This window comes from Mustela erminea, chromosome 7 (assembly GCF_009829155.1).
Source record: "Mustela erminea isolate mMusErm1 chromosome 7, mMusErm1.Pri, whole genome shotgun sequence".
Lineage (NCBI taxonomy): Eukaryota > Metazoa > Chordata > Mammalia > Carnivora > Mustelidae > Mustela > Mustela erminea.
The window spans coordinates 80,175,414-80,236,361 of record NC_045620.1 but is presented as its reverse complement, the minus strand read 5'-3'; the positions used below and the strand labels follow the sequence as shown (position 1 = coordinate 80,236,361).

Sequence of the window (60,948 nt, the reverse complement as noted above, 5' to 3'; positions counted from 1 at the left end):
GGCAGGAAATATTAATATGAACTACACAAAGAACTATCTAGAAAGGAACAGCGGCTGCAGCATTCATTTTACATAATACTGTGGAATGATGTAGCACCATGTACCTCAAAGATCTCCTAAGTACTTTATAAGGTAATTTCATAAGTCTTTGCGAAAATGCAGCAGTAGCTTAAAAACTGTAGTAAGTCTGATGATAATATTCTGTTCAACTAACCTCAAATATAAAATCTTATCAGAAAAATCCAGAAAAACCTGGGAATTTGGGAAGGATCTGATCTTGTACAATTCTTTTTAAAAAATTCAAAGGAATTTATTAAGACCTGTTTTCTTTCATCATTTGCACTACTTACCACTATCATCATGACCTAAATTCTAAGTTCTGGGAGATTTAATAGGTAGTTATTTACACACACACACACACACACACACACACACCATTTTTTAAAACTAAAGTTCTATTTATTGGTCTGTTCAATCTGTTCTGCACTAACCATAAACATGAAGGAACAAGAGAGAACTTTAATGCTACTGAAATAAAAGGATTAAGATCCTTAATGATTCTAATTATCATTCTAAACTATTCTAGTCTGATCAATCTTAGGCTGAAATTTGTTGAAGTTTGACCCTGTTAATCTAAGTAAACATGAGGACATTTATAAATTCAATAGTATTTTGTAAAATACTGATTAAGGTTCATCTGTAATATATAAAGAAACTCAAGAGAGAAATTTGGTGTTCCAGAATCCTCCAACAGCCCACTTTACTAGTTAGAGCCATAGTATATTTTTAGAAATGTACCACAGAAAAATCTTATGGAAAAAAACCTCAGAGTCTGGGATTATTCAATCTTGCAAAGCTATGGAATCTAACAATGCCCCATCATCCCTGCCCCTTTTTTTAAGGGGTCATGAACCACTTTGAAAAGCTGATAAAATTTATGAATCTCCCTCCCCACAAAAATGCATAAAAACTAAAATTTCTTATATACATTTAAAAAGGATTCCTCCCAAAGGCCCATGATCCCCAAGTTAGGAATTCCTACTTCAAAGCTGAGGAACACAGAATAAGGTTAGCCCAAGTGGCCACTGTCCATCTTCACTTTATTGCTACTGTAGTCAAGTAAGCATTTTTAATAATGTTACTAGGTTGTTGCCTTAAGACACTCATTGTAAGCACCAATAGTCTTAAAATTCATTCTGCTGTCCCAGTTTTACAAGGTTTTAAGCCAGGTACCCCCTCAAATGAGTTAAGTCCCTCAGATTTAAGCTAGCAGACAGTTATTTTCCTCTGATAAATACTATTCTTCAGAGCCAGTCCTGAACTCTAAGATTAAAATTTAATACCCTCATGAAAATGAACATGTCTACATATTGGAAATTATTTTGACTTTATAAAATATATCTCTAGGTATAGTTTCAAACTCGTAGTCACATTTACTTAGTGCCTCTGAACATAATATACAATCCCAGAGCCCCTTTATTTACTTGGAACCAATACAGCGGAGCTCTCCTACTACGGTCACAAAATGTACTGAAAGTCCTACCTCCTGTTTAGGATAGGAAACACTTCATTTCTGACCAAACCCACCATCTCAAAAGCATCTCATCAACTCCCCAGTTACCAAACAGTTGAAGAATGAGATCTTTGAGGTGTTTAACATAGAACCATTTGGCTAGGTTTCAACCCCATGCTGAATGGACCTTTAAAACAAGAGAAAAGGTGATACTGGGGTTCTCGGTTAGGCTTGTAGCTTTCTTATTAAACATTCTAAAGAATTTGTTAAAAAAAAAAAAAAAAAAAAAGGAGGGTAAACATGAGAATTTCTTAGAGACCCTGAAGACTGATAACCAAAGAGGAAAATATGTAGATATTAAACAGAGAAATGCAAACATATCACATATATAAAATTTACTCCAATCTTAAGAATTTTTCAAAGTCTGAAGTCAGGTGACAGTTATTAGTCCTTTCATAACCATTTAATTTTGCTTAAGGAGTATTTATGGAATAAATATTAGAATATCTGAATAGAGGAAAAGAGTCAGCTAAAAGAGCTTTCCTAGTGAGCTACACCTTGACTTACAGGATTTCATTCTTGTCTTTTGCTATGTAAAAAGTGAATAATGGAACAATCATTACTTCTTCCTTGCTCTTCTAAGTTTTCCTTTTAAGAGTTAAAAGCTAGAATTTCCATTTCAGCAACCTAGGGATCAGGGAACAGGTAAGGGTGAAGGATACTGATCTATCAGAATTCCAAGCATTTCAACTCAGTGGTAAGGGGCCTGCAAGAGATTACAGATTATTACTCCTTGGGCTAAGTGAGTCCCACAAGTCCTATAAAATATATAACTGAGTATTTTCCCTGCACTATTCAAATGTACCATTTTGTGTCTTTCCTACCAGAACCTACTAAATTGCCGAGTGACAGTTGAAGAAGGTAATAAATACTAGCATTCCTGGCTGTGCAATCTATACATTTAAGAATAATTCAAGCATAATCCATATTTAAAAAATTAGACTAAAGAGAGACAGTAAAGGTTTTAAAGTTTTCTCTTTGAAAAGATGGTATCTTACAGTACATACAAAAATACTCTGAAAATACATACGACTTCATTTACAAAACACTGAATCAACATATTACAAGAATTACATGGTTATGGATTTTAATAAACTGAGCATGCGTTCATGAAACTTAAAAAATATTAAGAAATGCATTGAAAAAAGCAGTGTAAAAAAAGACAACTCATACAGTTAAATAAAAATTACAAAGGTCCTGAGCCAATTAATGGTTGGTAACAATGTCATTCAAAAATGCCTTTAGGTTTCAGTAAAATCCACTGCTTATTTCTGCATGCCTAGTCCATGAAGAAACTGTTTGAAGTTGTGGGGTAAGTAATGGTCAAGAATTACCATGCCAAGTTATTTTTACACCTTAAAAATACAATTTTGCCATACTTCAAGGTATCTTATTGTTGGTGCTGGAATGAGTTGCTCCTCAGTAAAAAATACCAGTCAACTAACAAGAATGGCATGAGCTAGGATATGTAACAATTTTACCATTCATATACTGACTTTCAGTATCTTGGTTATATTCTGATTCTTTATAAAGATGCATTTCAAAGGCCTCCATGGGAGGCAAATACAGAGAATTTATGGTGCCCAACTCTTATGTAATCACTGGACTAATCCTCCCTGGTAACTATGCAACACTTGGACAGAAAGGCACAAAAAAAAAAATAGAAATTTAAATATTCCATGTGCCATTCTGGAAAAAAAATAATTTAAATCAACAGAATAGACAATAAGTACATCTACACAAATGAAAAAAGCAGAAAAGATACCTCACATTCATTTATCTCAGGTTTCACAAAGTGGCTTCAATGCTAAAGTAAATGTGTTAACATTTGGAAAATTACAAGACAATTTTTTTTGTTTCGTTTTCAACTTTTTCAGTACTATACAATGATTATAACATAAGACTTAAAAAAAAAAAAAAAGAAAGAAAGAAGGAAAGAAAGAAAGAAAAAGTTCAGGACTTGTTTTATCCGTGTCCAAAGAGCCAAGAACTGGTTCCCACAACAGAGAAACAAGCATCGAAAGTTAAGGCAGTAAAACCTCCAACGCAAAGCCGTAATATTGTAGATGACAATTTGATAGCAGGTGATCCTCACAGAAGTGCATGTAGCAATCAATGAGAGAATGCTACGGCATCTGCAGGTCAAAGTGTGAGAGTTCAAAAACCACTTCAAGGTCGTTAGTCCGATGACTGAAACTTTCACCTTATTTTATGTATGACAGCCACATCTATTTTAAAGAGTGGCTGCATCTATGCCACTAAATGATTGCATATTCACTTAAGTAAGGAGGCACTGCTTTTACCGATTAAGGGTCAGTCGAATGGAATTTTTGATGACTCGGATGTTATTTGCTGGAACCGGAGATGATGAATCTGGTAGTTCTTTACTGGGTAGTCTCTATTAGAAAAGGATAGAAACAAAGAAGAAAAAGCAAATATATATTATCAAGTCCCAACTAGTAAATCAGTCACAAAACTGAGTTTTCCTCCATATCCCTTAGGCTCTTAAACACTCACTTATGTGTTGGATATTTTCTTCTAACATTCACAGACACTTCCTTGTTTGGGGGACTTTTTTTTAAATAGAGTTGGAGGTGAAGAGCAGAGGTACAGAGAAAAGGTGCAAGTGGGAGGAGTGTATGTATAGGAAAAAGGACTTTGTTAAATTACTTGCCCCTTCTGGATTGAGAAATGCAAAAGAACATGATCCTCCTCAAAGAGCAGGGTCACTAAGCAGGAAACTCTTGGGGTGCTAAGTGAAAAATGGGTATTACAGAGGAAAACTGGATATCCAGTTAATTTCTGTAATACATTCATGGAGAAAAACACTGTAAACCCTACTTGTGAGATACTTAAGTTTTCAGGACTTTGTAGCCAGACCAGGTTTTTTCTGGGATGGTGAGATTCAGAGGTGTCTAGATGAGGGGGTCGAGGATACTAAAATGATTACACAATGAAGGCCAATGCTGAGCAACTGAGACAGAGACCTCTAAATAGAGAGAGCTGTGTGATGGCAGCAGTATGTGAGTTAATTCCCCTCCTATGTTACATTAGCTAAACCTACATCCTACCCACTTCCATTCAAAAAACATGAAAAATGTCTGACATACATAAAAGAGGACAATGAAGACTTCAATACCACAACCAAGACTCAGACATTAAAATTTTGCTACATTTGTTAGGTCTATACCCTTGCCCTTTATACTGGAAATATTTTAAATCCAGACCCAGGCATGTTATTTCATGCTTTTATACTTAATACCCACATCAAACTTTTTTCTTCCATTATATATAATTATACATCCATTTTTTTGGTAATCTTTATGTTAAAAGAAATTTTATGACTTCTACAACTATTAGGAAGTATGATACTTTGTTTGTTTTAAAATGCCCAATACATGGGGTGCCTGGGTGGCTCAGTGGGTTACAGCCTCTGCCTTCCGCTCAGGTCATGATCCCAGGGTTCTGGGTTCGAACCCCGGGTCGGGCTCTCTGCTCAGCAGGGAGCCTGCTTCCCTTCCTCTCTCTGCCTGCCTCTCTACTTGTAATCTCTGTCAAATAAATAAAATCTTAAAAAAAAAATGAATAAGGGCGCCTGGGTGGCTCAGTGGGTTAAGCCGCTGCCTTTGGCTCAGGTCATGATCTCAGGGTCCTGGGATCGAGTCCCGCATCGGACTCTCTGCTCGGTAGGGAGCCTGCTTCCCTCTCTCTCTCTCTCTCTCTGCCTGCCTCTCCATCTACTTGTGATTTCTCTCTGTCAGATAAATGGATAAAATCTTAAAAAAAAAAAAAAATGAATAAAATAAATAAAATGGCCAATACATCATGAGGTACCTGGCAGGGTGAAAGTTGACTGTTGACAAGTACATTACTCTTTAACGGGGTGAAAACAAGCCATTTTTTTTCACTGTGAACTCTCAGAGAAGGGCTGTCTCTGAACACATGAACACACACAAACAGCTGATTTTTGAGCACCTGCTTATTAACTTACCATGCTTAATAACAGCATGTTATTAGTTTCAGTGGTAATTCTTTGAAAAATAAATTTTTAAATTGAGATTTAGGGACTCTTTAGCTCATGTTTTAAAGATACTTACTATGAATACTGATACATTTGGCTCTTCTAAAATATTAATAAGTACCAAGCTTAAGTTTTAATAGTAAGCAGTGATGTACAACAAAAATATAACATCAAGTGTTGGTAAGCAATTACTATGCTGAGCACTAAACTTCTTTAAAAATAAAGGCTAAACATAATCCAAATAAGTAATGAAGTCTTAAACTACCTCCTCTTTTCCTCCCTTCTGAGATACATATATTTAATGACCAGACACTGTTTGCAATTCCACCCCAACTCCCAACTATACTGCTGATCTTTGAGGACAGGGACAAAATCTTATCCTGTTGTTTCACTCAGTACAAGGATCATAAGCTTTTTGTAACTGTAGAAAGATTACCTATGAATAAGACTTTGTTACCTTTTTGCGTGATGTATCAATTGTTGGAATAGGCATGCATTCTCCTCCAATGGCATCCTAAAAACAAAATTATATTCAAATGAAAACTTTCTTTCTTTTGTACGCTTATTTCTACCCACAAAAAAACACAACCCAAACTTCACAGACCTGTCTGATCCACTTTCAAATGCAGTACTTTTCCTGATACATAGCTCTCTGAAAATAATATTTTGAGGCACATTATTAATACACTTACCACTGCTTTTCTTTTTCGATCTTGAGGAGCACGTGATTCCTTAAACGTTGATTCAAGCCGAATAAACTAAAATATAAACGTTAAGATGAATTGCGACTATTACCTACAAAAACCATATAATCTATATAAACTGAGAAACTAGTGACAAGGCTTTCATCAAAAATATTGCAAACAAGGGCTGGTGAGGGAAAAGAATTTAAATTAGACTAAATTCAGCTACTGCCATTAACTTCTGGAGTGATCTTTTTGGTTAACTCAAAGCAGATGGTAAAGTAGTCTTACCACCACCTACTGGAGGCAGAAGACCTCAACATTTTAACCTAATAAATATCATTAGTTACCAACAGTGACCTCTGGGTAAGTCAAGGAGAAACTCAGACCAATCAGTCAAGATCTATTAGATCTATTACTAATTTCAATTTAGGACGAACAATCAGTATTATTCCTTTAAGGTTTGGGCAAATATTCTTTTTAGACAGTCCTAAGGAGCACTAAGCTATGGAGAATTGTTAATTTCTCTAGTGCTAGTGTAACTTGAAACAAACAAACAATAAAAGAACTACAGAATTACCAGTAAGGTTGTAGCTTTACCTTTTCTATGTCTTTCAACCTCTTAGAAGGCCCATCTATAGATGGGGAATGGGATCTCTTGTGTGTAACATTCTTAGCTGACATTCCATTAAGATGTGGCTGTCCCTGGGCAGGGTTGTGGGGTGTCGGGATTCTAGGAATGACATTTCGTCCCACTACAGTAGGAATGGTGCACACAGCTGGGGGTGATACAGCTTTTACTGCAGAATCAACTTCTGAAAAGGAAAGAAAAATTCTAGTCCTTAAATGTATATGTAGTAGTAAAATAATTACTAACACAAGTACAGATACCTACTTGCACCAATGACTGGGATAGATAGTCCTTGTGCTGGGGGGACACTCAGTGGCTTTTCCACAATGACAGCAGCAGGCTCAGCATTACTCCTATTAAAAGTTTTGAATTACCATTGAATAATCTGTGTTACTTATTGAAAACACTTAACATTCAGGATTATTTCTTCAAGTACTTCCACTTTAACATTTCATTGGAGGATGAGAAAAGGGGAAGAAAGGCAGAGGACCAAGTAAAAAGTGAGAAAAGAGAAAAACCTGTGCATTTCTGTGTACTGATCTAATCCTGTATCTTCATAAGCCTACCCCATGTCCCAAGGATTACAACAAATTGCCAAGTATTTCTAGCCAGAAAGTGACTAGCATTTGGTAAAATAAAATATATTAACAAGATATTTAGCTAAAGGTACAGAAAAGTTTACATCATCCCCAAACTGAAGACTGAAAATTCTGAAAGACAGACCTTTCTGTTTCTCCTGAAGGAGGAACGTCAGGCTTGGAAGGTTTGTTTGTAGACACTGGGGAATTAAAAGGTGTTCCATTATCAGTGTCCCTGGAGCTATCCAAACAATTGCTATCTAGAGATGATCTTTTGGATTGTGGTCCACTTGAACTTCGACTAACATCAGAAAGACTTTGCTGGAAGAGGGGAAAGCAGTTAGGATTTCAAAAAGCAAATGAAAATAATTAGTGGTTTCAATTCAGAAGTACATAAAATGAATTAGCTTTTGTGACTAATAAAGGAGGGATTTTAGTTCTTGATTGAATAGTACCTTTCTTTCCTTTTTTCTCAACAGGTTTGGGAGGCTATTATAAATGCAAATCTAGTCCTAGGATCATGCGTCTGAGTGGAACCATACACTGGAAAGTTAAGATTACAAACTCACCTTTTTCTTCTTTTGAAGAATCTCTGCTGGAAGGTAGTGATGAAGCTGCTTTTTTTTAACATGAGTTGCTTCAATTTTCATTCCTTCCTTTAGCATGTTTATATTATTTGCCTGTCTGTACACTGTAACAATGTTAATATGTTAAATGGGCAAGTTCTTCCTGAACGGAAAGGTTTGTTTTCTTTCTCTAAAATGCATTTGGTATCTCCCCATTATCTCACAAACACACATACCCACCCTGCTCAAACAACTATTTCTCAAACATTTTTACCATATCCCAATCCTATTTAAGTACCAATTAGGGGCGCCTGGGTGGCTCAGTTGGTTAAGCATCCAACTCTTTCAGCTTGGGTCATGATCTGAGGGTCCTAAGATTGAGCTTGTGTCAGGTGTGGAGCCTGCTTAAGATTCTCTCTCCCTCCCTGCTCCCTGCTAGTGCACATGTGCATCTAAGCGCTCTCTCTCTCTAAAGAAATAAAGTCTTAGAAAAATATAAGTACCAACTAGTTTTCTCATGTCCAACTTCTAAAATTTTCCAATAATTCAATCTCATTAACAAAATAAACCCATGAATTTCTTCCAAATCCTGTTTTCTGTTTTTTTCCCAAAAGACAATCTCTTTCTCATAATTACTTGCCCAAGTCTAAGCTAATCCTTACACTAAATATCCTAGATGCAATTTGAGCTCTTCTCCTCCATGAAGCTTCTTTTACTACACTAATCAGGATGTCAGACTGTCAGGAACTACCTAGAAATACATCCTTATTATACAAGCAGGGAAATGAGGCTCAACAGCCCTGAACAACTTACTGAGACTGAAACACACACTGACCTAGAGTGCCATTTCTAGTGCTTTTCAGATCTTGTAAGAATGTCAGTTTACTAACACACAAATTATGTATGTATGCATAATATATAATGTATGTTCAACCATGAATACCAAATTAGATTATAAGCTTACTGAAGACATATATAAGAGGCTTCTTTTGCACAGTAACTACTGTGACATGTGGTAAATTATCTAATCTCTTGGGGGTCTCAGTTATCTTTAGCTTTCTAAAGAAGAACATTCTATAAATCTATAATAAACAGAGCTTCCCAACCTCCTGCTTTTGGAAAAGTGAGCCCAAATTAGAATGGAAAAATTTATGTTTGCATTCCAGATTGCGTATAAAAGCATCACCAGGAGTGCTTGTTCAACTTGAAGATTCTCTGGCTCCACTCCCAGAGTGGGGGACACAGTAGAGCTGATGTGATGTACAGGAATCTGCATTTTCATGATAAATGTGAAAGCTAGTTTAGAAGAATTTAGAAAACTCAGATGAGCCAAGCCAAAAATATTAATAGTATGAATGTACACTATTCCAGATTAAGACAACTCCAAATTTATAAGATACATTAAGATATTCCAGAAAGGTGTCATTAGGGAGCTACACGTGAAAGACACTCTTTCACTGATTCTGAAACATAATCAGCAAGCTGTACAACTGTTAGTACATGTAATAAATACAAAAATCATCTTTATGATTGTGCTTCTATCTGTGCAGAATGAGAATAAAAATCACCTGTATGGGTTTTTTTTTGTTGTTTGTTTCTAAATAGATAATACCATCATTTGGTACAAAACTCAAACAGTTCAGGACACTGAGTGAAGTCTCCTCGCCCTATCCCCTAGACATACCTGACCCCTTGACCTAAAGCAACCAGTTCTGTCAGCTTCTCTTTTAAAAACTATATATCCTTCCAGAGGTATTCTATGTATTTATAAGCAAACATGCTCACAAATATTTTTTTTTTTTTTTTTTACTTATTTATAGAAATGGTAGTGCACCATACAGACTGTTTGGCAACATTCCCCCCACTTAATATCTTAGAGATAGTTTCACCATGCCTTTACTTTTTTAAATAGCAGCACAGGTTTTCATAATAGGGATATACCATATTCATTTAACCAATGAAAAACAGAGCTAGCCAGGTCCACAGCAGATACCTAGAGGTTGGCAGATACATGGCAGATACAGCCAATGTTGAGAACCACAGCTCCATGATGACAAAGTCTTACCTGTATCAGTAAATGACTGTATATCATAGGTCAAGTCTATGTTAACACTTTCTGCATTTTCTACTCTCCGAAAAATTATTCCAAGGAACCACATTGATACGTAATTGTTGCTATAAAATAAAAATTTTAAATTTGTATTAATTTTTTTCACAGTTTTACAGATGTTATTTGGTAATTCAAACTTGGCACCATAAATACAAATTGTAATGGTTTGGCTAAATTCTTAAAACTGACCACAGCAGTACCGATCAGTTATCCTGTTTTGTTATAAAGAGGATTAAATGGCTTTGTAAACTACATACTAAAATTCTACTTAAAGATGCTCCAAATTTTACGATGGATTTTCTGCTGGGGTCTGTGGGCTACCAACACAGCATCTACTAGTTTTAATGCATCACCACTCATGCTCAAATAATGTATCATCCTCCCCCATCAGTGCTAGTTAAATGTCAATCTTACAACTGATCTGAAACCGTGCATATTTTGTTAAATAACATTATCTAAGAAATACAGTACTAAACAATAATTAATAATTAACTTACTCTTTATGATGTTCCTTATTTCCTGGGAATGACTGGGGATTTACATGGGCAAGAGTAATAAATTCATTTCGTTCCAAGTTTCCAACAAGCACACGAATTTTAGATTCCACTAATCCAACCCTGAAATAGAACAGTGAACAAAATTTTTCTTTTTAAATTTGGAAACTACATCTAAGTAACCCAAAAAGCATATTAGCTATGATGCTTTACATGTTCATTAAAAAAATTTATTCCAATATATTACGGACTGTTTAAAATACCATTTAAGTAAATTACAAGTTACATAGTCAATTTCTGTGTTTCCCCCTTCCCTTTTAAAAGAACTGCTCTATTCAGTGAACTCCCGATCTAAACTGTTAAGACCATAAAATAGTCATGATTGGAGCATGAACAAAAACTGTTGGTTAATCTGGTTCTAAATACTTTTTCACTTTCAAATATTATGTCTATATGCTAAAACTAAGATATGTTTAAATAATATGGGGGGAAAAAGCTCTAATAACTAGCACCTAATTCATGATAAATGTGCTCATATTTTCATAAAATTGGTACTAGATATTACACTTATAAAAGTTTCAGTAAAATCAGATCAGATACTACTAAAACATGGAAAGTTTCATCAGGTTTCTGCAACTTTGTTTTCTAAGTGGACTAGTGTCGGTTCTATTAACTTACAATAATTTCATTAATTAGAAAGAATAACTACAAGGACATTTTTACATTATTCAAACGCTTGAAAAAGCCTATACATTTTAACTGTGTGTGCTTCAACAGCACATATATGGGATGTTGGGTTACTGTTCAGTGTTATCTAAATGAGAGGTTGGCAAACTTTCTAACAAGGGGCAGATAGTAAATATTTTAGGCTTTGTGGGCCAGTTTCTGTTGCAACTATTCAACTCTGCCATATAGCAGGAAAGGGGCCAGACAATATATAAATGAGTAAGCATGGCTCTATTTCAAGAAAACTTTATTTAAAATTTTCTAAGTTAATTTATTTTTTATTTAGGGATCTCTATACCTAACATGGGGCTCAAACTCACAATCCCAAAATCAAGAGTCACATGCTCATTCGACTGAGCCCCCTCAGGCACCCCCTCAATAAAACTTTATTTTAAAAACACGTGGCAAACTAGATTTGGCCCAGACCATAGTTTCCCAATTTCCAATATAGACAAATGAAATTTTTTTTTTAAGATTTTATTTATTTATTGAGAGTGAGAGAGTGAGAGTGCTGTATTCAAGTGGGGGAGAAGCAGAGGGAGAGGGATAAGCAGACTCCACACTGAGCATGCAGCCCAACCAGGGGCTTGATCCCATGACTCTGAGATCATGACCAGAGCCAAAACCAAGAATCAGAAGCTTAACGAACTAAGCCACCCAGGCACCCCTACAAATGAAATATTCCATTTTGGTGATCGGATTCTTTTCAGTGTCTCTTTAATTACCAATAAAATAAGCACTAAACTTTGGAATCAAAAATAAAACAGTATCATGTTTCCCTTCCCAGAGGTCACACCTGAGGAAAGCAAAACCATTTCTGGTGGCTTGCCTAAAAGCTGCCTGATAAGAGTTAGGGATGTCAGTACACTGGAGGCAGAGGGAATGAATTTGGATTCACTAGAAATAATGCACTGCTGCTTGACCAAAAATGCTTCCCTTATCTGCTGACAGAAGCTTTCATGCCACTAATCTCCTAAATTAAGAATATAAAAAATGTATTTTCCTTCTAGTTTCGATGGGGAAACATGATGGCAAGGATGGAAGTCAGTAAGAGGTATCAGAATCATTCGAAGTGCCTCACAATTTTGCTTAAATCTGACTGAGAAGTGGCAAAAGGCAAAGACTATACACATACTGTTATTTTATGTTACTTCTAAGTCTGAAACATTGATTTGACAGCATTTCTTAAACACTGATGCTACACAGTCATGTAAACAATATGATTTAATAATTTTAAGGATAAATGCTTTGTAAATGGTAAAACATCATAAAAATGTTATCACTACAAAGTAAGTACACAACTTGAATATCAGTCTTACCACTCTAGATGGTTTTCTTCTGTTGATGCACTGGCAGTCAATACTATATAATGTCTATGAAGAATTTTTAGCCATAATTAGAGGGGGAAAAAAAGCCAGAAACATAGTTAGGGTCTGCTCTTCCATCATTACTTGTTCTTTCTTCCTCCCACTGAACAAAAGAACTAATGCAGGCACACAGCTTATGAAAATTAGAACATGCTTCAATTTTCAAAAAATTAATTCTAGACCCTACAATTAAAAACGATTCACTAAAACAAACACCACTAATACTGGGTTAGATACTACTAGAGTACACAAACTCAACATTTAGGATTTCTGCTAACCTATTCTCTACCTCACTTGAAATATATGTGACCAAGTCACCCACCACATATTAACTTTGTAAGTTTAACATTCTTCTTTAAACACACAAACAAAAAATACAAAATTTCAAATACCTATACTTTTGAAAAAAATTTGGTGGCTCAAGTAGTTTGGACCAGTCTGATTTCCCTTGAAGGATTTCATCTGTGACTGCAAGACCTAAATTAAAAACAAGAGAGAGACTGATTTTGAAAACGGGCTATTTTATTACCAGCTTCTGTATCACTCTATCCCAAAATCAAACTCGACCAAACTCTTAAGGGAAAAAAATATATATATATTTCTCAGAACACAAAAATCAATTTCAAACAGATTGGGCTGGCTCCATTTTGGAAAACCATTACTGGAAGAATACATACATATTTGAAAGAACTTTTAGAAATAACAGGCATAACTGCACTTTAGAATAAAACTGTTATAAATCAAAAACTTGTGGGAAAGGGCCAACAGGTTTACCTTGTTTAAATTCTTCTACCATTACTGTTCGAGTTGAGGTGGACACATTATACGTAGAATTCTGCTGTGGGTAGGCAGGGGTGATTATGGGCATGAGATGATACCTATCTGATGGATTTACCTGTGAAATTAGAAGCAGAATAATTGATCTATTCTCCTATTTCAGTTGTCCTCACTTCATTTCCCCAAAAGTCTGAAGAATATGAAATATAAATTTAATACTACATTTCCCCAATTCTAAGAAGTACATTTTCCCTCCCCAACTACATTTATTTCTGAAGTCAGGTATGTCTGATATTCAAAGGCACCTCTGTAAAAGTGCATTTTTCCTCTGAAAAGCTGTTAAACTGATGGTGTTATCTTATACATAATGGTCTCTTAGAACCAAGAAAATACAGTATCATAGCTGCAAAAAGCATTATTAATCCAATGATTCTTAATCTTCTTTCTGCACCCATCAATGTGCAACTCCCTATAGGTAACTCAGAGGAAGGAGCACTCTAAAAGCAAATGAAAATGCAAGGTGAGAGTTATGCTAGCTTAGAACCACGAGTCTGCTTTAAATTGCAGGGCAAAGTAAATCTTTTATATACTTCAGCACTTTATTAGTTCTAATTACTTTTAAGAGTTTTTAACAATGGATTATGACATTTTGGTTGATACACCCACTCATCTACTTTTATATGGGTGATTTTTAATGACATAACATTTGGATCAGAATTTGAAATACCAATCACTTGCACCAAAAAACACAGCAGACAGAAAGAACTATAGCTATACAGAAGGAAGATGAGCAGGAATAAGAAGAATTATTTTTAGATTGCAATTTAGAGAATCATCCTTTGCCTAGAAGGTTCAGTTTCAGTAATAAGTCACATACCCGAGGATCCCAAACAGGCAAATTCAAATTGCTTTCTTCTGGTTGCTTCAGCAGCACAGGATTTGGCCACTCCCTAACATAAATAAGGCAAATTAATTCACAAAGGATCTCACTTCAGGAACTCTATGAAACATAAAAATCATCAGAATCTCTCTTAACTTTCATAGAGCAAACATTGTGGATGGGTATTTGGTATTGAAAAAAACAAACAGGCAAGGGAAGCAAGTATACAAAGTGGTTATATTTTAAATGTGTCTTCTGAAAGGGCAAATACTGTTTAGCTCATTAAGCTGTAATTAATTTAAATCTGAATTTTCCAGGGGCACCTCGGTGCCTCAGTCAGTTAAGTGTCTGACTCTTGATTTTGGCTCAGGTCAGGTCATGATCTCAGGGTCATGAAATTGAGCCCATGAGGCTCTGCGCTGGGCATGGACACTGCTTAAGATTCCTTCTCTCCCTCTGCCCACTCCCCACTCTAAAATAAATAGATAAATTAAAAAAAAAAAAATCTGAATTTTCCCCTTCCTTCTATTTGCTTACATGGATTTAACTCTGATAACTTAATAGCAACAGGGCTAACTTTACTGAAAATACTAATAAATCCACATAGTAGCTATGATTATCACTTCCGTTTTACATATAAGACATTAATCTATATGTAGCTAGTCATCAGAGGCAAAAAATTGCGACCACTCTCAAGCTAAAAGCCTACATTTACAGACCTCTCCCAAACCCAGGAGAAAGCACCATGTGGTGTCTCATCATTGTCTCAAATTTGATGTCTTTAAACTTTTAATTTAAGAGGAACGGAAGACAAGAGAAAAAGTCTATGCATCTATCTTAAATTGCTGAACAAATTTATGTAAAGGCAGAAACTAGTAAATAAAGTATGCATATGAATACTTACCACTTGGAAAAAACTAAAAAGAACTTATGAACTAAAGTAGAAGCTGCTGCATTTGGGTATAATTGACAAGTTCTTGCAACTAGCATTGCCCAGGAGACACCGCCAAGGAATCCCAGCATGTTGGAATAAATACCACGTCCTAGAAAATTAATATATTTGTTAATTATTGTTAGGATCTACCATCCATGACATTCAACCATAAGTAATGGGATAACTTAGTTCCTACAACTGTTCTTTGTTATCCTTTCCCCTCTGGAAATAACATTATACAATCAATAAGCAGACCTTTTATTAGTAAACTATAAGCTGCATCTCGTCCCCCTACTTCTCCAAAACAGACACCTCAGTTCCCTGCCTCAGTTCTGACTGCCGAACCAGGCTCTATTGATATAACACTGGAATTTCCCTCTTTTCAATAGCTATGGTTGAGAAAGAAATGAAAGGAAGGAGGAAAGATATCTAGAGGGTTTACAAGTACAAGGAATAAACATTTCATTAGTAATCATATTCATGGGCATTTTAAAATCAAGCGTAAAGCTGGATTAACTTCAGTATTTTGCAGAATTTCAATCTCTCTCCATAAAGTACAATATACCATTGGTATTAGTCATTTCTCTTAAATTGTTTCTTAGAGCAATCTATAAAAAAGTATTACCATATTTCATCAAACCTATCGGGTCCTCAATTACATAATACAGCATTATTTTATGTCCCACTAATCAAGAAAGAAAGATACAAAATGTCAATTTCAGATATGTTAAAGTATGTAAAATATGCATCTAAGAATTGACAAGACATGGTATTTAATCTAATCTGTAAGGGAAGAAAAATTGTGATATCCCCTTCTTGCAAATTACTTTATCCTGACTATATAAGGTTAACTGAGCCCAAGGACAAATCCTACTTGCTTAAAGGTCTTTTTAGATATGTACTTCCAATATGGTAGCCACAAATCACATGTAGCATTTTTTTGGTTAACAGCTTTATGGAGATATCATTCATATAGCATAGGTTTCATCAACGTAAAATGTTAAAAATTAATGGCTTTTAGTATATTCACAGAGTTGTGTACCCACCACCATAATCAATTCTGGAACACTTTCATCACCCCAAAGAGAAACCGTTAACAGTCACTCCTCTCCTGTTTGCTCTCAATCCTCCCAGACTGAGGCAAGGACTATTCTTCTATCTTTATAGATTTGCCTATTCTGGACATTTCACATAAATGGAATTTACCTCAGTCCATTTTATTGCTAAGTAATATTCCAACATTCCATATAATGGATATATCATCTTTTGTTTATCTATTCATCAGTTTATATACATAAGGTTGTCTCTTTTTGAATTATGAGAATGCTAAAAATATCTGTGCATTATTTTTTTTAAAGATTTATTTGAGAGAGGGGGAGAGAGAGAGAGAGTTGAGTGTGTGTGTGTGTGTGTGTATGTGAGTGGGGGTGGGGCACAGGCAGAGGGAGAGAAGCAGACTCTCCGGAGCATGGAGCCCTAAGCAGGGCTTGATTCCAAGACCTCGAGATCACGACCTGGGCCAAAATCAAGAAGTCAGACGCTTAACAAAACTAAGCCACCCATAAGCCCTATATGTGCACAAATTTTTGTGTGGACATATGCTTTTACTTCTCTAAGACACTGTTTAATTTTAAATTCTAAATTTTAAAATTCAGTTCCTTGGTTGCACATTTCAAGTGCTCAATAGCTACATGATTACTTTTGGATAGCATAGATATGAAGTATTTCCATCATCACAAAAGTTTTATTAGAGAGTGTGGTTTTAGACTAGGTAAAACCTGGTGCCAGAAGTATAGCACTACTTAAATGTAGTTACAAATAATAGAAAATGTGCTATCCCAGCTCAGGATTGGGCCTTTTATGAACCATATCCTATGTGTATATATAAATTAGTTCCAGGCTTTATTAGAAAAAAGTCTTAACATTAAAAAAAAAGTTGAAACTATCACTGTAGGTTCTTCATTTAATAAATTTACAGCATACCTACTACAAACTACATGCTGCTGGTAATGGGAAGACAAAAATGAATAAGATGGTCCTGTCCACAGAGGACTTGAAGAATAGTGAGGATTTCACTCTTCCAGTTCTAACTCCTTCTGATTGCCTGGCTAAAACTGGAGATGAAAAGTCAGGAGGTTTTAGTTTTCAACCAAGGAACAGGAGGGTAGAGTCACCCCTCAGAGCACCATAACCACTGTACGTGAAAAACAGGATTCTCCAGAATCTACTGGACCTCAATTCCCAACAGTATAAAAAGACTCAGGAGTTTCCATATGTGCTTCTATCATTAGTAACTGAAAACTGTAATTTTATAATGCAAACTTAAAAAAGATGTGGGATACTTACGTTTTGCCCATAATTTGACTGCTCTTAGGGTGAGTCTAAAAGTTTCTTTATTTGGCACTAAATGCAAAATCTCATCAGTAACTCTACATCCTGAAAAAGATAAAGCATTCATTTATCATTATGCAACAAAATCTAGTTAATTCAGACATACTTCTAATTTCCAGATTCTCAAATGCTAAAACTACCAAAGATAATAAAATGTGGGCTTATTTTCTCTATGTATTTGAAATTTAGCACATATATGAGAAATTACTTTGCTTTTAAAGAATTAAAAAGTACATGGCTAATGTAATTCAATATTAAAATAAGAGATGGATCTGAATAAGTTTCACTTTTTTCACCATTTGTCTTTACTGCTAATCAAATATCCCCAACTTATAAAACATAACAATAAAGCAATAACAATTGCTTTAACATCCACCTTATTTCACAAACACTGTGATTTACTGTTGTACTCTGAAAGTACAATAAAAATGCAGTGATAAAAGACACTATAAGCCAGTGTTTTGTTCTCAGAGAGAAGTCTTGGACCCTTGGGAATGCTAGGTTAACCTATTTTTTTTTTTTTAAGTTTGTCAAACCTATTTTTATAATAACAATAAAGCTTTGCCTCTTTACTGTGTTAACATTTGCGCTAGTGGTGCAAAAGCAGTGGTAGCTAAAACTTACTGGTACCAAAGCTTTAGCAACAAACTGTACTAGTAAATAATTATTTTCACCACCAAACATTTTAAGTTAGAAAACAGGAAAGGAACCCATCCAATGTTTGAGCAAGTTAAAGAAAGCTGAACTACCTGTTTTTTTCAAGGAACACCAGTTTTACTTAGAAGAATCCTAAAAAATGAACAAAGTGAGCCCCTCACTTCAAGGAAAACAAATGACAAAACTTGTTACCAATAATAAAATTTGAGCTTTCAAGTAAAATTAGAATTCTGGACAACTAGTATCTGCTACTGTGAGACTGACATCTTTCCAATATTTAAAGACTTTTCTGATGAGACTGGGTGATATTAATGAATGTGATTTTCCTGGATATTTTATAATGAAATGTGTGTTAACATTTTGAAGATCCAAATAACTTTGTGAACCAGTAATTTCCTAATGACCAAGGCATGACAGTACAAAATCACGCATGGGTAAAAGATCTATTCAAAGAACAAGAGAGACCAATAGATTTTAATGTAAGAGTATAAAAAGTTAATTGATGTGGCTTTAGAGTCAATATTCAAATTAACCTTTAAAAAAACACTTTTACTAACCAATTAAAAGGAACAAACTTCTGATATATGCTACAAACATGGACAGACCTCACAAACACTATGTAAAGTGAAAGAAGCCAGACACAAAATACCACATATTGCATGATACCATTTACATGAAATGTCCAGAAAAGGCAAATCTATAGACACAAAGTAGAATAGTGGTTGCCTAGGACTTGGGGTTGGAAAGGAGAATGACTGTAAATGTGTAAGAGGGATCTTTTGAAGATAAAATGTTCTAAAATTGCATTGTAGCATACGACTCGGGAATATGGTTAAGACTACAGAATTGTACTAAAAAGAACAAATTTTATGACATGTAATTATACCTCAATAAAGCTGCTGAAAAGAAAAAGGATACTGTCACTGGTCAAGTTTTGCTGTATTATCAAAGAATATCCACAATTTTCTGAAAAGGCTATTAAAATTCTCCTCCCTTTTCCAATTATGTATCTTTAAGCGGTCAGATTCTACCTGTGCTTCAATCAAAACATTACAAGAAATGAATTGACTGAAAAGACAGATACGGGAATCTAGCTATCTTCCATTAAGCCAAAGAGTTTTGCAAACATACCAAAAAAAAAAAAAAAGAAAAAAGCCAGTCTCACACAAAAACATACTTATATTCACTTAGAATGGGTTATTTTGAAATAAATGCTTTAAAATTTTGTTTTCATTTCTAATATGGTATATATTGACAGATATAACCTACATAAATGGAAGATCTTTGGGGTTTCTCAATAAACTTTTTAGAGCGCAAAGGCATCCTGAGACCATTTAGTTTGCGCACCATCACTATAAACATAAACATTTCAAATAAATGTGTGTCTTTTAAAATGCCTAAATGTGCTCAGATTATCTATATAAAGAAAATCACATCATTTTTAACTGAGTTAATCCAATCCCTTAAAAAGTCCATTAATAGTTCTGCAAAATAGATCTGTCTAATTGTTTTCAAGCAGATATCTGAGATTTCTTTTTAGAAGCTTACCATTTAGGCTGCGAATACACCTTATATCAAGGCTTCTCAGTCGAGAGTCGTCTCTTAGATCTAAATTATCTGATATGGTTTGAATTGCCAGTCTTGCAAAGACTAGATCAATCTTTGGAAAGATGCAAAAAAAGAGAAAAATATTACTTTTTCTCCTTCTAGTCCATTCTCCCCCCAACCACCCAACCTCAAAAGTATAAAGTTCTAATTATTAGTTTGGGAAGTTCTACCAAAACTTCAAAAAGATTATGTAGGCAATCGCACATGGGAAAATCACTGCAAAGTTGTGTGACGGTAATTAAAGTCACAAATTAAGGGAAAGCATTTTAATTTTAGCATATATGCCAAGCATTAAAAAGAACATCAAAATCTTATGAATGAATTTCTAGATAAAGATGGCAGATCCAACACACATTTACATTCACTCCCTCTTGAAACCCCACTAAAACACCAGTAAAATTTTATTTTTTTTTTAAATTTAATTTTGTTTTCTAAAGGCATAACCCACTAGGATGAAGGGAATAAAAGGAGACAACAGCAAAACTATGGAAGAAGATGGATAAGTGGTAACAGACTTAGCAGATTTAAGAAAGCGAGATAAAAAAATATTGTATCCAGGAAAGGATAGGTAGCTATAAATACATACATAAATAGAAAGGAACATTTAGAAAAATTAAAAAGTTATTCTTAGAAATTAAAAACATGACAGCAGAAATGGAAAACATTAGAAAGCTTGGAAGATGAGAAAACCCCCCAAAGCAGAAATATAGAGATGTGGCTGTTCAATATATAGAAAAAAGAGAGAAAACAAAGGCAAGAAATCCAATAGAATTCAATACAATTTCCATAATTGAAAGGACAGGAATTTTCAAAGTGGAAGAGGACTACTGAGTGCCTAGCATATTTGGCTGAAAAGACATATACCAACGTACGTTACCATGAATTTTACAACTATGAAGCCCAGGAATAAAAAGATCATATTAAGTGTCCAAAGAGACAAAACAGGTCACAAAAGATGAGAAATCAATATGGCATCACACTTTCCCACACAGCATGAAAGGTAGAAGACAATGAAGCAAGGCTTTCAAAATTCTGATACCTAGAACTCTATACTCAGCCAAACTATTATTTTGCTGTAAGAACAAAATGAAGACATTTTACTTAAACACACAGGATCTCAAAAATATGTGCCTTTCACAGGAAGCTAGTGGATGAATGACATTAAAATGACAGTAAGTCAAAAAAGAAGAGAACTCTAGACAAAGGCAAAAAGAAATCCCAGGATGATAATAAAGAAAGATCCAGGATGCCAGCTGTTTCTCCTTCATCGAGAACAACTGGTGTGGAATCCAACATGTGAGAAGACTCACATATTTTTTTAAGATGATAATGATGGAATACCTGAAAAATCTAAATCTATTTAGAGAAGATTCAGACAGCTAGCAGAGACTGACTTTTAATTAGTGTTACGTATAAAACCAAGCAAACAAAAGGCAAAACAATTAACTCCCAAGAAACAAAATGCCACAAAGAACAATAATCTAGTACACTTTGTGCTCAGTTTCAAACATTATTTGTAAGATAATAATGTAAACACTGAATATTGATCCAATCAAAATTATAACACAATTATTTTAGATTATAGGAACGAGAAGGGTGTCTATAAAAATCATGGGGTAGGGATGGAAGCTGGTTCATTTTCTATAGTGAGAAGTCAATAGATACAGGAGAAAAAAAGGTAAGAAACTATTTAAAAACAATTTGATTCCTTAAAATATGTGTCTTTGTTGGTCTGATTTAAAAAAAACAAAACAAAACTGAAAAAAGCCTTATGTATTAATTCAGTTGCAAAGTCAGAAAAAATATTAAACACTTACTTCAATTCCATCAAATTCAAATTTTATAACAGGTACAAAGGCATCTTCTACAGCCTACAAAAGAGGACAACAATTAAAACACGTAAATAATCCTCTAAAGGTGTAATCCTTTCTCTATCCTTCCTAACTGCCAATGATGTGAATACCTTTGCTAAAAAGAAAATGTTCTTCGTATCACATTCCAAGTAAATAAGTGCTTTTACCCTGTGACTGTGTTACTTCAGATACAGAAAATGTCATGTCAGTAATTAAATAATTTATTTATCCTCCTAAAGATACTCATCAGAAACTGGCAGACAGAACTGCTATCATTTGGGTACTCACTATTTGTTGAGATTAAACCTGAATACCAAATATTTACAAAAAAAACTAGTGTTGGAAATTAAAATATAATCAGAGCTCATGATTAATCTATTAATACAATGTAATTCAGAATCAGTAGAAATGTCCTCTTTCTGAGCTTTCTTAATCCCCCAACCTAACAAATTCTTAACCTCCTTCTCCATTCCCAAATGCCCAAATAATGCAGATCCTTTCAACTTACCCTAGCACTTTAGACTGCGTTAAAATTTAGTTTCCCTAATCTCTCCCTCCCATAAACTATGTCTTGTTCATTACTGTATTTGTGGGACTAAGGACAGTATCTGACAAATCACTGGTATTGAAATTTCATTTACTAAATGAATGGCTAGATATGCACACAGAGAGTGAGTAACTGAATCTTACACATACTAACAGCTATCATTTGATATGCATCAACCACTTATCAAATATTAGTCAATGTTAATGTCAATTATCTCATTGACCCTCAGAAAAACCTTTAAAAAATTTATCACTACATCTCCATCTTACAGCTTTGAGGAAACCAGGCTCAAAGAACACAGGTAACTTAAAATCTAAGAGCTAACATGTCGTAGATTCTAGATTCAAACCCAGGTCTGTATTAACTATAAAGTCCATGTTCTTAACCATCTGTTATTTTAAAAAGATATAGCAACTTCTTTTTTTTTTTTTTTTTTAAGATTTTATTTATTTATTTGACAGAGAGAGATCACAAGTAGGCAGAGAGGCAGGCAGAGAGAGAGGAAGGGAAGCAGGCTCCCTGCCGAGCAGAGAGCCCGATGCGGGACTCGATCCCAGCACCCTGAGATCATGACCTGAGCCGAAGGCAGCGGCTTAACCCACTGAGCCACCCAGGCGCCCAGATATAGCAACTTCTTAAGTATATCAAAAATCATAAGCCCAAGTTTTTGTTAACAAGTTCAAAATATTAAATACCAGAGGATACTTACTCTTAAGTTTCTAATGCCATCTTGATGTTTCAGTTTTTCAAAAAAAGACTGAAAAAAATCAGATCTCTCCACATGTCTTGGAGCTACACAAAGTGCATCAATGTCAGCTCCTGTAAATCAAAGTATTTCTAATTAAGACTATATTAAGTATGAGTTATATTTTTGTTAAAACACATGAAAACACTGTGTTCAGAATATGTAAGATGAATACAGGAAAATATTAACAATGATTAGCTCTGAGTAGTGAGATAATGGGTTTTTCTTCTGTACTTCTAATTATGAATAACAAGAGTTTGTTACTGAAAGTTTTTATCAGAACACAGAAAAGCAGTTACCTTTGGTGTGTACTCCAAGCCTATAGGAGCCAAACGTGAAAATTTTACCACCAACAGTAGCCACAACAGAAGGTGGGAGATTCTAAAATTAAATTAAATTAAATTAAATTAAACAAATGGCATTTGATTGTTGAAAATTATTTAGCATAAAAATTGCCTAAATACTACCAATATATAATATATTTGTAAACTTTGGGAAACAGATTTCTGAAAGTACTTCAGAGCTCTTTGGGCTGCAGCTTGAAGTAATGAGAGTATTCCCAGAGGGAAGACAAAACAAATTCATACCTACAATACATGCACACATCTCTCTTAAGAAAACCATTTTTTATCACTTGACCCTACTTGTCCCCTTCCAATTGCCTGTCTTTGACTCCATCCTTCTGAAGTCACCAAGGAGCTCTTAACTACCAAACTAATGCACTTTCAGTTCTCTATAGTCTCATACACTTAACTCATTCCACTTCCCCATTAGTTTCTGGGAAAAATACACTTAATTTCTTGATTGAACTTATGCAACCTTTCTTCAAGAAAGTGGTCATCTTGAAAAGACCTCCTTGTACGAGGTAATTTAACATCTTTAATGAAAGCTTTTGGACTGTACCAGAACTATAAGGCTACTCTTCATTTTTCTCTGGAGCCAATTCTAACTTCCCATCAGGTATTTTCTACTCATACATCCTGATCCACTTCAATATCCTGCTTAAAACAAAATATTCTTCCTATGATAAACCAGGTATCTCTTCTGATTTCTCTTTCTGTTCCTCATTTTCCTTAATACCTGTACCTATAGTCATTATTCTTCTTGGCTTACCAATTCTTAGCTTATATCCCTACATGTCACCTCCTTTTTATTCAACTACTGTGCCCTTAATTCTAGGCTTTAATAGAATCTTAAGCTACCTTCTTGACCTCATTTATTTTCTCCTATTCCATTTTTTAGAAAATTCACTTGATGTTCTTACTCTATTATATAACTCTTCTGCTCAAACATTGCTAATGCATTCTTCTCTGACTTCTGCTCAAACATTGCTAACGCATTCTTCTCTGACTACTTCTCTGACTAACTGATCCAAGGATCCTTGGATCCTGAGAATCTCCACAATGTATTCGTACGGGATCTTTGTTGCCTTGTCTCCTGATACTCCCTTTTGAATCTCCAACTGCCGACACGTTACATAATCCAGTATCCTTTCCACCGCACTTGCCATTTTCCCCACCTCAAATGCTTGCCCATCTTCTCTGGGTATCTCAATACCATCTGTTTTTTCAAAGTTCAAGTTCCACCTTTTTCATGAAGCCTTCTGATGATCCACCCCTTCCGTAAGAAGCTCTTTTCCTTCTGTGCTCCTACACTATTATCTTTAACTTTTTTATACTACATTTATTACTGACCTTATCCCCCTGAATACATGTTCCATCCCCTCAACTATATTTAAACTCCTTGAAAATAAGAACTGTATCTACTATCTCGCTTGTTTTTTATAATGCCCAGTGCGAGCTTCAAAGAATAATATCCCTTAATTAACTTAATAAAACTATGTAACAGGATATTATATTTGTTACTTCTTCTGTTGAATGGATATTAATGTTTATGACTACCACACATGATTTTAGAACTAGAAAGAAGTCAGTAAATTTATTAATATGAATCAAAAGGATAGAGAAGATAGGACCTTTTGGTTTACCTTCCTACTTTCTATCTTAGTTTACTTTCCTACTTTGAAAAGCAAGATTCTTGCATAATTAATGAGAAAGTGGTACACCGATCAAAGTAAAATATTTTTACCACAAACCACAATATTTAACTAAAATGATCTGTTTGAGTTGTAGATGGCTTATAGCTTAAATATCCCAATTGTACGTGGAACAGTCAAATGATCTTTGCTCTAACTCAAACCCTTCTGATATTTTCTGGACTAAAATATACACAAATCAAAGGAATAGTTGATACAGAAAATGAAAAAAAAATCACTTTATCCACAGGGGAAGATTAAAAAACAATTAAAAAAATATTTTTTAATGATATTTTATTCACTTTGCTTAAAAAGAAAATCCAAATTATGGCAAAGTCTTAAATTTTTATGCCTAGAAACTAAATGTAAGCCAGCGATTGCTTTCTGCAGATTAAAGTATTAATATGAGTAACATGGGAGAAAAGGCAATTTAATAAAAACAAAAAACAAACAAAAAAACCCACCTTTTGACCTTGAAACAGAATATTACCAGAATTTTCTGTTAAGTGTGAAGAAACCCTGAATAAAATTAGTTAGGTACATCTCTCAACAAATTAATATAGTCTCTTTTGTGAATAATACTATTTCATTTATTTCAAATGCATTCTAGAATAGGGATGGAAGCAAAGACCTTGCTAGAACCACAATAGTTGACATAAAGACCACACAAAGTCATAAAGCTTATGATTTTAAAATAATTCTAGCAGTTTGAGTATTTGGTTTGCACACCCATAGTATTTACGGGCTGATCAGAGAGGGACAACAGATTTCTTTAACATTTATTTAATGCCTGAGCTCTGTCCTGAGATTATGTAGGTGACCAAGACAGGTTTTTTTCTTATGGAGCTGATTACCTAGTAGCAGAAAAACAAACATGATTTTTTTTTTTGTTTCTCATGACTAGCATTTCACCTGCTCAGAATTCAACTTATCTGAAAATCTCAACTACTGATAACCCTGCTGAGAGTTCAGAAATGAGTCAGAGAGCTGTTTGGCAGCAAAAGTAAACAACATAAAGACCATTTATTTAAACCTGATGACTGCAGACTTAGCAGAGTCCCTCATGACCTTATTCTGTTGAAAAGAACCAATTTTAAACATGTGCCATAGGCACAGAAAGAAATACTAAAATTTGAAAAAGAAAGAATTCTAACAGGTGTTTATCTAATTTCTAAATCCAGGTAGATTAAGGAGCAGAGAGTTTACAGAGAGACACACTGACTGCTGTGATATATTAACTTTCAGCTAACTGTTAAGGGAAAAAGATGGGAAAACTATAAAAATGATAAAAAGCAAACAAAACTTAAAATACAACAGTTTGGGTCACTCAGTGAAGGGGCAAATGGTATCACCCAGTTGCATACACCCTACTTTGATTAAGTACAGCCACTAAAATAATATTCAGTGATGATTCCCAAACATATGAAAATTCAATTACATCCAAAATCTCTAAGAAAGTAGGAAATATGTAACTTGTTTCAGAAGAAAAATAAGCTACTAGAGGGAAAAAAGGTTGCATAATTATAAATTAGGATCTGCAAACTCCTATATCTCAGGGGTCAGGCAAGTATGCAAATGGAGGGTACACATAATAAACCCAGAAACTGACTGATATATGATAGGTGCTATGTCAGAGAGAGCAGGACTGGTGGGGCCACAAGGGACTGGAGGGCAGGAGCCCAAAACCATTCAAGCCTATTCCTGCCTTGCACAAGGCAGGCCCAATGTTGCCAGATCTGGTATTTCACAAGATGTCTGAAATCTGGCTTTTAAAGTAAAATCCCTTGATATTTAAATTCTGGTACACCACATGTAATTCAAGCAGGAAATCTATGTAGGATTGTAGCTAGACACTGGGGTAAATTCTCATTTATTTATCTCATTTTCATTATTTAGAGACTTAACTGTCTAGAACAATTCATTACCAAGTATACCAAAAAGTCTATTTCAGATTATTCTCAACTCCTGCATCTTATTACTAGGACTAATGATCAGGACATAATGAAACTGAATCCAACGAGTTTAGAGTCTTACCTTACTCTCACTGACATCAGAAATCCATTCTTTTACTAAATTATTCAATTTACCAAGAACAACAAGCCTATAATAAAAAATAACATGCTTTAGATCAAAACTAAGAAAACCCAAAAACAGTATTTAAAAAAGTAGTTAAACTGTAGGCAGAATCTTTATGTTGGCGCCAGAGTAAAAGTACATTATAAATAGGTTAATGCTGTCACATCTGTCAATACATGGCACATCTCTTTGATGCTTTGGGTCCCCAAGAGTTCCAAAGAAATGACGATTGTGATACTATGTGGGTCTTTGAGCTACCCTGAAAATTCAAGAACTTTAATAAAAAATCAAAATTGCCTTCAATAAGTCTGCAGAGGCCAAGTGAATTGTCAACTTTCTTGCCCTTACTATGGAATAAAATAAACTCAATGTGGTGATGGAGGTTAGCATTCTCCCATCTATAGTCAGAGATCTTTGGATAATGAAAACAGGTAAATTAAATATTGGCTAATTTTTTAAAAAAGATTTTACTTGTTTATTTAAGAGAGAAAAAGAGCATGAATAGAGGGAGAAGTAGAAGGAGAGGGAGAAGCAGACTTCCTGCTGAGCAGAGAGCCTGATGTAGGACTGGATCCCAGGACCCTGGGATCATGACCTGAGCCGAAGGCAGACGCTTAACGGACTGAGCCACCCCGGCTTCAAATACTAACTAATTTTTAAAAAATAATATTACTTGGGTGCCTGGGTGGCTCAATGGGTTAAGCCTCTGCCTTCGGCTCAGATCATGATGTCAGGGTCCTGAGACAGAGCCTTGCATTGGGCCTCTCCACCTCAGCAGGGAGCCCGCTTCCCCCCCACTCTCTGCTTGCCTCTCTACTTGTGATCTCTCTCTCTATCAAATGAATAAATAAAATCTTAAAAAAAAAAAGAAAAAATATTACTTAAAAACAGCAGTTTGATATTAAACCAAACTTTCAACCAATAGCATATCTAAATCCACATTAAAAAAAAGAAGAAAGAAGAAAAGTAGAGTTTAGACATCTCAAGGATAACATATGAAAAATGGAATTCCTGAGATGTCCAAACTTGCTTTTCCCTCAGCCTTCTCCGGGTAATGGAACTCTATCCCTTGAGGTGCTAAGATCCAAAACCTTGGCATCATCCTTAACCTCTGTCTCTCACATATATTCCAGTCATTAAACAACCTTACCTTTAAAATATATCCAGAATTCTACTTCTTATCACCTCCACTAATATCCCCCTTAATTTAACCCTCCATCCTTTCCTCCCTGGGTTCTTATCATAGCCTCCTAACCAGTCTCCTGACTTGTGCCCTCAATCCCTCTCAGGCTATTCTCAATATAGCAGCCAGAGTGACTACGTTAAAACATGAGTAAATCATGTTAATCTTCTGCTCAAAAACCTAATGGCTTCTGATTTCACTCAGACTAAAAGCCAAAACTTTTACAGTGACTTACAAGGTCCTAAGTGACCTAGCTCTCCCTCCAAGCAACTTCCCACCTCAAGTTCTTTGAGCCCACATTCACCCGTTTACTTACTTTGCTCTGGATACCCAGGTTACCTTACTAGGTAATTCCTTACATATAGCAGGTACACTCCTGCCTCTAATCTTCTGCTAGAGTGCTCTTCCCTCAGGTATCTATATAGTTCCCCCTCTCACTTTGAAATTTTTCCTTAAATGTCAATAAGGCCTTTCAGATAACCTCCACTTCCAGCTTCATTTTTCTCAGCAGCATATGTCATCTGTAACATTCTGTTTATTTTATTTATCTGGCTTATTGTTAGTCTTTTCCCATAACCTCCACCTAAAATATAAGCTCTAAGTGGGCCAAAATTTCTCTTCATTTTGTCATTTTTTTGCATCCCTTGGCAGGGGCATGGGAAGTACTTTACATTTGCAGAATTAATGATTAAATAACGTACTATAAAATATTTTGCATTTTTAAATGACATACCTGTGGTTCAATTCTTCCTCATCTTCAAACACTCCAAATGGTTTCATAGCATCAATTAATTTCTGTGTGTAAATATGATCAATTTCTTTGGGACATGCCAAACTAATTGGAGAAGTGATTCCATAATGCTTTTGTTGACGCTGGCTGTCCAGCATGGTGTTTCTGTTCAAGAAAAATGAAACAGCAGAAAAAAATTTAAAGTATCATATCATACTGATATAGTTAATCTCTCAGTACACTCATTAATTTAGCTACCTTAAAAGTTTACTTAGTATTAACAGTTGCAGCAGGCGTTTTTTTTTTTTTTTTAAGGGGAAAAAAGGGTATTTTGTGTTTATTTTGATGAAGGGCTATTCATACTGCCTCCAGCTTTCATGGTTAGGATGTCTTTTCAAGCCAAAAGCAGCATGTGTTGGCATCAGGACAACTGTGCCAGCACCACTTAGCTCAAATGCAAAAAGCCTGAATGGGAGCTGGGCCAGGGCCACCTCCACTACACCCTGTGGACTTAAGTCAAGTACCATCTATATTCAATCTTTGAAAAGCAGTCAGCCACTTGAAAGAAAGCTCTGAGTAATAACAATGTTCTTTCCCCCTCAGGAAAGAAACAAAAACATCCCATTAGAAGGTCCTTGTGAAATATCCTGGCTTTTAAAAAGAAATCCCGACTCTATTTGTCCTTGAGAAACTTATATTAACATCCTTTGCTCAAATCAGAATTTATAGTCCTAACATTTTGTAACTCTAGTTAATTGTCCTCTTCATTTAGATTGGTACTCAGACCATTTTCACACTAAATAACTACAACATTCTTTATACTTTTATCGGCACAATACAAGCCAACCTCCAAAACATTCTAGCTATCAGGAAATTATAGTCTTGAATAAAGTACAATCGATTTCAATAATTTCCAAATAAATTTTGGGACCAACATGGGTTAGTAAAACTTTTTATTTTGCTAAGAAAGTAAAGCAAAAATAAACATACGCAATAACCAACTAAACCTACCACCTATCTTCACCATTAGATGCTGAGGACCATTAACAACGGTAAGAATGTAATCTCAAAATATAAAAGAAGTCTTTTAAATGAATAAATTAGCTCTCTAAACAATAACACACAAAAATACAGTAGTGATTATTTTTTAATTTTTAACTGGTCAAAAATCTTATTGCTACGAAGTTCTTAGACATGCTCTTTAGCTAAAGATTTTTAGGTAAGGAGGGAGAATCAAATGGAAGATAAAATAACCTATATATCCTCTGAAAGGATTCAAAGAAACAAAAGGGAAACACCAATACCAGTGACTTTAATTTCTTTCTGGTATTAATCTTCCTGTGCAACAAACAAAATTTCCATTAGCTATTTCAAGTAACTTCTTTTTAAAGATTTAGCTTTTTGCCTCTAAGAGAGCTATTTTAGTATTGTCTGTGTGTGTTTAAATATGTATGGTAAATGGGTGGGACAGACTGATTATAAGTGCCATTTTACAGGTAAGCACCCACGATCCAAGAGATAGGAAGAGCCAAAATCTGAACTCCAAGACCAAAGATCTTTCTACCACTCCATTCTCCCTTCAACAAATACGTCTGTTCTGCTACTATGATCTTGGGTCCCCCTTTCTTATCTATGTGATGAAAAAATTGGTTATCAAGCTTCCTACCCTACCGGTACTAGATAGCGCATAAATTCCAAATCTATAGTTCTGAACCTCCCTCATCTGGAGGGGAATAGGAGGGAAAGCTGACCAAAAGAATCCCACATTCCCTTCAACTCATCAATTTCACTTATAAGTAAACACCCTAGAGAAATTCCAGTACAAGTGTACAAGGAAACATGTACAAGATTGTTCACTGCCATACTGTAACAGTAAACACTCAGAAACAACCTCCAACAGTCACTAACAGAAAAGGGACTAAGCTAAAGTGTATCCCTACAATGGAATACAATACAGTCGTTAAGACGAATTAATGAGAGTTGAAAATATTAACACGGACAAAGTTCAAAGATACTATGTTGCACTACAGAAGTTGCAAAATGACAAGTATGAAACCAGCTATAAAAAGCTTAAAAACAAGTAAAACAATGCCATTATTATGGACACTTACATATGTTGTAATAGCATTTTTTAAAAAGCAGTAATAAACATCAAGTTCAAGACTGTGTGGAACTCTGGGAAGAGAGGTGAATGGAATAGGAAGAGGTAAGAGAATGCTTAAAACGGTATCTGTAATGCTTGAGTTCTTTTAAATAAAGATATGTATGTACACACACACACCCACACACATAAAGAATTCTATGCTTTGGGAGAGATGAATGGTGGCTACACAAATGATGCTTGTGTTATTCTCTGCATTTTTCTGGTTAAATTAAATAATTTCCTAATAAACCAAAATATTAGGAGCTACAACAAAATCCTGCCAAACACGGAAACCGTTTCTGACTTATCAAAGTGTGAGCAGGAGGTATAGACCGCTAGTAGATATACGGTGGGTCGGTGGGGGAAGCTTGGGAGGGCGAAAAGATCCTAGCTTTTTATTAAAACGAAATGCATGGGCTGGGATAGGTCATTCACTCCTGAAGACCAGGAGACAGCCGGTCCGGAGGGAGGAGGGGGAGGTAGGGGGAGGTAGGGGGATGGTATTTGCGCCAATGCAGACAGGAGCAGAGACGGGCTCAGACAGTGCTGGGGGCAGGAGAGTGACCGACAATTTCTCCCCGCGGACACCCGCGTCTCTCCGGCCGCTCCCCTGTCTGGGGGCGTCATCCAAGGTGGGACAGGAGAAGGCAGATGGGGACTCCAGGAGTCCCCGAGTCTGTGCAGGGGTGGCCAGGTGAGCCGCCGGGTGTAGGGGAGGTGCCCTTGCCGACCGGCCAGAAGCGGGGAAGGAGACCACTCGGGCGAGCTCCGGGCAAGGCGCGAGGGGAGGGAACGGACACCGGGTCCCGGGCCGACCACCCCAACCCACCCCTCTCCGCTTCGCCCCCAACCGCCGTCCCCCACCACTTACGCAGACATCTCTTTCATCGCTTCCTGCGTCTCCCACACCGGCGAGTATCTTTCTCTCTGGAGTCAAGTTCTTGCTCTTCCCTTCTCCTCTTGTCGACTTTCCCCCGGTCGCTTGTAGCTCGCTTGCTCGCTCACTTTCCCACTTACTACGGCCGAGGCATCCAACCGAGTAGTGAAAACACCACAAAACCGGCTCTATTTATGACAATACAGCGCGGCCGACGCCAATATGGCGCCGCTTCCCAGCCTGCCCCTCGCCTGCTGCGGCCCCGCCCCTGGAGGCCTGGACCCGCCCTCGACCCCGCCCCCTCCTCCTTTGGGTCCCGGGAGGCTTCGGTGGCCCCGCCCACAGGGGGCGCGAGCTCCGGCTGCAAACGCCGGTCGAAAGGGAGCGTTTCGTCCCCTCCTTTGTCCGTGGGACTGTCAATCCAAGCAAACCGCTTGGAATGTGATTAGGAACATATTTTCCTTGTTTCACTAATGAAAGACTATGTTTTTTAAAAGATCACAACCTTGCCTAGCAAATACTAGTTTAACTCTTCCGTTATCTTTCACCTTTAATTAGTCATAATCATACGTAATCAATCAACTCGTGGAGATTTTGTCGTGATAGGGTCACACCAAGGAACGTGTGACTTTACAATCATCCCAGGGAAAACCAAGCTTGTAAATGGGAGGCTAATCTGTTCACTTCATCTCTACCTCCCCCTGATTTATGACATTCTGGCAGTTGAGGTGGGGGTTGAAAGGACAATCGCTAGCAGTTTGCGATAGGAGGATTAATCCAAGAAATAATTTAATATACTAAATCATTACAAAGAAAAGGATGTCAAGAAGCTGCCTTTTCTCGGAATGTGACTCAGAGCCATAGAGGCGATTACTTATAAAATTATTCATTCATTCATTCAAAAATATTTATTGAAAACCAAACGTTATTAGGCACCAGTGCTTTAATGGAGCCTAAAACCAAACGTAATCTTTAACCTTATGAAGTTTGGAATTTAGTGAGGAAACAATCAAATATAAATGATATTCTTCTGTTGTAGAACTAAAAATACCTACTGTGTGTCAGGCACTAGGGATACTTAATTCCTGCCCTTCACAGTTCACAGTCTAGTGGAGGAGGACAAACATACACAGAGATCATTGAAATATAGTTGGGGCCAAGAGATTTGGGGAAGCTTAAAGAGGACCACCTATTGGAAGCTGAATCTGAAGACTTGATTAGACTCAGGCTAAACACTGCATCACACCAAGAGTCACGTTATGAACCTCTGGTAATCTCATCATTGATGATAGTAAGATTGACCACAGGGTTTATGTGCTGATAGTCATCTTGGAACTACATAGTAATCCGTGGGGTGATAACTTTGACACTAGGTGAATATCCTGATGTCCATCCACCATTCACCTAATGGTTTCATCACCTGTTGATAATATTACCTTAATTATTTCCTTAGGGGTTGCAAATTGTGAGTTTCCAACTCTGTCTACATTTATAGGGGGCATTTTTCTGGAGAAAAGAGCTTTTCCTCATTGACTAGGACTATTAGGTTATTCTGCAATATGATTCCTACTGCAAAGGAAAAATAGTCCTTTCCCTTCCAGAGTTAAGAACTTGGTATAATGGCCACCTCCAAAGAAGTTCTTACTTGTTTGCTTGCTTATTTTATTCCTTTTTTGTTGTTGTTGTTTAATGGCCACCTTCAAAGAAGTTCTTATTTATTTGCTAGCTTATTTTATTCCTTTTTCTAATATGTTGGCATATTTCAATTACAGTCATGGTTCTTTTGATGCTAAAATTGGCCCAACTTTGCTCTTTGGGTTCCTCTGTCAAGCTGGTTCCTTGGCTAGTATTAAAAAAAAAAAATTTTTTTTTAATCAGTATGATAGGTTGGAAAGTGGTATTTCTTTGTGGTTTCACACATTCCTGATCAGTGGTATATCACTGGCCATTTATATTTCTTACTCAGGGAATTCAAATGTTTTGTCCATTTCCCTTGTAGCATAACTGTCTTTACACCAGTAATCCAGATTCGCCCCTACAAATGAAATATTCTCGTGACTTATTGCTGGTCTCTTTCAGCTGCAACCTCCCTTTGCTTGAGTTTTTCCTTCTGATCATCTCTTGCTCTAGAATGAGCTTAAAATAGCTTATTCAGAAAAGAGGTGCATTTTCCTAGTTTTGGCATATTTGAAAACATGTCCTTCAAAGCTTAGTAGATGGTGCTTTATTGTTACCTGGTGAGTCTTAAACACTTGTAAAATTCTTATTTTTGAAGTTTAAAAATTCTGTTCAGATAGGCCTTTGTATGATTGTCTTTTCCCTAAAATGTGTCTCGAACATAATAAACATCAAATTTTTTTTTCTGAGTACTTTTTAAAAGATCATATTAAGTCCTTTTTTCTTTTTTTTACTTTAAAAATTGCTTCTGTTCCATCCATCAGTCAGCTCTTTTGTTTGTTTGTTCAGGTAAACAGAATTGCAACTTGGGAGAATGTTAACATGTTCATGCAAGTAATTCAGGGGAAAAATCTTCAAAAATTATTATTTTAGCTTTTTAAACATCTATTGGGCTGCCTGAAGAACAAGTAGGGCATATCGGTCTTCCTCACCAGCTCATCCTCAGAACTTAAGTGTTTAATAAAGATTTGTTGAGGGAATTGATTTCCAGTATTATTTTCCCTTATGTCTTTATTCATCTCATCATCTCTTCATCTTTTTGTCCCAATTGGTAGACAATCTCCACTTTTCCTTCTGTCTCTAAGTTAATATTCTGAATGTTATGTAAGTATTCCATTGGAAAGCTTTCATCTCTGAACCACCTTTATTAACTCAAAGCATTTCCTTTACCTGGCAGATGGTTGTAGCAGAGTATTGTTCACACTGGTCATCAGCAGGTTATGACTAATACCTATTAAAATATAACTTAAAGAGTATGGTACTTCAGGTAGGATCATCCAGAAATGACCTTGGGGACTGAGGCTGGGGATGCCTACATATTGTGCCAGAAAGAACTAGGGTTTACCCTTCTACCAGCAGGAGCGGCTGTGCCCACACTCAGCTTCCCAGGAGGGCTTTTACCCCTTGCAAAAGGGGCTACAACTTCTTAAGGGCTCCTGAGATCCCCAGGTGTTGGGCAGCTAGCCCCTAAGCTCAGTTACCCTGGCTCTGAATTCTGACGAGGCTGCTTTCTCACAAGTTTACTCTAAGAAGATACCACCTTGGGGACATGTTCTTCCATCGGAACACACAGAACGCCTAGCCATAGCATCCCTTTCTCTGGGATGTTTGGAAAACCCTAGACTATGCTATCTTCTCTTTCTGACTCTTGGCTTATAATTTCCCCCATTAACGCCTGTTCCTTAACTTAAGCTGAATGACCATGTGGAATTCACCCTAAGCCCTGTCTTGTGGTAGGTAGTGACCACGCAGAGACTCCTACCCATGTTGAACAATAAAAATAAAGTAGGTAGTTGAATTTGCTGTCAATGAATTCATGTCCAGTCCTGCTCAGTTGATTTTGAACAAATAGGAGTTGGAAGTTGTCAGAAATTGACATGGGTCATGTTACAAAGTGCCTTTTTGATTCCACTCCCCACCCTGACCTCCAATTCCAGAGATGGAGCCTTCAGGAGGTAATTAGATCACAAGAGTAGAGCCTTCATGATGAGATTATGCGCTTAAAACGAGACGGGAGAGTGCTTGCTTCTGTCTTTGGTCCCTGCAATACAAGGTTACAGTGAGAAGACAGCCATCTGTAAAACCAGGAAGAGGGCTCTTATCAGACACTGAATCTGCCACTACCTTAATCTTGTACTTCCCAGCTTCCGGAATTGTGAGATACAAATATCTGTGTTTTAAGCCTCCCAGTGTATGGTCTTATTACAGCAGACCAAACTAATTAAGACAGATTCCAACCAAATTATTAATAGTAGGACATCAGATCCTGATAAAGAGGAAAGAAGCTGGCAGTAATGATATCTCAAAAATGTAGAATCATTTTGTTATAGAATTGTGCGGGGGGTGGCAGAGAAGAATGGGGGATGTAGTCCTAGTGAAGCTTCATCTCTACCACTGTGTGCAGTTTCTTTGGGAAAAGGACCTTACTCTTTAAGGTCTTGTGCTTGGATAGCTAATTGATGCCCTGTTGGGGCCTCAGCCCATCACCGAGGATGTCTCAGAGGGACGGGCACCCAAGCATTGCCCTTTCTAACAGACCTCTCAAACTTCTTTGCTTTCAGCCTTCTGTCACAGAGTGACCTCTACTACTGCACGTTAGGGGTGTCAGAGGGCATCTTCTAGCATCTTCTGCTTACAACCATAATTTGTTGCCTGCTTGTAGAAGAAAGATTGCTTTCTGTGGTTCCACTTTATTTTTCTACTAGTTTAAGTCCTCAGTGTTTTTAATGTGAACTATCTATTGCCAGTGCAGATATTTTGTTTGTACAATTTTTAAAGGAGATTTTATTCATTTATTTGACAGAGGGAGGGAGACCATAAACAGGGAGAGCAACAGGCAGAGGGTGAGGGAGAAGCAGGCTCCCCACAGAGCAGGGAACCTGATGTGGGGCTCAATCCCAGGACCCTGGGATCATGACCTGAGCGGAAGGCAGACGTTTAACCAACTGAGCCACCCTGGCACCTCTTGTTTGTATAATTTATTTGTTTTAATATGAATTTGATCCAAAGACAAGACAAGGCAGGTACATGTTCGTTTCTCTGTATCTAGAATAATATGTAAAGTCCTGGATATGCTTTAAGCAATTCAAGAGTCCATTGATTAGATGAGTTTGCTCTGGAGAGCAATTCCAATTCCAAGTATCTGGATTTTCATGGTTTATGTTTGTGGGGTGAAGTACCCTGTGTTTCCAAGTTGTTTCTTGCATTATAAAACCTGTTAGCTTCATTGGAAGAACCTAAACTCTATGGGTTTAGGAGTGGCAAACCAAACAAGGTAGCAATCTGCGGCTTTCCTGGGATGCGGCTTAACTGCCTGAAGTTAGGGACCTCAGCAACCCCTCCCAGCTGTTTCTCCCCTACATGTTCGGAAAGGCAGGAAAAGTCTTTACGCCAATTTAAAAACTTCTTCCCAGAGCTCGGGGGATTAACATATAAACTCGGTGGACAGAGCATGTAGGTTTCCCGCTTCTCTCCAAATTGAAGGCAGGATTAATTACGGTCCTCACCTGTTCCTGAACCAGGTCGGTAATGGATCCCGGCTGTGCGCTCCCTGAAGCAGCTCTTATCCACAGTTCTCTGCCGACTCCCCGGCTTTGATCAGCCCATTCCCTCTCAGCAGGCTAACACGGTAGCCACAGGACACAAGTGCTTAGTTTACAATCATGTTAATTTTGCTTTTTGTTTGTCTTTAGCAGTTGGAGATTAATGAGTAAAAAGGGTGTTTAAATTTTCAACCAGCCTTCTTTTAATCACTTGGCCGCATTGTTGCTGGCAGTTTTATTACTTTGATTTCCTGAATCGATCAGGTATATAGTTTCCTTGTCCAGTGTCAGGTACAATGCAGGAAAAGACAGTCCTACCAGGAATTGCTGCTGCTCTGGATTCCACGAAAGTCTCTGGTGACAATTCTTTAGGTTCTTTGTCATGATTTGTCATAGCATTTTGTTGCTGAATGCATCCCTCGCATTTTAAATAAATTAGGAATGCTTCCAAAGTATTTTATTTTATTTTTTACAAAGGATGCTGCTATGCTCATTCTTCGTAGCTACGGAATCAAATTAGCCTTTATCTGATGGAATGGTGAAAATTAATTCAGATTTTGGAGTAAATTCTTTAGATGAGGTAGTTGCTACTCCGAGCTCCTAATTCTGTCTTCTGAACTGAGGAACACAGACTCCATTCCACTGCAGCTTTTCTTCAATGTGAGCTTCTGTCATGTACACAAATATGCTGGACCTTGATGATTCTCTCTCAAAGAGGCTTCATATCAAAGAAATCCCCTTCAGGTATAATATTTTGCAATGCAGTTTCGTATACATAGCGTTATGTATACGAATAACGCTATGCCTCATTCCTGGCAGTAAGAGACATGATAGCTTTGCTTTAACATAGTGATGATATTTCTTGCTTGCCTTTTTTTAAAAAAGATTTTATTTTATTTTTATTTAAATTAATTAATGTATAGTGTATTATTAGTTTCAGAGGTAGAGTTCAGTGATCTGTCAGTTTTATATAACACCCACTGCCCATCGTATCCCATGACCTCCTTAATGTCCATCACCCAGTTACCCCAGACCCTGCTCTTCTCCCCTCCAGCAACCCTCAGCTTGTTTCCTATGATTAAGGGAGATGGTTTGTCTCCCTCTCTGATCTCATCACGTTTTATTTTTCCTTCCCTTCCCCAGTGATCCTCTGTTTTGTTTCTTAATTTCCACACATGAGTGAAAGTGTATGATGATTGTCTTTTTCTGGTTGACTTATTTTGCTTAGCATAATACCCTCTAGTTCCATCCACGTTGTTGCAAATGGCAAGATTTCAATTTTTCAATGGCTGAATAGTATTCCATTGCCACATCTTCTTTATCCATTCATCTGTCGATAGACATCTGGGCTCTTTCCGTAGTTTGGCTATTGTGGATATTGCTGCTATAAATTGAATCACTACATTTGTAATTTGGGGGGTAAATATCCAGTGTGTAATTGCTGAGTCATAGGGTGGCTCTATTTTCAACTTTCTGAGGAACCTCTATACTGTTTTCCAGAGTGACTGCAACAGCTTGCATTCCACCAACAGTGTAAGAGATGCATCCTTGCCAGCATCTGTCGTTTCCTGACTGTTATTTCTCTGCATCCTTGCCAACATCTGTCATTTCCCGATTTGTTAATTTTAGCCATTTTGATTGGGTGAGGTGGTATCTCCTTGTGGTTCTGAGTTTATTTTCCTGATACTGAGTGATGCTGAGCATTTTCTCATGTATCTCTTTGCCATTTGCATGTCTTCTTTGGAGAAATGTCTGTTCATGGCTTCTACCCATTTCTTGATTTGATTATTTGTTCTTTGGATGTTGAGTTCAATAAGTTCTTTATAGATTTTGAATACTAGCCCTTTATCTGATACGACATTTGCAAATATCTTCTCCCATTCTGTCAGCTGTCTTTTGGTTTTGACGACTATTTCCACTGCTGTGCAAAAGCTTTTTATCTTGAAGTCTCCACAGTTCATTTTTGCCTTTGTTTACCTTGCCTTTAAAGATGTGTCTAGCAAGAAGTTGCAGCCTATGTTCTCCTCTAGGATTTTGATGGATTCCTGTCTCACACTGAGGTCTTTCATCCATTTTGAGTCTATTTTTGTGTGTGGTGTGAAGAAATGGTCTGGTTTCATTCTCCTGCATGTGGCTGTCCAATTTCCCCAACACCATTTGTTGAAGATACTGTCTTTTTTCCATTGGATATTCTTTCCTGCTTTGTCAAAGATTAATTGACCATAAAGTTGAGGGTCCATTCGTGGGTTCTCTTTTCTGTTCCACTGATCTATGTGTCTGTTTTTGGGCCAGTACCAAACTGTTCTGATGATTACAGCTTTGTAGTAGAATTTGAAATCTGAAATTGTTGTGCCTCCACCTTTGGTTTTCTTTTTTCATCATTCCTCTGGCTATTTGAGGTCTTTTCTGGTTCCATACAAATTTTAGGATTATTTGTTCCAGCTCTGTGAAAAAAAGTTGCTGGTATTTTGATAGCAATTGCTTTGAACGTATAGATTGCTCTAGGCAGCATAGACTTTTTTTTTTTAAAGATTTTATTTATTTATTTGACAGAGATCACAAGTAGGCAGAGAGGCAGGCAGAGAGAGGAAGGGAAGCAGGCTCCCCGCTGAGCAAAGAGCCCGATGCAGGGCTCGATCCCACGACCCTGGGATCATGACCCGAGCTGAAGGCAGAGGCTTTAACCCACTGAGCCACCCAGGTGCCCCATCTAGGCAGCATAGACGTATTAACAATATTTGTTCTTCCAATCCATGAATATGAAAGGTTTTGCCATTTCTTTATGTCTTCTTCAATTTCTTTTTTTTTTTAAGATTTTATTTATTTATTTGACAGACAGAGATCATAAGTAGGCAGAGAAGCAGGCAGAGAGAGAGAGAAGTGGAAGCATGCTCCCCACCAAGCAGAGAGCCTGATGCGGAACTCAATCCCAGGACCCTGGGATCATGACCTGAGCCAAAGGCAGAGGCTTTAACCCACTGAGCCACCCAGGCACCCTTCAATTTCTTTCACAAGTGTTTTATAGTTTTCTGAATATACATCGTTTATCTCTTTGGTTAGGTTTATTCCTCGGCATCTTCTGGGTTTTGGTGCAATTATAAATAGGATCGATTTGTTAATTTCTTTCTTCTGTCTTGTTGTTAGTGTGTAGAAATGCAACTGATTTCTATGCATTGATTTATATCCTACCACTTTGCTGAATTCCTGTATGAATTCTAGCAATTTGGGGGTAGAGTCTTTTGGATTTTCCACACAGAGTATCATGTCTTCTGCAAAGAATGAGAGTTTAACTTCTTTGCCTATTCGGGTGCCTTTTATTTCTTTTTGTTGTCTGACTGCTGAGGCTAGGACTTCTAGTACTATGTTGAACAACAGTGGTGAGAGTGGACATCCTTGTCATGTTCCTGAGCTTAGGGAAAGAGCTCTCAGACTTTCCCATTGAGGATGATATTTGCTGTGGGCTTTTCATATATGGCTTTTATAATATTGAGGTATGCTCCCTCTATCCTTACACTGTGGAGAATTTTCACCAAGAAATTGTACTGTATTTTGTCACATGCTTTCCTGTATTTATTGAGAGGATCATATGGGTCTTATCCTTTCTTTCATTAATGTGGGGTATCACATTGATTGGTTTGCAGATGATGAACCATCCTTGCAGCTCAGGACTAAACCTACCTGGTCATCGTGAAATCCTTTTAATGTACAGTTGGATCCTATTGACTAGTATCTTGGTGAGAATATTTTCATCCATGTTCCTTAGGAATATTGTTCTGTAATTCTCCTTTTTGGTGGAATCTTTGCCAGTTTTGGGGATCAAGGTAATGCTGACCTCATAGAGTGAGTTTGGAAGTTTTCCTCCCATTTCTATTTTTTGAAACAGCTTCAGAAGAATAGATATTAATTCTTCTTTAAATGTTTGGCAGAATTCCCCTGGGAAGCTGTCTGGCCCTGGACTCTTGTTTGTAGGGAGATTTTTGATTACTGCTTCAGTTTCCTTGCTGGGTGTGGGTCTATTCAGGTTTTCTATTGCTTCCTATTTCAGTTTTGGTAGTTTAGACATTTCTAGAAATGCATCCATCTTCCAGATTGCCTTATTTGTTGGCATATTGTTGTACATAATATGTTCTTACAATTGTATTTCTTTGGTGTTGGTTATGATCTCCCCTCTATCATTCATGATTTTATTAATTTGGGTCCTTTCTCTTTTCTTTTTGATAAATCTGGTCAGGGGCTTATCAGTCTTATTCTTTCAAAGAGTTCGTTCCTAGTTTCCTTGATCTGTTCCCCTCATTGTTTTTTGATTTCTATATCATTGATTTCTGCTTTAATCTTTATTAATTCTCTTCTCCTACTTGGTTTAGGATTTATTTGTGTTCTTTCTCCAGCTCCTTTAGGTGTAGGGTTAGGCTGTGTATTTGAGAACTTTCTTGTTTTTTGGGAAAGGCTTGTATTACTTGCTATATGCTTCCCTTTTAGGACTGCTTTTGCTGCATCCCAAAGGTTTTGAACAGTTGTGTTTTCATTTTCATTTGTTTCCATGATTTTTAAAAAATCTCCTTCCAGGGGCACCTGGGTGGCTCAGTGGGTTAAGCCACTGCCTTCGGCTCAGGTCATGATCTCAGGGTCCTGGGATCAAGTCCTGCATTGGGCTCTCTGCTCAGTGGGGAGCCTGCTTCCCTCTCTCTCTCTGCCTGCCTCTCAGTCTACTTGTGATTTCTCTCTGTCAAACAAATAAATAAAATCTTTAAAAAAAAAATCTCCTTCCATTTCCTGGTTGACCCATTTATTCTTTAGTAGGATTTTTTTTTTAACCTCCATGCATTTGTATTCTTGCCAAATTTTCTCTTGTGACTCAGTTCAAGTTTTAAAGCATTGTAGTATGAAGATATGCAGGGAATAATTCCAGTCTTTTGGTATTAGTCGAGACCTGATTTGTGACCCAGTATGTGATCTGTTCTGGAGAATGTTCCATATACACTCAAGATAAATGTGTATCCTGCTGCTTTAGAACAGAATGCTCTGAATATATCTGTAAAGTCCATCTGGTCCAGTATGTCATTCAAAGCCCTTGTTTCCTCGTTCATCTTCTGCTTTGATAATCGGTCTATTGCTATGACTGGGGTATTAAAGTCCCCTATATTATTGTATTATTATCAATGTGTTTCTTTAATTTTGTTATTAATTGGTTTATATAATTAGCTGCTTCCATGTTAGGGGCATAAATATTTATAATTTTTATATCTTCTTTTTGGATAGACACTTTAAGTATGATGTAGTATCCCTATTCATCTCTTATAACAGTCTTTGGTTTAAAATTGAATTTTTCTAATGTAAGAATGGCTACCCCAGCTTTCTTCTGGTGTCCATTAGCATGATAAATAGTTCTCCATTCCCTCACTTTGAATCTGGAGGTGTCTTGTAGACAGCATATCAATGGGTCTTGCCTTTTTTTTTTTTTTTTAATCCAATCTGATACCCTGTGTCTTTTGATTGGAGGAATTAGCCCATTTACATTCAGGGTAACTACTCAAAGATATGAATTTAGTACCATTATATTACCTGTAAAGTCACTGCTTTTGTATGTTGTCTCTGTTCCTTTATGGTTTATGTTACTTTTGGTCCCTCTCTTCACTTAAAGGATCCCCTTTAATATTTCTTGCAAGCTTGGTTTAGTGATCACAGATTCTTTTAGTTTCTGTTTGTTCTGTAAATTCTTAATCTCTTTTATTCTGGTATACTTGGCTGCATATTTTTCTCATTTAACACCCTGAATATGTCATGCCAGTCCTTTCTGCTCTGCCAGTACTCTGTGAATAGGTCTGCTGCCAGCCTTATGTTTCCACCTCTGTAGGTTAAGGACTTCTTATCCTGAGTTGTTTTCAGGATTTTCTTGTTGACGCTGAAATTTGAAAGCTTTGCTATTATATATCTAGTTGTTGACTTATTTTTATTGATATTTGAGAGGGATTCTCTGTGCCTCTTGGACTTGAATGTCTGTTTCCTTCCCCAGATTAGGGAAGTTCCCAGTTATAATCTGTACAAATATACCATCTCCCTCTTTTCTCTTTATCTCTTTATTCTAATATTGTTTCACTTTATGGTATTTGTGATCTCTCGAATCCTCCCCTTGTGATCCAGTAGTTGTTTATCTCTCTTTTCTTCAGTGTCTCTATTCTCCATAATTTTATATGGAGATATAGAGTCTATATCACTGATTCTCTCTTCTGCCTCATTTTTCGTAGCAGTTAAGCCTCCAGTATTGATTGCATCTTCAGTAATACCCTTTTGCGTTTCAACCTGATTAGATTTTAGTTCTTTTATTTCTCCAGAAAGGGATTCTCTAGTGTCTTCTCTGCTTTTTTCAAGCCCAGCTATTAGCTTTATAATCATTATTCTGAATTCTAGCTCTGACATCTTACTTATATTCATACTGATTAGGTCCCTGGCAGTTAGTACTGTCTTTTGTTCTCTTTTTTGAGGTGCATTTTTCCATCTTGTCATTCTGTCCAGAGAAGAACAGATGAAGGAGAAAACAAAATACTAAAATGGCAACAGTGACCACAGAGAAATATACCTCAGACAAATCAGAAGAGACCTGAAACCAAATAAATAAAATAAAAAGAATATAATCAGACAGGTGAACAGAACAGAGCAATACACTGGAGCCTAGGTGTATTTTGGTCTGTTTATAAGAAGAAACTACACTTCAGAACTGTAAAGAAAGAAAAACATATAAATACAAAAATAAAATTAGATACATTGAAAGGACAGAATATACCTGTAAAAACGAAAATTTAAAAATATTTTTAAAAAGAGTTGATAAAATAGGAAATTGTTGAAAAGGAAAGAGAAAAAGATTAAAATGAAAGCCTAAAGAATCATTAGGAAAAAAACCCATGAATTCTATATAATCTTTTCTCCTAACGCTGGAGTTTTGCAGTTCTTCTCATTGATCAGTAAACTTGGTCTTGGCTGGATGTTCTTACTGATCTCCTGGGGGAGGGGCTTGTTGCATTGATTCTCAAATGTATTTGCCCCAGGTGGAATTGTACCACCCTTGCCAGGGGCCAGGCTAAGTAATCTGCTGAGTTTGCTTTCTGTTGCTTTTGTTCCCTGAAGGTGCTTCTGCACAGCTTTAAAGGACTAGAATGAAAATGGCGGCCTCCCAATCTCTCACCCTGGAGGAGCTGAGAACTTGGGACTGCACTCCTCAATGCAGTCCATCACTCCTCAGGGAAAAGCAGTCCATCACTCCTCTCTCCTGGTCTCTGGCTGAGCTCCGCGCTCACCTAGCCTGTGACTGAGCGTTTCTATTTCAAGCGCTCAACCCTGCTTTGGTCTCCAAACCTTGCAGACTTCTGTGGTGTGCATTTGTGCCATTCCTTGTGGGGAGGAAAGGGGGGGTCTGGAAGCAGCTCTGCTGCTTGTTGGGCATTTGCTCAAAGATAGGTTGCCTGACTGTGCTTTGATTTGCAATTTATGAGAACACTGAGCTGAGAGCCCTCTCCTGGGCTGTTTGCAGCCAGTTTCCCATGCCTTGGAACTCTGCCACACCCAGGCACCCCACCCCTGCCCCATTCTTTCTGTGACTCTGAGGATTCTGAGACCACACTGTCCCAATGAGGGTTCCATCCTGCTTCACCCTGAGTGCCTTTCAGACAGGGACATCCTTTACTGGAGCAGACTTCTTCTTCTTCTTTTTTTTAAATTCATTTGATGGACAGAAATCAGAAGTAGGCTGAGAGGCAGGCAGAGAGAGAGGAGGAAGCAGGCTCCCTGCTGAGCAGAGAGCCGGATGGATGATGAATGCGGGACCCTGGGATCCCAGGACCCTGGGATCATGACCTGAGCCGAAGGCAGAGGCTTTAACCCACTGAGCCACCCAGGCGCCCCCCAGGAGCAGACTTCTAAAAGTTGTGATCTTGCACTCTGCTGCTGTATCACTTTCTAGTAGCTGGCTTACAAAGGCTCCCTCCCCTCCCCCATGGTTTTTCTTCCCATATATTGCCTTGGATTCACTTCTCCACATCTCCTGCCTTGCAGAAAGTGGTCACATTTCTATTTGTAGAACTGCAGCAACTCTTCTCTTAGATCTCTGTTGAACACACAGGTGTTCAACATAATTTGATAGCTGAATTCCTGGGACCAGACAAAACTGAGGACTTAAGCTCCTCCACCATCTCGGACTCTCTCCTGAAAAATATTTCTTAAATAGGACACAAAAAGTGCACTAACCATGAAAGAAAAGATTGATAAGATAGATCAAATTCATACTAATAACATCTATTCACTAAAGATACCATTAAGAAGATGAAAAGACAAGCCAAAGGATTTATATCCAGAATATATAGAGAACTGTTTCAGAGACACCTGGCTGGCTCAGTCAACAGAACATATGACTCTTGATCTCAGGCCATGAGTTTGAGCCCCAAGCTGGGTGTAGACTTCACCTAAAATGTTAAAAAAAATCATTCAGATCAGTAAGACAAAATATAGACCAGCTACTTTAAAAGGGATAAATGTTTGGACAGGTTTCACAAAATGACTACTAATACATGAAAAAGTACTGAAACTCACTAGCAATCAATAAAATTAAAATGAAAACAATAAAATGCACTGTACATTTCTACCAGAATGACTAACATTACAAACACTGACAATATCAACCACTGGCAAGGGTGTGGGGCTAGTGGGAACTCTCATACATTGAGGGGGTGGGGATGTAAGTTGAATGACTATGCCAGAAAACTCTTCCACAGCATATCCAATTGAATATACATGCACCCTGAGATCCAGCAATGTTATTCCTAAATATATGCCCTGCAGGAATGTGTTCAAAAACAAACCAAAAGACATGTACAGAAATAGTATTCATCTTAGCCTCTAACTGGATACATCTGAAAAGTAGAATGGATGAATTGTGGCATATTTGTACAATTGAACACCATTGACAAAAATGAATGAATGGTAACTATATTCAACCACCTGGATGAATTTCCATACAAACCTAATTTTGAGCAAGATACAAAAGAACCATGCAGTATGATTTTTATTTACATACTGTTCAAAAATAGGCAAAACTAATCCTTTAACATTTTTTAATTTTTATTGAATTATAACTTAGAGAAAATGCATGAATCTTAAATGTACAGGATAAATTTTACATGGTGATAACTGTCACCTAGATCGAGATATACAATGCTTTCAAGGTCCCAGGAGGCATATCCTTCACCCAGATAACAACTTCCACCATTAACCACTATTCTGAACTATTTGTACCAAGAACTAGTTTTTCATGTATTACTACTACTTTAAACTGATGGTTGATTACATAGGTGTGGTCACTTTTTATTATTCATCAATCTGTATACTTAGAATTTATGTCTTCACTGTATGTATGTTATACTTGTTAAGAATTTTAAAAAATTTAATGATTCTGTGACATGTGGTCCCTCAAACCCTGAATAGTGACTAGGATTTTATTTAGACATGTTCTAAGCACTAGTTTTTTCTATTTCTGCTACTATAGGCATATTTCATGGTTTTTATGACTATTTTCATTTTATGAATCTGCCTGTTTAAACTAAAGACCCACATTAACATCGAAAAGGGGACCATTTAGAAACTGCTGTATAGTGCTATAAAAATCATTGCTTCTCTGTGAGGAGAGATGAATGTATGAACTGTTTTTTCTTTCTCAGCTTTCCTGGTCTTTTCTTCCAAAGAACAACCTGGAGACACTCTGAAGGGGTGGGGGGAAGGGGCTTAATGTTGAGAAACGGAAGCATCTTTTTCAGGCCCAGTCTCTTTAGATTAAGGTATGGCCCCAAGTTTGGTCTTCAGTATGAAAGTCTGACAATAATACCCCAAGGCAGAATCCCTTATCACATCTAGTGTATTGTTTGTGTTGAGCTCATTAGCTTCATGCTGGGACTACCTGTAATTCTTGTCTGCTGCTTTCTGAGAAGATTTACAGGAGGAGTGGATACCGAAGATTATTAAAATTGGAGGTTTATGTAGGAACAGACTTTCTGTTGTTTTTATCTCTTCTCCCCTTCCTCCTCATGTTGCACAACTTTCTCATTAATATCAAGCTGTTGTTATGGCTAATATTAAAGGATATTATTTTTATATGAGTTAGTTCCAATTTTATCTCCATTTCATAAAATCAGTACAAAATGAATTGATGGCTTTAAAAAAAATAATTGCTTGTAGAAACAATTAGTTTGGGATATTGTGTCTCCACTATTAGGTAGAATTTTATTTTTTGAAAAATTAGAAGCAGTTAATTGCACTCAAATTATGACCCTCCTGAGGAAAGTACTTTGCAGACTAGAATTATTAGTCCCACTTCATAAATGAAAAAGCAAACATCGAAGAAATTAAGTGCTCTGTGTAGAATTAAAGCCAGGAATGAGGCTTAGGATTTCTGGATCTTTTTCTGGCACCAAACCATCTGACCACAGGCAACTCCTAGAAGTTAGCTGAGGATATGGAAATCTGTCCAGATAAACTTAATAAATGAATATGCAGTAGTAAAAGAGAATCTCCAATCTCTTCAATCCTCCTTTACTTTCAATTTATGAAATGCTATTTAATATATACTGTCACTAAGCTATGAAGCCTTACATTTCAGTCTCATCCCTGTGGCTTAAACTAGAAATCTGGGATCTTTCCTTCACTTACTTTTTTTCCTTTTGAAATAATTTCAGGTTTGCAAGAATAGGGCAAAGATAGTTTTTCCTTGAACCATTTGAGTGCAAATTGCTGAGATAGTGTTCTAATGCCGACAACACCCCTGGAGATGCATTCGAGTTGCATGTGTCCATAGTTAATTTCTTTTTTTTCCTGAGTAGACTTCCACAGTGCCATAATTTGTTTGCCTGTTGAAAGACACAATAGGTTTTGGCTATGGTAAATAAAGCTGCTATAACATTCGGGTACAGGTTTTTGTGTGAACATTAGTTTTCCTTCCTCTGGGTTAAAAATCCAGGAGGGAAGTTGCTGGGTTGAATGGTCATTGCGTGTTTAATTTTGTAAGAAACTGCCAAACTGTCTTCCAGAGTGGCTGTCATCATTTTATATTCCCACTGGCAATGTGTGAGTGATCCAGTTTCTCTGCATGTCTGCCAACATTGGTTTCTGTCACTATATTGTATTTTGGTTATTCTGAAAGGTGTGGTGTCATTCCATTGTGGTTTCGGTCTGAATTCCTTTAATGGGTGATGCTGTTGACCCTCTCTTCATGTACTTATTCGCCTTCTGAATATTCTCTTTGATGAAATGTTTGTTCATGTCTTATGCCCCATTCTGATCTATGCAGTCCCCTTTCACATTATATTTATGAAATCACATTTAACATATACTTTAAGATATGAAACCTTAAATTCTCAGCCTCAGATGGTAACCCCTATTCACCTAAGCTAAGGAATCATTCTAGATTCCTGCCTCTCTCATGTGTCGCTCCTCCTCATATTCTCTCTCTCTCTCTCTTTTTTAAAAAAATATTATAAAAATTTATTTGAAAGAATGAGCACCAGCTGTGGGAGGGACAGAGGGAAAAGCATGCTTCCAATCGAGCAAGGAGCTCAACACAGGACTCGATCCTAGAACCCCAGAATCATGACCTGAGCTGAGTGCAGATGCTTAACCGACTGAGCCACCAGGTGCCCCCAGTCTCACGTGTTAATCGGATTGTTTGTATTTTTACTGTTGAGTCTTGAGTATGCTTTACACATTCCAGATTCAAAGCTTGGAAACATTTTCCTCCAGTCAGTAGTTTGTTTCTTCATCCTCCTAAGAGAGTCTTTTTTAGAGCAAAAAAAAATTTTTTATTTTGATGAGGTGCAATTTATCAATTTTTCCTTTTTATAGATCACACTTTTGGTGTCAAGTCTAAGAACCTTTCTTTAGCCTGAGCTCCCAAAAACTTTCGTTTTTTTTTTTTTTCTAAAAGTTTTATGTTTTTATATTTCACATTTAAGTCCAGGATCCATTTTGTGTTAAATTTGGTAGAAGATGTGAGGTTTAGGTAAGTTAATTTTTTTTTTTTTTTTTTTTGCGTTGGATGTCCAATTGCTCCAGCATTGTCGAAAAGGCTATCCCTCCCCCACTGAACTGCTGTTATACCTTTTTCAAAATCAATTGGTCATACTTGTGTGGGTCTATTTTTGGGTTCTCAATTCTGTTTCATTGTTCTATGTGAATATCCTTCCACCAGCATCTCATTCTATAAATTGCCATCTAAATAGTAAACCTTAATATTGGATACAGTGATTCCTCTATGTTGATTCTTATTTTTCAAGATTGTTTGAACTGTTCGAGGGCCTGTATCTTTCCATATAAATTTTAGAATAAGCTTGTCTATTTCTACAAAAAGCTTTGCTAGGATTCTTATAGAAATTGCATGGGTAAATTTACGGAATGTTTACAGTGCTTGCTGTATTAAGTTTCCAGTGCATGAACATGGTATGTCTCCCCTTCTATTTAGGTTTTTTTGTTTCATCATCATTTTGTAATTTACAGCATACAGATCCTGTATATGTTTTGTAAATGTATAGCTTTTTTTTTTTTTTAAGATTTTATTTACTTATTTATTTGACAGCGAGCAAGACACAGTGAGAGAGGGAACACATGCAGGGGGAAAGGGAGAAGAAGGCTTCTTGTTGAGCAGGGAGCCTGATGCAGGGCTTGATCCCAGGACCCTGGGATCAGGACCTGAGTCAAGGCAGATGCTTAACAACTGAGCCACCCAGGCACCCCTGTAAATTTATATCTTAGTATTTCATTTTCTTTGGAGTGATTATAAATAGTGTTATGTTTTAAGTTTCAGTTTCCACATGCTTGTTGTTAGCATATAGAAATGCAATCAGTCTTCATGTGTTAATCTTGTATTCTGTGATCTTACTGTACTTAGTTCTGGGAGGTTTTGTGTGTGCGTGTTGTTTTTGTTTGTATTTTGTAGATTCTTTGGGCTTTTCTACCTAGACAGTCATGCCATCTGCAGATTGGGACAGTTTTGGTTATTTGTGGTGTTTAAACAATTTATTCCCTTTCTTCTGAGTTGTCAATCTTATAAAAGTACAGTATTTCTTTATCACTCTTTTAGTAGTTGCAGAATCTGTAGCGGTATTCCCTGTTCCAGTCTTAATATTGGTAATTCATTTTTTTCTTCCCTTTTCTTTGTTAGTCTTGCTAAAGATTTATCAACTTTATTGATTCTTTCAAAGTTCCAACTTTTTTTGTTCATTAATTTTCTCTTTTCTTCTTCTGTTTCAAATTTGTTGATTTATGCTCTTATTTTCTTTCTTCTGAATGTTTTTGGGTTTTTGTTTCTTCTTCTCTTTCTAGTTTCTTGCTGTAGGAACTTAGATTATTGATTTGATAAGAAGTCTTTTCTTTTTTCCTACACAACATTTAGTGTTATGAAATATCCTGATTTCAGCACTGCTTTAGCTAAATTACACAAATTTGGATTTGTTATATTTTTATTTTCATTCAATTATGTGTTTTTGGCTTGAGATTTTCTATTTTTACCCATGCATTACTTAGAAGTGTGTTAATTTCTAAATGTTTGGAGATTTTCTTGGTATTGATTTCTAGTTTGACTTCATATGGTCAGAGAACATGCTCTGTTTGATTTTAACTCCCAAGTTTGTTGAGATTTTTTTATGGCTAGAGATCTATTTTATCTTGGCGAATGTTCTATAGGTATTTAACAAAAACGTGTACTCTTTTGTTGTTGGATGTTGTATATTAGAATCTGCTGGTTGATTGTGTTGTTGAGTCCTTCTATATCCTTGCTGATTTTCTGCATAAATAGTTCTATCAGTTGTTGAGAATGGAGTGTTGCGTTCCCCAACTATAATTGTGTGTTTGTTTATTTCTCCTTTCAGCTCTATCAGTGTCTGCGTCGTATGTTTTGTGGCTTATGTATATACTATGAGCTTCATTTGCTTGGTGAAATCACATTTAAGGTTGTAACGTCTTCCTGGTGGACTAATACTTATCCTTTCACCTTTTATCATTACATAATGTCCCTTTTTGTCTCTAGTAACTTTCTTTGCTCTAATGTCTACTTTATTTGATATTAATAGAGCCACTCAAATTTTCTTGTGTAAATAGGCTCCACATCCAGTGTGGAGCCCAGTGCAGGGCTTGAACTCACCACCCTGAGACCAACTGAGCCGCCCAGGTGCCCCAGATTTTTTGATTAATATTTGCATGATACAACTTTTTCCATCCTTTTTTCTTTCAACCCATCTATGTCACTGTATTTGAAATGAGTTTCTTTCAGGTAAATTGGTAAGCTTAAACCATTTATATTTAAGGTAACTATTGATATGTTTGACTTTTTATAAATTCTCTGTTGTTTTCTCTATTTCTCATTCTTATGTTTCTCTTTCTCTCTTTTTAAAGATTTTGTTTGGGCGCCTGGATGGCTCAGTGGGTTAAGCCTCTGCCTTTGGCTCAGGTCATGATCTCAGGGTCCTGGGATCGAGCCCTGCGTCAGGCTCTCTGCTCACGGGAAGTCTGCTTCCTCCTCTCTCTCTGCCTGCCTCTGCCTACTTGTGATCTCTCTTTCACATAAACAAATAAAATCTTTAAAAAAAAAAGATTTTATTTGTTTATGTGAGAGAGAGAGCATAAACAGGGTTGGGGAGGGGCAGAGGGAGAAGTGGACTCCCTGCTGTGCAGAGTCTGATGAGGGGCTCCATTCCAGACTCCGGGATCAGGACCTGAGCGGAAGGCAGATGCTTAAATGACTGCCCCATCCAGGTGTCCCTCCTCCATTTCTCTTTTATTTGAACACTTTTAAGGGTTTCTTCTTGGTTTACTTATAGTGTTTTCAGGCATATGGCTTTGTAGTTTTCTTAATGGTTGCTCTAGGTATTCTAATATACGTTCATAACTTATCAAAGTCTACAGGTATTGATATTATTAATCCTTTCTTTCTTCACATCCAATAGGGGCTGACTACTGTAAACATGAATTCTCTTTCTACTCCTGGATTGGAGATTTGAGCACTTGTGATGATGCCATTTTACTGGAGCAATCCCATGATCGGAAAATTTGAGCAGTCTTAAAGAGGATGTTTTCTTTTTTTTTTTTTTTAAAGATTTTATTTATTTACTTGACAGATAGAGATCACAAGTAGACAGAGAGGCAGGCAGAGAGAGAGGAGAAGCAGACTCTCCACCGAGCAGAGAGCCCGATGTGGGGCTCCATCCCAGGGTCCTGGGATCATGACCTGAGCCGAAGGCAGAAGTTTTAACCCACTGAGCAACCCAGGTGCCTCAAGAGGATGTTTTCTGAATATTTTCAGAATATTCAGAATGTTGAAAAAGGCTCAACATTCCTATCCTTCCTTATATTTTTTGCTTCTCATGTTTTAGCATTTCCATGTCACTGTTTCACACAGTGACATGGAAAAAGAATTTCTTGAACCCTGGAGCGAGGGAAGAATGGAACTGGCTTTTGCAGTAACCAAATAGTGGTTGAATATCCACCTGTGTTTCTGTTGTCATTGTGCGTATGCCAGTTTCAGTATCTTACCTGGAAGAGTGATATGAGGAGGTATTGAGGAGGAAAGGCTGTAGCTGAACTCATAAGTTGCATCAGTTTGGTTATTTCTTCATCAGGTCCCAGCAAATGAAGCACTTTTTCTGGAAGCAGCTATCAACCTGCTGCTAAGCTCTGCTTTGTTGCTGTTGTTTTCTGTGGAGGGCGTCGAGGCTTTCTTTTGTACAAATGCTTTAAAAACAGGTAGCAGCTACTATTCCATCTTACCTGAGCATCTTTAATACAAAGTCAAAGAGAGTATCTAAATCTCTTATGTGTTCAGTAGCTTGTTCTTAGCTGAAAAATGATGAGGTGGCCCGCCATTGTATAACCCTCCACTAGTAATCCTGTTCTATTACGCTTTACTGTAATTACCTTATTGAATATATAGCTAAAGGATGGGAATGAAACATTGAATGTTTGTGATTCCTTAATCATTCTTTATCTTGTGTGTTCCATGCGGTGACAATTGCACAACACCTAAACACTATTAGTGTTTCATCAATCAGATCCACTGTTCTATTAGTTTTCAGGAGATCCGTAATCACCTCAACCACCAAGGAAAGGAGGAGAGTTGATAGAGTCAGTTTTAAAAAAATATTTTGTTTATTTATTTGGGGAGACACAGCGAAAGAGGGAACACAAGTAGGGGGAATGGGAGAAGGAGAAGCAGGCCTCCCGCTGAGCAGTCCCAGGACCCCGGGATCATGACCTGAGCCAGAGGCAGATGCTTAATGACTGAGCCAACCAGACACCCCAATTTAGTCATTATTATTCCACAGATCTGTCAAACTTAAAGATGCCATGTTTTTCCACATGTCCAAATCCCTACATAAACAACACCAAAGTAAAAGCACTACCCTTTCTGTTCTCAGCAAATTAAATTCTGGAAAAGATTTTCCAGTACATTGTGCTTTTGAAGAAATTTTTATACCTAGGACGTACAGGTTGGGAAACCTCAAAAGATTTTTTTACTTCACCTAGGGAGAATGGTGGAAGTCTGTTTAGTGAATCCACAATATTTTTGGCTACTTCATTTTTCTCTAGAAGTTTTGCTTTTTATTTTACATATATATGTATATATATTCTTGTCTTCACATTTTTTACTTAAGTTCTAATTAGTTAATATAGAGTGTAATGTTTTCAGTAATAGAATTCAGTGATTCCTCACTTACATAGAACACCCAGTGCTCATCCCAAGTGCCCTCCTTAATCCCCATCACATTTAGCCCATTCCTTGCCCACCTCCCTCCATCAACCTTCACTGTATTCTATCATTAAGACTCTTCTGTGGTTTGTTTCCTCTCTCTCTTTTTTCCCCTTCCTATATGTTCATCTCTTTTGTTTCTTAAATGCCACCTATGAGTGAAACCATATGCTATTTAGTATATGGTATTTTCTTTTTTTTTAAATTTATTTTATTTTATTTTATTTTTTAAAGATTTTATTTATTTATTTATTTGACAGAGAGAGAGATCACAAGTAGTCAGAGAGGCAGGCAGAGAGAGAGAGAGGGAAGCAGGCTCCCTGCTGAGCAGAGAGCCCGATGTGGGACTCGATCCCAAGACCCTGAGATCATGACCTGAGCCGAAGGCAGCGGCTTAACCCACTGAGCCACCCAGGTGCCCCTGGTATATGGTATTTTCTGACTGACTTATTTCACTTAGCATAAAACACTCTAGTTCCATCCATGTTGTTGGAAATGGCAAGATTTTATTCTTTTTGATGCATAATATTTCCATCTTTATCCATTCATTGGTCAATGGACATTTGCACTCTTTCCATAATTTGGCTATTGTTGATAGTACTGCTATAAACATTGGGGTGCATGTATCCCTTCAAATCAGTATTTGTGTATCCTTTAGATAAATACCTAGCAGTACAATTGTTGGGTCATAGGGTAGCTCTATTTTGTAACTTATTGAGGAAACTTCATACTGTTTTTCAAAGTGGCTACACCAGTTTGCATTCCTACCAATAGTGCAAGATATTTCACCTGTCTTCACATCCTTGCCAACACTTGTTATTTCTTGTATTGTTAATTTTAGCCATTCTGACAGGTGTGAGGTGGTATCTCATTGTGGTTTTGATTTGCATTTCCCTGATCATGAGTGATGTTGAGCATCTTTTCATGCCTCTGCTAGTCATCTGTATGTTTTGTTTGGAAAAATGTCTATTCGTGCCTTCTGCCCACTTTGAAATTGGATTATTTGGGTTTTTTGTTGTTGTTGTTTTGTTTTTAAAGATTTATTTATTTATTTATTTGACAGAGATCACAAGTAGGCAGAGAGGCAGGCAGAGAGAGGGGGAAGCAGGCTCCCTGCCAAGCAGAGAGCCTGGCACGGGGCTCGATCCCAGGACCCCGAGATCATGACCTGAGCTGAAGGCAGAGGCTTAACCCACTGAGCCACCCAGGTGCCCCTGAAACTGGATTATTTGTTTTGTGGGTGTTGAGTTTTGTAAGTTCTTCATAGATTTTTGGATACTAGCCCTTTATCGATATGTCAATTGCAAATATCTTCTCCCATTCTGAAAGTGGCCTTTTAATGTTGTTAATTTTTTTCCTCACTGTGCAAAAGCTTTTCGTCTTGCTGAAGTCCCAATTGCGCAGTTTTGCTTTTGTTCCTCTTGTCTCAGGGGACACATCTAGTAAGAAGTTGCTGCAGCAGACGTCAAAGAGGTTGTTGCCTGCGCTCTCCTCTAGGATTTTGAAGGTCTCCTGTCTCACATTTAGGTCTTTCATCCATTTTGAATTTGTGTATATGTGTGGTGTTAAAAACTGGTCCAGTTTCATTCTTCTGCATGGAGCTGTCCAGTTTTCCTAACACCATTTGTTGGAGAGACTGTCTTTTTTCCACTTTATTCTTTCCCACTTTGTTGAAGACTACTTGACCATAGACTTGTGCGTCCATTTTGGGTTTTCTCTTCTGTTCCATTGATTTGTCTGTTTTTTGTGCACTACCATACTGTCTTGATCACTACAGCTTTGTAATATAACTTGCAGTCCAGAATTGTGATGCCTCTGGCTTTGCTTGTCCTTTTGAAGGTTGTTTTGGCTATTTGGGATCTTTTGTGGGTCCATACAAATTTTAGGCCTGCTCATTCTAGCTCTGTGAAAAATGCTGGTGGTATTTGGGTAAGGATTGCATTAAATGTGTAGATTTTTTTCAGTAGTATAGACATTTTAGCAGTGTTTGTTCTTTCAATCTACAAGCAGAGGACTTTTTCCATGTCTTTGTGTCATCTTCAATTTCTTTCATCAGTGCCTTATAGTTTTCAGAGCACAGATCTCTTACCTCTTTGGTTAGGTTTATCTCTAGGTATCTTATTGTTTTGTTGCAACTGTCAATGGGCTCAATTTTTTTATTTCTCTTTCTGCTGCTTCATTATTGGTGTATAGAAATGCAACAGATTTCTGTATGTTGATTTTGTATCCTGTGACTTTACAGAACCCGTGTATCAGTTCTAGAATTTTGTGGTGGAGTCTTTGTGTTTCCTATGTGGAGTATCATGTCATCTGCAAGGAGTGAAAGCTTGACTTCTCCTTGCTGATTTGAATGCCTTTTATTTCTTTTGGTTGTCAGATTGCTGAGCCTAGGACTTCCGGTAGTATGTTACATAGTAATGGTGAGAATGGACATCCCTGTCTTGTTCCTGAGTGTAAAGGAAAAGCTCTCAGTTTTTATCTATTGAGGATGATATTAGCTGTGGGTTTTTCACATATGGTCTTTCTGATGTTGGGGTATGTTCCCTCTAACTCTACTCCATTGAGGGTTTTTATCAAGAATGGATATTAAACTTTGTCAAATGTTATTTCTGCATCTATGGAGAGGAACATATGGTTCTTATATTTTGGGAATGTATAAGTATGTATATCACATTGGTTGATTTGCAAATATTGAAGTTTCCATATTTTCTTCCTGTATTCCAGTGAATGATCTTGTACAAACCCCGGGGTGTTCACACCCCACCTTGCGGGACTACTAACCCATAATAAAGTTCAAGCTCCTTAACCTGATGTAACAAAGCCCTTGAGATCTGGTCACTGTTGAATCTGTCACCTCTCCCTGTTGACCTTATCCTCCAGCAACACTGAATTACTTATAGTTCCCTGCCCCTATGCCTTTGCCCTATGCCTAGCATGCCATTTTCTTTCTTTGCCTGGCTAAATCTCTTCATCATTTTGTCTCATTGCTGACATTGCACTCTCAAGAAAGTTTCCTGGCACTCCTTTGTTCCTCCTTTGAGGCTGTGTTAGGCATCCCTCCTCTTGGTTCCCAAATTCCTAGCTTGTAGTTCTATTCTTACCCTTATTAATTGTACTTTTATGGTCTGGGGGAAACCTGAACTGATTTAGCTTGTGTTTTTTGCAACCTTGGAGGATTGGGGCTGAAATAGAAATTATGTTGAGTTACAGAAAAGTAGAAAAAGTTATATTTTCTGTACACTTGATAGGTTTCCAGGCTGAGGTTTGAACCTACCATCCTTACTGATCCTGACCCTTTATGCATGGGTGAGGTCAAAGATGAATAAGGTGAAGATATATATATACATATATCACTAGGTATAGTGCCTAAAAACAGATGGCACTGTCAAAGGAAGATATTTGAGAAAAATTTAATAAGGGAATGTCTTTCATTCTCTGTATTTTCTTTACTCTCGCAAACATTTGACACCGGGTGTGTGGATTTTCCCCACATTGGTCAGTCTCTGACACCAGCTGGGTGTCCTTAACTCAATTTAAGTCTGACATTAACCAGAATTAACACAGACCTCTCAGTTTAAGGGATCAGTCCCCCAAGAGTGCCCCCTCTTTAGATGCCATTCAAAAGTAGTAGGTCCCCAGGTTACCCACAGCTTCTATCCAACTTGGCTGCAAATGAGGTTCCCACAACCCCCTCCTAAGGCTCAATAATTTGCTAGAGCAGCTCGAAGAACTCAGGAAAACAGTTTACTTACTATTGCTGATTAACCAGAAAGACTATTTCAAAGGAAGCAAATGAACAGCCAGATTAAGAAATTGAGTGCAGGATCTTCTGTTCCCAGGGAGTTGTCCTTTGCTACCCTCTTGGGCCATGGATATGTTCACCAACCCAGAAGTTCTCTGAATCCCACACTTGGGGATTTTTATGGAGGCTTCATCACATAGCCATGATTGGTTATTGACTCCACATTGAAGCCCTCTCCCCTCTCCTGAGAATGGAGGAGACAAGGTCTGAAAGGTCTAAGCTTCTAATCACGGCTGGGTCTTTCTGGTGATAAGACCCATCCAAAAATGCCTCTCTCAAGTAAAAGACATTCCTACCACCCCGAAATTCCAGGAGCTATAGGAGCTCTGTGTTAGACGCTCTTATCCTTCTGGAAATTACAAAGGTCTTAGGAGCTCTGGGTCAGGAACCCAGGCCAAAACTGAGTATTACAACAAAAGATTTTCCAAGCACTCCCACTTACAAGGGTTTTAGGAGCCATATATCAGGAACACGGGACAGAGATGAACATACACATTCCTGACTATTTCACAGGAAGTACTTTCCAGGGTGTTGACTGTGTGCAGGTAAGCCTCGAGGGACTGTCCAGTACGAGACCTTGTACCGGCAGGTTCTGTTTCAACTCCCAGGCCCTGGGAGGGAGTAGTTACAGGTACCCAGAGACAGAAAAAGCTGTATGGACAAGGTTACCTGGCAGGAGCAGTGGCCTCTGAAGTGACCATGCTGGGAAATAAACACTCTGACTTTGCTCTTCCATCTTCTCCCCCAGAACCCCCACGTTTAGTTGAACCCAATTGGAAGCCAGAGGGTGATGCAGTCCTGGGCACAGAGCATGGTGAGGAGGGGGGAGCGCAGACCAGGAGGTCAAACAAGAAAAACTGGCACAGCAGATAACCCAAAGCTCCTTTGAAAATCCCGAGAACTGCCCCCAACTCCTCCTCCACTTAGTCTTGAGGTTTCACATATGAAACCTTTAAAGAAGTGACTCGGCATAGAGTGATGGCAAATGCTAACATTTTTCTTTTATTCCTTTTCCTTTGAGAGGACTGCTGTCCCTCAGCCATTCAACTGTGGCTGTTTGGGTGAAATGATGGGGAATTCTATAATGTAGAAAATTAGCAAAACGTCAAACATCACAAATGCCAGTGCTTCAGGAGACCAGACAGGTGATAGAATTCAGACCAAATCAAACACAGGTGGGTGCAGCTGCAGGCAGGCAGTGGGTGATCTCTGGTTCCCTCGCCTTATGATCCCTCCTTTCATCAGCCTTTAGTTAACAGTGATGAACAACCAGTGTTGGCTCATTATTTCTGGCTGGAGGATGGGATTGGTAGAAAGCAGCCTCTCCTAAACCCTTCAGAAAGACCAATCCCCCTAATAAGTGTGGGCAGGAGGCTGGAAGCACTTTTGGAGGCCTACTATGTGCTAACAGTGTTCTAAGTGCTTCACCTGAATGAATTGCTTTCATCCCTTCCAGGTCCCTACAAGATAGGAGTCATTATGATCACTCCTTACAGGTAGGGAAACTGAGGCACAGAGATGTTAAGGAGGGACCAGGTGACCTGTTATATCTCTACAGCAGTATGTTCTGGGAAGAACTATCTAGCTTGAAAGAGCAAAGGGGCTTATTTATTAATTTCTGAATCTGATTTGAATTTAACTTAGTGTAAAAAATGATTTGAGGTATCTACAGGCACCTGGGTGGCGCAGTCATTAAGCATCTGCCTTTGACTCAGATTCTGATCCCAGAGCCCTGGGATCGAGTCCTTCATCAAACTCTCTGCTCACTGGGGAGTCTGCTTCTCCCTCTCTTTCTGCCCCCCACTCCTGTTTATGCTCTTTCTCGTGCGCTTTCTCTCAAATAATCTTTTAAAAAATGATTTGAGGTATCAAGAATATTTCAACTTTGACATATATTATAAATTATATCATTAAGAAAATAGTAAATCTGGAAAACAATATTTGCCTTGAAGTACTGGATATTCGGCAACATTCATGGCTGCATTAGCCTGGGGCAGGAAGTCATAGCTGTCCTCTCTTTTAACTTGTTTGGACACTTCCCTGGGACTCTTGGGTCCTGTGGGTTTTCAAGTGCTACATGTGCAGGCTGCACGTCAGGCACATTCTTTTGGAACAGCTGAATTGTGGGAGAAGGTAGGCTTCGTGGGAGGTTCTTCACCCTTGGCTACCTTAACCCACTACCTGCAGCTCCCCTGTATCAGACAACGTTTGACATCAACACTAAGTATTTAATCACTTCCAAGATACATCACCATAAGACAAACCATTGTTTGTAAACCTGTAGTACCATGCTTAATAAAAGTGGTGACAAAGGACATCTTCCCTTGTTCCTGATCTTAGAGGGCAAGCAGTCATTCTTTTACCATAAAGAATAATGTTACCCATAGATTTTTTAACAGATGCTCTTCACATATAAAGTTGGGGAAATTTCCCTCTATTCTTATTTTTAGCATAAATGGTTATCAAATGTTGTCAAATGAATTTTTCTACATCAATCAATTAGATTGCATAATTTTTATTGTTTAGCTTGTGGATATGGCAGATTACATTGATTGTTTTAAAACCATTGAACCAGCTTTGCATACCTGCAATAACCACTTGGTTATGGTGTATAATTTTTTTTATACATTGCTAGGTTGGATTCGTTGATATTTTTTTGAGGATTTCTACATGTATATTCATGAAAGATATTGACTCCACTTTTCTTTTTTGCATTATTTTTATCTGGTTCTGGTACCAGGGTAAAACAAACTCCATAAAATGAATTAAGAAATGTTCTACTTTTTGGAAGAGTTTGTCTAGAGTCAATATTAACTCTTTAATTGTTTGGCAGAATTTTCCAGTGAAACCATCTGGGCCTGGAGATTTCTTTTTTGGGAATTTTAAAATTATAAATTCAATTTCCTTAATAGTTATAGGGTTATTAAAACAACCTAGTTTATATTGGGTGAGTTGTGATAATTTGTGTATT

At 37.3% G+C, this 60,948-nt stretch overlaps 1 protein-coding gene across 1 annotated transcript; it reads right to left on the bottom strand.

Annotated features, from left to right (window-relative positions):
- Positions 1-413: 413 nt before the first annotated feature.
- Positions 414-32,444, bottom strand: PAPOLG (poly(A) polymerase gamma). The gene is made up of 23 exons (XM_032352212.1): positions 32,180-32,444; positions 29,169-29,330; positions 27,211-27,277; positions 23,441-23,522; positions 23,106-23,215; positions 21,814-21,867; positions 19,937-20,048; positions 17,687-17,776; positions 15,311-15,449; positions 14,404-14,476; positions 13,524-13,644; positions 13,142-13,226; positions 12,702-12,755; positions 10,660-10,779; positions 10,118-10,227; positions 8,056-8,177; positions 7,632-7,807; positions 7,173-7,261; positions 6,878-7,092; positions 6,287-6,352; positions 6,052-6,108; positions 3,877-3,971; positions 414-3,708 (listed from the first exon to the last, which is right to left on the bottom strand). Exons 1-23 carry the CDS (start codon positions 32,194-32,196, stop codon positions 3,453-3,455), a joined length of 2,472 nt encoding a protein of 823 aa, XP_032208103.1. The 5' UTR covers positions 32,197-32,444; the 3' UTR covers positions 414-3,452.
- Between the last annotated feature and the right edge of the window lie 28,504 nt (positions 32,445-60,948).

Coding starts and splice junctions, on each gene's coding strand:
- PAPOLG (XM_032352212.1), bottom strand. Junction 21,868..23,105: donor ATGGCATTAGAAACTTAAGA/GTAAGTATCCTC, acceptor CCTCTTTTGTAG/GCTGTAGAAGATGCCTTTGT. Junction 12,756..13,141: donor AATTTTTTTCAAAAGTATAG/GTATTTGAAATT, acceptor AATTCTTCATAG/ACATTATATAGTATTGACTG.